General features: G+C 39.4%; 3 protein-coding genes across 4 annotated transcripts; 2 read left to right on the top strand and 1 right to left on the bottom strand.

The window, feature by feature from the left end:
* Positions 1-12,489: 12,489 nt before the first annotated feature.
* Positions 12,490-21,250, top strand: nr2e1 (nuclear receptor subfamily 2, group E, member 1). The gene is made up of 9 exons (XM_014993911.2): positions 12,490-13,371; positions 15,672-15,817; positions 16,492-16,579; positions 17,533-17,768; positions 18,215-18,361; positions 19,413-19,509; positions 19,616-19,765; positions 19,921-20,026; positions 21,088-21,250. The coding sequence occupies exons 1-9, from the start codon at positions 13,311-13,313 to the stop codon at positions 21,248-21,250; spliced, it is 1,194 nt and encodes a 397-aa protein (XP_014849397.1). The 5' UTR covers positions 12,490-13,310.
* Positions 21,251-23,355: 2,105 nt separating this feature from the next.
* On the bottom strand, positions 23,356-36,338 carry snx3 (sorting nexin 3). Its single transcript, XM_014993912.2, has 4 exons — positions 36,138-36,338; positions 27,345-27,440; positions 26,469-26,593; positions 23,356-24,154 (listed from the first exon to the last, which is right to left on the bottom strand). The coding sequence occupies exons 1-4, from the start codon at positions 36,297-36,299 to the stop codon at positions 24,049-24,051; spliced, it is 489 nt and encodes a 162-aa protein (XP_014849398.1). The 5' UTR covers positions 36,300-36,338; the 3' UTR covers positions 23,356-24,048.
* A 287-nt stretch (positions 36,339-36,625) lies between these two features.
* On the top strand, positions 36,626-68,157 carry afg1lb (AFG1 like ATPase b). Of its 2 annotated transcripts, XM_014993910.2 has the most exons (14): positions 36,626-36,853; positions 37,602-37,736; positions 37,845-38,140; positions 43,137-43,194; positions 43,340-43,441; positions 43,680-43,807; positions 48,737-48,836; positions 53,897-53,955; positions 61,664-61,746; positions 62,475-62,545; positions 64,079-64,179; positions 64,945-65,085; positions 66,725-66,832; positions 67,010-68,157. In XM_014993910.2, the coding sequence occupies exons 2-14, from the start codon at positions 37,622-37,624 to the stop codon at positions 67,154-67,156; spliced, it is 1,509 nt and encodes a 502-aa protein (XP_014849396.2). In that variant the 5' UTR covers positions 36,626-36,853; positions 37,602-37,621; the 3' UTR covers positions 67,157-68,157. The 2 variants fall into 2 exon arrangements, with proteins under 2 accessions (XP_014849396.2, XP_087858074.1); XM_088001948.1 differs by lacking the exon at positions 36,626-36,853 and having other exon boundaries at positions 37,389-37,736.
* The last annotated feature ends 3,482 nt before the right edge of the window (positions 68,158-71,639 follow it).

Genomic DNA, 71,639 nt, shown 5'->3' with positions numbered 1-71,639 from the left:
TTCTCTTAGTGAATCTTTCTAATTTTCATTATTAAAGAACAATCCTTTCACCTTCCGTCTCTGCACTTGGGTCCAATGTGAAACCAAAATATGGCAGTTGCTTTTGTTTCTGAATTTCTTTGTCACTTTTTAGTTTGATTCTTGATTAATAAAGTCACACCCTGCTTCTGGTTTGTACTAGTTTCTTGTTTCTGTGTCTTTGCTTCTCCTGGTTCCCTCTGGACTGGACCAGACTGGACTGGACAGTAATCACACTCCCAAGTATCTAAGTCTCTCAGTTTGTTTGGTTTCCTCGTGTGCTGTAAGCCTTTCCATCTTTTCCCTCATATCAAACCTCCATTCAGCCAGGACAACCTTAGTCTTGTTATCATTTTGGTCCTCAACAAACAGGACAGATAAACATGGAGTCTGCTACTCTACTGGGAGTTTAACTGGAATGATGTGTTTTCACCAGATGAGACTAAGACTGGGAAGAAAAACAAAAAACATCTAGACTGGATGACTGTTCATGAAAGCACCTCCTCCTCTCTAGTAAGTAAGGAGGATGATCTGTGATGCTGTGGGCTTGCTTCTCCTCCAAGCCCACAGCATCCCAGACCCTGAGAGAATTACTGTTTAATCAGCTATTAAATTTGTGTAAGCCCAGATCTGGCTCTGAATCTTAAAAAAAAAAGCTTCAAAATAATTCACTTAAACCATTCTTAACTTTTTCTAATTCTTTAAGTTGTGTTGTGGGGCTGTAGTAAAAGCTTTCCAGGTGTCACTATAAAAAGACTTCAGCTCTATTTATGAAATATATTTTCTGCTGCTTTTTTTTTTATCAGTCATTCATTATTGAGACTCTGTAAGAAATTAATCTTTGTTGAGGGTGAGTTGTGCACATGCGAGCCAGTTGGGTTAGGATATCTTGTGGAAAAGTCCAGTCTGTGCTCACATAGAGGGATGTGGGGGCGGGGGGGTGTAATTACCAAACACGAACCCGACAGCAGCGACACAAAAGCCGCATTGACTTCCTCACTGCTGGTCGTCTCCAGGGGATGGTCCCGCTCCCTGCTTACCCTGCTCACCCCGCTCGCCCAGACCGTCACTCCTGAGAGGCAGGACGACTTGTTCCATAACAAGACGCGAAACTGACTTCTTTCAGCTCCAGTGAACTGGACATAAACCCCGACTGACAACCTCCAGTGCCCAAACAGAACAGGGAGGACGGGTGGGCCGGGACGCAGGGTAAGAGAGGTGGGGGCAGCACATGGCTCCCTAGATAAAGTTGTTTTGCATGTTTAATCTCAAAGAAAAAAAAAAAGTTTATTTTTAACTGCTATCAGAAATCATCGTGTAGCTCCTCTGAATCTCTCTAGCATATGTTTACTAGTCATTTTTCTCAAATTTCATAAATTGTGATTTCTCTCCACAGCCCCCTCCGTGCCCCCTCCACCTCTCTCAGACCTCAGTGTGTTACAGCAATGAAAGCGCGACGTGCTGTAAATGTAATGGGCCGGGGGTGATTGTTTCTGACAAGCAACAAAACACATCGTCCCTCCCCTCAAATTAGTCCCTCAGGAGGGGGTGGGGTAAGGGGTTCACGTCCCAGGAGACACATGAACACGACAGCATGCCAGCATATCGCATGAGCACCCCATTCAATTTCAACGTTAACTGAGAATAGAAACGAGCAATAAATAAGCAATGCAAACTAAAAAAAAAAAATATCTTTTTAAAACTTTGTGTAAGGTGTAATCTTTAAAAAGCACATTTTTGGTGAGGAAAAACTTAGAGGACACCCTCTAATTTAATCCCACGTAAAATGGTTAAACTCACACAGACAGGTCATAAGTGCACATGGAGGTTTGCCCAGTTTAACCTCAGACATTTAGTTTAAAAATAAATAAATAAGTGAGCTTGAGAGTTAACACTGTCAATACAAAAGAGAAACAAAAAGAGGCGACACAAGTTTAACTTAAATGAAAGGTAAACAAGGAGAAAATCCTTCGATTTCCAGAAAAAATGTAGACAAAGACTTGAAGGCTCCTGAATGTGTGATTGAATCGGAATGACTTTTTTGTTAACAATTCACAATGATTGTTGTGAATTATCAACAATACAACTGAACTGAATTGGACTAGTGTTATTTGGACTGACAATACATTCCCAGAAAAATAAAGAGCCTCAAACCAGTGGTGTGGCACGGACATGGAAGTGTCATGATTTGGAGAAGCTTCGCTGAAGCAGGACATGTCCAGCTCACTACTGTAGAAATCCCAATGAGTTCTGACATGTATAGAAGGGATAGACGGAGGCTGGGGAAAATATAATATATATAATTTTCATGCAGAAAAAGTAGCTAAACAAAATTCTGACTAAGTTAAATCCAAATCACGTCGATCCACATAAAGAGATTGAGTTGACCAACTGGTAAAACAGAAAAAAAAAATACATCACCATAGGTAATATTTTGATACTGAAATTAAATTGTGTCCAAATTTCACACATCAAGGGAAAAAAAATAATTGTTAAAAGTGGGAATTTAGTTACTAGAAAACACATGCTGAAAATATATTTTTCCTTGGAATGCTCTCAAGCCACAATTTGTATTTTTTATTCCTGTTTTTTGCATATTCATATGTTTCATTGCAGACTTTGTGTTGAAGTAGGATGACGCTGCCGCCGCTATGTTTCACATTGGTATCATTCATTCAGTAAAGTTTAGCATTTTTTAATGCAATAAACAATATATAGTGATTGTGAAGCTGTCAGTCAGACATCTCCCAATATTTTCAACATTTAAATGTTCAAAATGTTACATCCCATATTAAGCTATGTTATATAGATAGAGATGTATACATGTCTTTGTGTAGCTTTTTTTCTATTTGGATCAAAATGCACATTAAACAAAATAAAAAAATTAAAATAATTTAAAAAATCAGATTTTGAAGGTGCTAATTTCTAACTGCAGACGTTCCCTTTTGGATATTTTTATTCACAGAAAGCTGGGATTGAATAGGCAGTTAGCTCGTCAGTTTAGCTTTAAAGTAAGCCCTGATTTGTGAACAGGGGGAGAATTTGGAGGAGATGTGGAGGGCTCGATGTGCAGGGAAGCCTCTCCTGGGCCAAAAGAAAAGGATTTGGCCCAGATGCAGGCAGCGATGTTAACTTTGAGTGGCCCCTGTGGCTCAAGCTTGGCACCCCCCCTTTCTTACTTCCCAAGCCCCCAGGTTGCCTTTGCATGACATCATCCCCAAACTATGCCCCCCATACCCATGTGAATCTGAGCTGTCACAATCGGCAGCCACCCCCCCACCTCCCCCCATTAAACTGTACTGCTCTGCAAACCCATACGTTTCTTGTTCTCCCCACTTTTCCTCCTCTTCTACCACCAATCTCCTCCCTTCTTCTTCTTTCTTAACCCCCAGAAAGGCATTGTTTGAGTCAAGGCTTGATCAAAAAACTGTTGCCCGCCAACCACAGGGCTTTCTGTAAATTCAATAAGGCCACCTTAAAGATTTTCCTAATTAATGGATGACATCTTTGGCTGGAGGAGAGGCGAGGCATTCTGCTCCGGCTCGCTCTTTGTTCGCCTCCTAATTAACTTTCCTAGGTCACTCAGGTCCCCGCAACCTGAGAGTGAAGAGCCCCCATTGAGGAGGGAGTTGTAAACTTACTTTTTTTGCCTCGGCACTTAAAAGGGGAAAGCAACTATAGGGAACAGAAAATATCCTATTTAAGTCCTTTGTGAGTGAACTGCTTGCACATGTTTCAATAAAGGAAGTCTTCTAAATAAGCTGCCGTGTTGCTCTCCACTCCCCCTCTCTCTCCCTTATCCAACCTCTTTCAATCCCAGCTCCACAGAAAGGTTATGAATGATATCTCTGGGTTGAGGGAGGGGGCGAAGGGCCAAAGGACAGCATCTGGGTATTGTGAAATGGCGAGCATATGAAACTTTGAGGGAATCTGAGGATGGGAAAGCATCGAGGTTCTGATGGTGATTGGGAAAATGTGAATATGAGGGAGAAAAATGCATGGATTTTGCATGTTCTCCCTGTGGGTGCGTAGGTTCTCTCTGTGTACTCCAGCATTCTCTCGCAGTCTGGAAACATTACTGTTAGGTTTGTGGTTGTTTGTCCTGTGTGTCTTTGTGCTGACCTGTGATGAACTGGTGACCTGTCTACGATGTACCCTCTTCTCGGTCAGTGACAGGTGTAGGTGGGCACCAGTTCCTACGGATGTACTGATCTTCCCATGGTCATGCAGATAAAATCAAAATAGTTGTGGTATCCATAATGATGTGATACGTAACACTAGAAATAATTGAAACAGTTCAATTCAATCTGTTTTGCTTCTCAGAGAAATATTGCATGTTGTTCTTCCCAACAGTTGCTAGACTCTAAGGCCATAACCATCAACTATATAACATCAACTGCTATTCTTTCCACAGATCATCATATTATTGTAAATAATCTGTTTTTGCATAAATGTACGAGGCACGCGTTGCACAGTTTATCTTATTAGACTTCTACTTGTAAAGGTTTTGTAGAAGTGAACCTGCTTCTAGTTAAAATATGCATTTGATCTCGGCTTTTCTGATTTATTTTTAGTACTACTAGCTTTACTTATTTAAAAATTTCAGTCGTAAGCCTTCTGCTTTCACAAAACATTGCCATAGTAATTTTTTGAAATCTGGAAAGCTCGTTGTACAAGCACAGACATTGTGACAAATTTGCGTCATGATTTGGATTTTGCTGTCAGAATTAACAAAAAAGTTCTTTGAACATACATTCAACAAAAAAAGTTTACATTTCTGCCAAATTTTGCAAATTTTTTCATGCAACAGCATGCATGGCCATTACCTCAACATGTAGCACACATTCATCAACAAAAAATGGTTTTCCAAAATATAAAAACCACCATGAATTTAAGCCTTGATTCCATCGGTGAGTCTCCGGTTCTCATCCTGTCCGAATGTCTGTTTATGTATCAGGAGCTTTGAGGTGAACGGCGAGGCGCCTGTTGACAGGTCATGTTCTGCGGGGTTAATGACGAGAGGAAGCAGTGACCTCAGATCACGACCGCTGAACCTGACCTGTGGAGTCAGCGGGGAAACAGCAGGAGAAACAGGGCAGAGGAAAGACTGACGGCTGAGCAGAGCTGGACGAACAGCGGAGTGACCGCCAGAGTGACTCCAGGTGAACAGCTGCAGAAGATGAACAAGTTCAGGTTAATCTGTGTTAAACACTGACTTAGTGTCCACACGGTGTGCAAAATGTGTGTGTGTTTGAAATCCATTAAAACACAGTGCAGAATTTCTTTGTTTGTTGCAGGCATAACCATTTTGAATGTTTCTCATATTTTTATGAACGTCCATTACTGTGACCATCACTTTGCAGCTAGGTCCATTTGAAATGAACTTGCAGTGAAAGAGATGTTTCCCAGTGTAAGACTTGTTTGCTTTTTGTTTATTTCTTTTCCTTTTACTCAAGTATTTGCTTTACAACATTCAGACTTCGCCGGAGGGGAAAAGAAGTTGATCTCAACAGCTTTAAATGCTTCTAATCTTTTTATTTTTATTTTTTGCATTGCTAATATGAATCATATATTCTTCTTAATCGAGTTCAGTTCAGAGTCAACAAAAACATTTTTCTGCGACTTGGTATCAGGTGGCCCAAAATTCCACAGAAAATATATAAAAAAGTTAATGCAATCTGCTTTTAACCCTTAACTCCCATGAGGACACCTGTGTCCCCAGGGACCAATAAGAAATTAAAAATCAAACATTTGAAAGGTAATATAAAAAAAAAGGTTTTGTCTAAAAAGAAACTTAAAATTGTCGACATAACATTAGCATATTTTGGTAAGGTGGCTTCAGCTCATGCAAAATTCTTCTTTAAAGACAGATATTGCCTTGCTAAGAGAGCTGAAGTTCAAAATCTTAAAAAAAAAAAAAAAACTAAAAATACAAAACATTTTAATGAAATTTTATACGATATAAGATCACTATATTTTCCTCTCTTTGTTTGTCAGGAGGGAAGGCTTTGATATTTTTACAGACTCCAGTCACCTCTACATGACTGAAACTTTTCAGCTGTGGCAAATCCTAGCACTTTCACACACCACAGGCAGAATATTAAATGAACTGTAGATACACTGATCACACAGTGGACTCCTTGGCTCTCACGTGTTTGTCTTTACAGCCTAAGCCCCTCTACTCAGCTGTCATAATTTGTTAACGAGTCTTTTCAGGGAGAGGGAGAAGAAAGAGAGAAGACAGAAGCAAGAAAAGAAAGCTCTTCAGCAGGCGCTGAAAGCCATGGTCCATCCAGAGCGGGAACCCAGGGGCGACATCAGACCGATTTCAGACCAGCTCGTGATGGCATCTCTGTATATTTTAATATTAATGACTGCAGCCGTAAAGCCGCCCCTAAGCCTCCAACAGGTGCCCCCGGCCCCACTCGAGCCCGCATTCAACACATCCCGGCTATTCTCCGTCACCGCCACCTCTGGTCAGTGGACACAAACGGAGAGGATGAAGGCAGAGAGGAGAAGAAAGCCACATGAAAAGTGGAAGAGGAGTTAGAGAGTCAGCGGTCTCTCTCGCAAACAAGTTTTTTGAGTCACTTTCCCCTGCAGAAACACAGGTCGATATTCAGCACCCCCATGCTCTCCTCCGCTCCCCCCCTCCCTTGAGAAAGAGATTGACTTTTGTTTGGAGATGTGAGAAGTGGGAATCAGAAGCGGGACAATGGGACTCCCCACAGCGAGAGGCTGAGAGGAGCCATCTCAAATCAGTCAGCCAGGGGACTGACTAATCCGTCCATTGTCCCTCCCCAGCCACCGGCCGCACATCAACACATTCGCCCCCCATTGTCCCCCCCACCCTCATGCAGCGGGATTTGCTCTCCCGAACAGCCAGTTTTGTCCAAGGCAGTTCGAGCGGAAGTTTCTCACTGACAATTTGCCCCAAATAGACTTGTCAGAGCATCCAGCAGCAGCACCGCACCAACCTGTGGGCTTCTGGGTTTGGGTTCTGGGCCCGGGTTTGTTGGGGGTGAGTAATGCGCTGGTCAGTGTGAGTGCATGCACAGGCGGGACAAGACCTGTACAGCACTGCAGAGGATGACACATGATTTCCTGCTGTGGATTGACGATAATGAGGGAATGTGAGTTTAGATTTGAAATGTTGGCTGTTTCTGGCATCCTACATAACTCACACAACATAAACTGTGTCCTAAATATAAGGCATGCAGGGTGAGATGTTGTTCACTTCAAAGAACAAATATCAGCTCTGAAGGGTTTCTTGTTGAGCTTGGTTTTGATACAGATCAATCAACTGCAGAACAAATAGACTCAAAACAGTGTCTTTGTCTGGCCTATCAGGTTGTTAAGAACCTGCCTAATTCAGATTTTACTCTTTATTTGAAATGCACTAAACTGCTGGTTCTCTTTCCTACTTGTTATATAGTGAAAATAAAAGTTTTCTTATTCTCTGTAATAGTCGACCACTGCATAGACTTCTTAAAATTATTTCTGTAGTTCAAAATATGTCAGTGATGCCTAGAGAAGAGAAAATAACCAGCAAACAGGCTCCAAAACATCCACTTAAATGTCTAAGATCAATGTTAGAATTAATAATGTGCACACTGTATTTAGATTGCTTGATAGTGTGTTTATGTGGCTATAAATGGACTCATTAAGCGCACAAAAGGTTGAAACTACATACCAATGTGTGTGGATAAAAGACTAAGTAATTAGTTGCTGCTGTAGATTGGAAAAATGTAGTCTTTTGACTTCTCACACATAAAAACACACAACATATAAACTCCATTTGATTCGCTTTTGATCCAGCTGCAGATTGTATTTTTTTTATTATTATTATTATTATTAAATATTAACATTAAAAGATAAAGGCACTGACATGCAACTTATTAAACATGTATGTAATCTTTACAGCTGTGACTGAGCTGAAAATAAATATATTGTCTCTGATGACAAATATTAAGTTATAACAAACATTTGTTATATATATTGGATTTGCTTTCACCAAAACAAGGTAAAATATATACATAAACAAAAACGTAGTTAAACATTACTATATTACACTTAAAATATTAGCCAAAATGTATGTCAGATAATACAACAAAATATATTTGGTGTTAGTATTAAAAACAAAAATTGCTAATAATGAATAGCTAAAAATTGAGCAATTGTGGTTATGACATTTCACTTAAAGGATCTTTTCTAATTCCAAAAGAAAAAAACTTTAGGGTAATTTCAGCATAACTGTTCCATAATTTCCCCCAATTAGAGCAGAAAAGGGCTAATAAAAATTTTAAATGTGACCTAATATTTATTTTTATAAGACAGCAGTATGTTGTCATATCAGTTGCTCACCAGTTCCCATCATAGAAAAACTATTTTAATATTTGCATATAATTTTCAACACAGCTCAAACTTTAGGCCACTTTAAATGAGTTAGAAACAAATCCATATAACTAGAAGCAGGTAGTAAGAGCGTTTTGTAAATCACATACATTATTCATTATAGCTGGAAATATTAAATGAATTAAATGCCACAACTCAACTAGTGTATTGTTAGGTATTTTCTTTATTTTTGTTTGTTTTATTTTGCTTGTGCTGCCATTTTGATGTGAAGTCTAAGCCTGATGCTATTGCCTGTCATTAAATAAATCCATAAACATGTTAAATGCACAGTCACAATGAACTAAAATAACAGTCAAATCAACACGTTACTTTGTCTTTAAAATTACATTTTATCTCATTTGAACCCCCGTTTTACTTTTTGATGAACTTTGGAACTGCTTATAATTGAAGCCAAAACACAAATTGTGCTCTAAGAAACATATCATGTAGACAGTTATGGTATTTTTGGAGGCTTTGGCCTGATTAACACTCATTGTCACACAGATAGTTGGCTATTTCAGTAACAACAGGTAATCTGCATCTATTTAGTGACTCCTTTTTTGGCAGAACTGTCCATGGTGCTGAAATACGGCTGGATCATTTTTTTTCTCATTCAAAAAGGAAAACATGTATGAGACCATCTAATTTCAAAGAGGTCTTTCAATATAGTTTTAGTTACCATGTGTACAGATACATGCACAAAAACATCCTCTGTCTGTAATTCAGAACACCTAGACTTTCCAGAGTCTCCAAGATGAAATACTAAGATCTCTTTGGCCACTCTGAAAGGATGCAGGACTGCATAGGGCTTTAATTCTCCCTATTATTTGTCCTCTGGAGCTTAGTGACTTCTCCTTAAAGCCAATTGCTTCACGCCTGGTTGGTTAGGGGCCTGGCCAGTGATAGCAGTACCTAAAAGGCGGTTAAACTATAGTCCCTGGGTGGTGATTCCTATTGGCAGAAATGATCAAAAATGGTAAATAAAGTCTACTTAGATTTCACAGGTAAAAATGTGAAATAAACAAAAGGAATCAAAAGAAATAATAAACACGTCAAAGGTGGAGTAAAACAAAAATATTCATAATATAAAACAAATCATGAAATCAAGCTCTTATAATTTAAAGGCCTGTTGAAACAAACAAACAAAAAAAACTGTCTGTCACAGCTTCTTAAAAGCTACATAGAATCATAGCAAGACACCCCATAACCTGGAGGCCACAACTTTAAAAGATCTTTGTCCTCCACTCTTAAAACGTGTCTGTGGCGCTACAACCTCAGGCTTGGAGAGGAGGTGAAGCTCTAGCTAGTCACATAGATAAACAGGGGCAGAACCACATAGGCCTTTAGAATAGGCTTTTACAAGGACTTTGTACATTAATAGATGATTTCTTCAGAACCCTTAAAGCAGTGTTCTACACAGTCAGCCAAGCTTCTTGTTGGCTTATGAATTAAAAAAGTGTCTGAAAAGACACAAAGTCAAAACTACCAAGATTTCGAAGCCATGATCAAACAGCTGATCTCAATGCAGATTGTTGATATGTAATAGCAATAATAAGACTTTTCATTCTTGCCTGAATTCAACTCTACGTAGTTATTATATTGTTTTTGTTTCACTAGCGTTGATGTACAAACCTGATGTAGATTTCTGTTGACAAAATGCTTAAGTTAGCAGAAAGAGGAAGGAGAAATTGTGATGATAGAATGAGGAGAAGAGTCGGGGGAAAAAAATCAGTTCTATTTTTGGAGAAACTACACTAAAATTATTTTTTCTCCTAAATGCATTCAAAGAGATCAGTTGTCCCAATATAATATTGCAACAATTTTGTTGATTTTGAAGTATGCGCACTAAATAAGAGAAAACAAAAACTGATTTGTTATGTTTCATACTTTTCATCCATATTAAAAAGATGACTTTTATGTTTTTAAAGCTTTTTTTTCTTTCTTTTTTTTTTTTTTTTGTCTCACGGTTCAAACTCGTTCACCTAATGAGCACACACACGTGTGGTCTCTCTGCTTTGCTCCGCGCTGACTTCTGCTGGACTCTTACTCGTTGTTAAAGTCCATCCTATAGTATGTCAAGTATCTACCCGCATACTGATGCAGAGCTCCAGAGAGAAAACAGATACACAATCCAGTCGGGCCTTTTGTTCGTGCCGTTTTCATTGACTGCTTGAGGAGAAGGGAGTCACTAATACAAGGCGAGTGAAAGAGGGAAGCCCCGGCAACCATGATGTTGGTTATATTTGTGTAAAGGCTATCAGTGAATGACGAGGATTAGGACGAGTTAAGGAGATTATGTCACACATTCAGCGTTCACACACCCCCGACAGCCACCCACCCACCCACACACACACACACACACACACACGCGCGCACGTACTCCCACCCAGATCTGATAGCCACACATTTAGAAATGCCTCTAAAACCTGATTATTAAAAAATAAGACGCTTGTTTCATATATAATTCTATGATCAATTAAATAGATTCCACTTATAATACTTTTGATTTATTTTCTACTTTTGTATAAAAAAAATGTAATGTGTGGCTTTTAAATGTCGCGTTTCAGACGTAAGGCTCTCCATGAGTCCCTTCAGGCGAATCAAAGGAATATCAGGGTGATTCCATGTCGGCCTTGTTAGGCTCCAGCACTACAGCCGTTCAGCTGAAAGGCAGGTTGCAGGACGCAACAATGGCTAATTGCAATTAACTACGCTTCTCCGCCTCACCCCTGTCCGCTTAAATCGACACTTTGTGCATCCATATGGCCCTTGGTGCACCGTGGGAATGGACACAATTAAAAAAAGGAATATGGATTTCCAGAGTTACCCGGCGAAAGCGCAGCAAGCTGTCAAGGTCGAGGCCCTCCGTGCAGGCCTGCAGGCTGACCCCCGAACTTTGTCCGGAAGGCCACGGGGCGCAGGCAGGATTTCAGGGGTCCGAATCGCATCAGGGGCCACAGGGCGGGTTCTGAGAGGGGAGGGCTGTAACACTAATCTAAAATTTGCGCATAACTATAGGAATGTAAGTCTATCTGGAAGCAAAAAAGGCATTAAAGACTATTTATAATAGCCCACATTTCAAAAGTAATCCAAGTATTACTGCTGAAACGATGGATGTGGTCACACCTATGCATTTTCTTCAGCCTACAAAAAAGTGCCAAATTGAGAGTAAAAGCTTCAATGATGTCCCGTTTTGAGAAATTTCTGTTGCTCATAATGTTATTCATAATAATACCAATAATTAATTACATGGAAGTATTTCTGCAAAGCATAAGAAAAATGTATGTTCATCTTAATAACTGATTTCATATTGTTTTAAATAACCTGAATAAACAGGATTCCAATTTGACAAAACACCCCTTTCTCTTTAATTCTATTTTTAACAAGTTGACGTATGACGGGATTATATTTTGAACTGTCGGCCTTTTGAGTTTTAACTTCAGACTAAATCATTTTAAATAAGTAAAGAAACAAAATAGTAAAATAAATAAATAAATAAAACAAACTCCCGCTTAAACACGTGCAACAGACTGAAAATCCCAGTAGGCAGTGAAGCTCACAATGGCTTTAAAACGAGCCATGAACGGGAGGAAAGCGGCGCATAAATGGACACCCGCCCTCTCTGAGGAATACCCCTCAGAGAGAGAGAGAGACAGAGAGAGACAGAGAGAGAGGGGGGGGTTAAAAAAAGAGGTGTGGATGTATTTTTTTATTTTTTGATTCGATCATTTATTAAGCATTAAGCTACTTTTTTGTTGTTTCCGTGGCTGAGCTCTTTTCTAAACGGTTATATGCTATTATCCGTCAACTGAGGTCACGCTGCGAATTTCTGAACTTCACCAACTATAACGCACATAAAGCTGTTTATTCAGAAGCATCTCAGCATGAGCTATGGAAAGTACTCGGAAGTGAAGCTCCAACTAATGTCTCTGCACACTTGCAGACGCACTTTGACTCCTACTGCCTATTTTTACCCCAAATGAATAAAAAAATAAAATTATATATATATATATATATATATATATATATATATATATATATATATATATATATATATATATATATATATATATACTCTTGTTATTTCGAAAAGTGTAATTTTTGTATTAATTTAGAACTTCTACAGGAAAAATACTAACATGTCTCATAAAAGTATTTGAAAAAAAAAAAACTTATGCGGCGTCTTTTCAGCCATGGAACTTTGCATCCCTATCCTTTCCACACACACGCATGCAAACAAACACACACACACAAACACCCTCACACTCCCGGTGACGTCAGGTTGGAGTTTAGCGTAGAAAGCCAAGTGGATGGAGGAAGTGGAGCTCTCCACCCTCCAGCCTCCCCCTGGCACTTCTCATAAATATTACCGACGCTTATTCGAGGGGAACTCGCAGCACAAAGTCACCTCGCGTCCCGGTGTGTTTAACACATTTTCACCCCTGATTTTAGCCCAAAATTTGCCCTTTTTTTTTTTTTTTTTTAATCCGTTTCTCTAGCGGCTTCAGCGCCCCGTCGGATCCTCCGCAGGCGGTGGTTTCTTTCCTTCGCACACATTCAACTTTACGCGCCGGGTTGGTGCGCACCGACCTGCCGGAGCAGCGCTGCTGCCTGTCACCGATACCCGGTTGCGTCTCTCCTGCATGCCGGAGCTCCAGTCCGGCTGTAATGAAGGCAAAGGGTGCCGAGATAAAGCTCGGGCGCTGAGTTTTCATTTGGAGCTCTGAAACGAAGCCTGCGACTCAGACAAGTTGGTAACTGGACTTTTTATCCGCTGAAGAGCAAAACACACCGCTTCTACTTCAACAGTTTTCTTGTTGTACTCCTAAAGTAAAATATTTATTTAAAAAAAAGGGGGAACATTTTCCTTGAGAGTCTGTAGAAAGACCTGAACATACATGATGAGCAAACCCGCCGGTTCAACAAGTGGCTGTTTGGATATTCTGAACGTCAAATCAAGTAAGTTTCTCTCATCCATTTCTCGATGTTCCTCAAATATATTCAGCCGTCTAAGCAAGGCCTTTCTCGGACTTGATTGAAAAAAATAAAATAAAATAAGCAATAAACTTTTTGCGCGTATAATTTACAGCTTTTAAGCAATCATTTTGTCTTTTTCAGATAGTTATGTGTGATCTATTTTATTTAGATGTGTTGTTTGTCACACGCAAGGTGTCTTCTTGTGTTTCGTAAAGAAATAGACCAAGATAGAAATAATTCAAAGGAGGATTATGCACCACACTCGATGACACTTGTTGCCTGTGTCATGTAAGTTCTTCCGACGTAAAAAATTAAATTAAATTAAATTAAAATAAAAACGCAACAAACTAAGGCAACTTTATTTTTGCTACGTATTTAATTTTGATCAAAAATCCTCCGACTTAACTTTGCTTTAACTAATTTCTTATATTCTCTAATTTATACATTTAAAATGTCCTAAAACGACTTTAATATTTTGCAGTTACTTAACCTTAAATATTGTGATTGTATTAGAGCGGTATATTTACGGTTCTTTGTCTCTTTTTTTTTTTTTTTTTTTGCGCTTCGGAACTTTTCTAAACATCTCTGCACAAGGCCCCAAAAAGTGCAAATATTAAACGTCTGATCTTTAGAAACACCAAATGAAATATATTTCCTCAACAAATTTTAACAACTTTCTGTCAAATTCACATGTAATGGTATTTATTTTTATTTAGTTGTTTGTGGCTTCATCACATCAAAATCTGTGACGCTAAGTTGTTGCTTCGGTGTTTCCCTTTTCCCTAAATGTTGTGATTGTATTAGAAACTTAACTTTCTGCAGCTACTCAACATGTTTTTAAATTAGTGTTTAAATGTAATTTGGAATCGCTTCCTCCTCACTATGCCAAATGTCATATTGTCTAGAAATACGGTCTCCTTTTTATTAGCAGCTCTCGGTCATGATGGTGATTACGTTAATAAAATATGCCATATATTTTCAGGCAATTAATGCGCACAATGGACCCGCACTGGACCCCCACGGTGGGAAACTAAACCTTCTTTCCACAACAAAAATTCGTCACCGATTCGTTTAAATCGACAATCAAATTCCGCTGTTTATTATTTGTCGTCGATTTTTAACGCTTTTTCTAAAGTAGTTTTTAAAAAAGTGAATTTAATTAAATTCAAACATTTAGTCAATTTTCCCTCCAATGCATGCAAAGAGAAACAATAATATTTTCATTCACATTTTTTCCTCTTACACATTTTAAGAACCATTTGATAAGTAAGAACCAGATGCTAATTTGCTTCTCTATTTTTACATATATATATATAAATTTTTTTTAAAGAATCCTTTTCATGTAACATTTAAAATCACATTCCTATATGCTGTAAGGTAAGTTGGTTGTGCCCCATAGACCAATATTCCCCACGGCCTTCTGATTCTGAATAAACAGCCAATTGAAGTCGTATAACTCTCCCCTGAAGTCATTGTCTTTGCTGCCGAGTAGTTATTCCCATGCTACCCTTTTTGACGGGTCACTGGTGAATCAATGAGCAGGTGGCAAAACGTCAGTGTAATTACATAGTCGGCTTTTCCCTCCAGAGCGAGAGGGGGTGGGGGGAAGCTCCCTCATATGCATACAAATATAGTTCTTTTTCAACAGATTTGAATACAAAATCTTCACCAAAAAAAAAAATCACATTTTTTTTTATCTACACTGGGCTCGATTTACATACACTTCATTTGAGTTGGTGAAACGAGTTGGTGCGCATTATTCTCGCAGCGCAGTGTCACTCCCTAATCCTGGGGCCTATAGACCTGCGGGATAAAGCAGCTGTCGAGTCCCATTATGAAGTGGAGTTGGCAGCTTGTCGAGATCCAGGCAGTCAGACGAGGTTCAATGGGGGAAAATCATTAAGTTAACACTTTCCCCTAATGTCTCCATTGTGCGCCCTCGAGCTATTGTCTTAGGGAGCTCAGATATGACGCTTCCCACCGGACTTTATTCCCGAAATATGCTCCAGTGAATTCCCATGGTCATGGTTGGGTGAAGAAAGGGCCGTGCGTCCATGTTTGCCCGAAAAATAAATCTTTCGCTCGACAATTTATCTGTTGCTCCAGAGTCATTTACAAAGTTAATGTCACCGCAGATCGTGCAAGTTTGAATCATATTACTGTACAAACTCAAAAGCGTGGATAAACCACCACGATTTGCCACCATATTTCATTCATTTACTTCGGTCTTGACTGAATCTCGATTTTGAATGCTGTCCAACTGACATTCTGGCATCTCCAAGGTCGGATTCTGGACATCCCATGCAAAGTGTGCGGCGATCGCAGCTCAGGAAAACACTACGGTGTTTACGCATGCGACGGCTGTTCGGGATTCTTCAAGAGGAGCATCCGGAGGAACCGAACCTATGTGTGCAAGTCGGGCTCACAGGTGAGTAGGGCAGGTGAGGGGAAGTTCTCAGAATAGCTTGAGTTGCTAATTTCAAACAGTGTGTGCTATTCAAACTATTTGAATAGTTGATTGGATTTTTTTTTTCCATGCAAGAAAGAAAAATACGGACTCGCGGCAGCGGTTGTACATATTTTTTCTATTGCAATAAATTGTTATGCAACTTTTTCTCCAAACATGAATACTGATATACATGAATACTGGTTCCTTTTAGGAAAAAAAACGCACTGAATGCTCATATTACGTACGGAGCTTTCTGTGTCTCACTCCCTTTTTTTTTTTTTTTTTTTGGTCGCTGTGTTAAATCTTCCTTGATGAGCCTAATTGTGTCATGCCTGCACCATTAAGTACTGGCCTAAACACAGCGCAGCTCTAATATATCAGGTGTAATCCAATCTAATGTGATGATTCCCAGTCGAGGATTTAAGGCGGCAGAGGGCGGGATCGAGTACTTATCCATGTGGGATGAGGCCGCACTAGAGCCGCAGGGGAGCGGGGTCCATAACTGCAAGATAATAGCGCGATCTTTTACCTGGAGATTTGCCTCCCAGGAGGATAATAGCAGGAGGATTTCGTTTTAACCCTCTTTTTTTCTTGTTTTCTTCTTCCCTCCCGCGCCCCCTTCCGCCCCTCTTTTCCTTGTTGTCTCTGTGCAGGGTGGCTGTCCCGTTGACAAAACTCACAGGAACCAATGCCGAGCGTGTCGTTTGAAAAAGTGTCTGGAAGTGAACATGAATAAAGACGGTAAATGGGCTTGATTTAATTATGGCTCTGACTATAGACACGCCATGCTGTGGCGTTTGGTTCCGAGGTGGAAAAGTTTATTAAGGCTGTTAATGAAAGCTGCAAAGAAGCTGATAATTACCTGCTATTTGCTTGTTTTGAAGGGAACGTTGGTTGCAGCGTGGTGCAGCTTTCAATATAAGTTAATTGCTTGGACTTGTTTGTTTCACTGGCGCCTCCGATGGGGGATGAAGGGAGGCTGTGCCCCTCCCTGCACATTTGTATTTGACAGTCTTGCGAATGTTCTTTATTAATACAAATATAAGACTTTATTTATGCACTTATGTGCAAAGTTTGTTTCCTCTCTAACTTTGCTAACTTTGAAGTCTTTTTTAGAACAGCTTTTTTTTTTTTTAGATTTTAATATTTCAAATGGCATAAAATAAAATAAAATCTAATTTTTAAAGTTTGGTAAATGTACTGGTGTCAAATGAGCATGGACAATTTCAATAGTTACATCTCTGTTAACATTTTTAGCGACCGTTTAATCTTTTCTGCTGCTTGTGCCTGAGCTGGCGTACCGCTTCTATGCACACTGCAACTGTTTGCAAATAAAACTAAAAAAATTATTGCACACTTTCCATATAAACCTTGAGCTGTCTTTCTAAATCCACCAAATGTGCATTGAAACTCTGATGATGGGCTCTGTTGGGTAATGGGCATTAACAGGAAGTGGCACCCCACATAAAATTCTGCTTAAAGCCACATGCAGCCCTGGACCATGCACTGACTCCCAAGTGGAACTTGATTATTTGTTTTGTTTTAGTTTTTAACTTTACACCTATGTAAAAAAAAGAGCCACATTTTTACAGGCACTCTCAATGAATGCAGATTAGATTTTCTTAAAAGAAGGCAGTTCGCTCTTTCAGAAACCATTCCTTGAACTCCGTGTGTCCGCTGTCCCACTTTTGCAGCCGTCCAGCATGAAAGGGGGCCCCGGACGTCCACCATCCGCAAACAAGTCGCCCTTTATTTCCGGGGCCACAAAGAGGTGAACGGCTCCTCGACCCACTTCCCGGGATCTTCGCTGCCCGGGCCTCCCTTCTTCACCACGGTCACGCAGCTGGAGCCACACAACCTGGAGATGAGCTCAGTAGCAACCACGCCAGAAAGACAGGCGATCGTGGGTTTAGCACAACCCACCCCCAAGGTACGATGTTCTGAAATGTACTCTAGAATATTATTATTTATTTTATTATTATTATTTACTAAAACTTTAATGTTTCTTTATCAAAGAAATGAGCTGAAATAATATTAAGAGATTTAAAAAGCCTAGAAAACCCCTTGAAAAGAACACACACTCAGGTTTGATGATGCTGTTTTAGTTGCTCCAAATAAGATTTTTATTTTTTTCTACAGAGGTTAGAAGCTGAAATTCTTGTCCCGATTTAGCATCCTGTAAGAAGCACAAATCCGCCAATTAGATTTTTCTCTCCCAGTCCAGCACAAGAAACACTAATGATTATAAAATCACGTGCCGGTGCTTGGAATTTGATCTTTGCAGCTCGCTGTTCTCTAAACTGTGATTCACTAAGACTTTTGACACGTGTTGGTTTGTTTTTTTGTTTGTTTGTTTTTATGTCTCGCGTCCTGCAGTATCCCCATGAAGTCAGTGGCACCCCCATGTATTTATACGAGGTGGCCACGGAGTCCGTGTGCGAGTCCGCAGCGCGCCTCCTCTTCATGAGCATCAAGTGGGCCAAAAGCGTCCCCGCATTCTCCACCCTGCCTCTGTCTGATCAGGTAAACTTTAAATTCGTGACCTGCATCGAATTTTGTCTCTATAAACCCAAAATCTAAGTAAGAACACGTGAAAAGATTAAGCATTTAACGTTTATAGGGGTGTAATTTGAATGTTATACATCTATTTGGCTATATAATTCAACACCTCACAATGTACGCCTTTAGAATCTATCGTTTCTTTTTCGCAATATTACCAAAACAATAAATAATGGAAGAACTAAGTTAGTAAGGCAGCAACTAAAGGCTGCAAGAATCACAGGTTGTCTTATGAAGTTGGAGAAAGCAACCAAAGAGCAAACACTGGAACAGAGAGGAACAAATAGCAGAAAGTCACATGTATATACTAGAGGCAGAAGCAAAAATACTAAATTATTAAGCAAGACTTTTATTATTATTATTATTATTAATCAACTACAGTTCTCTTGCTCCAAAAAAAGTTAAACATCAAATGTGAATGTTTAAGAAATCAAAAGTAAGGTTTTAGCATTCTTAGTAGAATATCTATATGAGGCCAGTTATTGGACAAATAATACTAATAATGTTCTTTAAAAAAAAAAAGCTAAAAGATAATTGTCACCATTTGATGTGCTGTACCAGATAATGTCAAAAAAGGATAATATGGTCCAAATACTCAAATTGACTAAATTTCACAGTGCTGTGTGTGTGTATTAAGGCTGTGTAAAGTAGCTGATGGATGCTGTTGAGCCCTCAGTGGTGTGGTGTGGTGAAGCTCCTGCAGTTAATCTCTTCAGTGTCTGTGGGCTGACATTATGCTCTGTCAATTCACACATCATTTGTTCTCATTTATTTATTTATTTACTTCGATTATATCACAGTTCCTCAGCTACATGAGTAAGCTCAGAAAGTGTTTTGAAGCCATAATGATGTCACAAAAATGTAACTGAATGTATCCGGTGAGTTAGAGAAACACCAACAGTCAAAAGCTTTTTTTTTTTTTTTTTAGGTAAAAAAAATAGAAGCACAATCTAATAAAAAATGTCATAAATGGACAAATATTCATTCTGGCCTAAACAAACCAATCATTTTCCAGCTGATCCTGTTGGAGGACGCCTGGAGGGAGCTGTTTGTTCTGGGCATCGCTCAGTGGGCAATTCCTGTGGACTCCACGACTCTCCTTGCTGTCTCTGGTACGTAAAATCCTAAAATCCTTCTATGAGCAGACAGTGTGCGACTGCTTGGTGCTGCATTCTTTTCCCACATGGCGACACACTTGTCTCTCATTTCCATCAACAGGGATGAACACAGAAAACACAGAATCTCAGCGGATGAACAAGATCATGTCTGAGATCCAGGCACTTCAGGAGGTGGTGACCAGATTCCGACAGATGCGGCTGGACGCCACGGAGTTCGCGTGTTTAAAATGCATCGTGACGTTCAAAGCAGGTGTGTAGTTGTCAGCTTCCTAAAAAAAATAAAAAAAATAAAAAAATACTACAAGTTGCTACCTGAAACTATCAGACAAAATCAAAGGGGTTGGCTCAATCTTGAGCGACCTCAGCTTAATCCGTTCCATGAACCTAAACAGACTATGTTTACAGTTCCTACCCAAGGCAGCACTGAATTAAGGAGTTTCCGCAATGCCAGCGCCATCGCTGCACTACAAGATGAAGCACAGCTCACACTCAACAGCTACATCCACACCAGGTATGTGAAAAAGAGACAGACATTACATTGCAAAAATATTTCCTTCTGATGGATGGTGATATTTGTGGAAAAAAACTAATGACAAGAAAAATAGACCTAAAAATTATTACTTTTAGTACTTTTAGTGTCGTTCTATTTTGTTAACCCAATGCAATTATTTTAAAACAAAACTGTAAAACTGCTTAAAAATTCATTTGCGATCATATCTATTTTTAAAAACCTTAGTCTGCTCTCCGTCATTTTTAGCATAGGTTGCTGAGAGCCGTTGCAGAGCATCCAATGAGTCAGTTGTGGCTCTGATGCTGCAGGTCACAGACCCCTGAAACAGAAACTCAACCTCAGTTCATTTGGATGGAGAACCTCCAAAAAATAAAACTAAATAAAATACAGTATCTCTTCATATTTTGATTCATTATTCTAAAACATGAATACATGCTGACCTCAACAATTCCCTTGAAGCTTTGGCTGTCTGCTTAGGATCGCTGTCTTGATGGGAAGTGAACTCTGACCTCAGTGTGAAGTCAGAGCAGCCTCAACCTGTTTTATTTAATGTGGATCGCTGTGTATTTAGATCCATCCAGCTTCCCTGCTTTTTTCTGAAGGATTCCTCAGTATGATGCTGCCACCACCAAATTTCAGTGTGGTTTATGTGTTCAGAATAATTTGCAGTCCTATTTTTCCCACCACAAAAGCATTTGATATGTTGACCTAAATGGTTTAATTTGATCACGCCTTTGTCCACGTACGCCTTTCTCCCCTTGTTATCTTGTAGCAAACTGCAGGTGAGATTTTCATAGCCAGACTGTCTGGTCACCCATTTGTAGAGTGCAATAATATTACTTCTTCTTGTTCTACATTTCCACAAGCTATAAATACAGCTGTTCTGCCTTCACAGATCACCACAGGTTAGAATCTAATCCATCCAAACCTGTCTGTCATTACTTGTATTATGCAGAATTAACTTCAACCTGATGCATCTTGGTCTTAACTGGTTGTTCTTAGTGTTATACTAAACAGAACATGTATAAAAGGTGGTTTTAGAACCCTTTTCTCCGTTTCAGGTACCCAACTCAGCCCTGCCGCTTCGGGAAGCTGCTGCTGCTCCTCCCGGCACTCCGCTCCGTCAGCCCGTCCACCATAGAGGAAGTGTTCTTCAAAAAGACCATCGGGAACGTTCCCATCACAAGGCTTCTGTCCGACATGTACAAATCAAGTGATATATGAACTATCCGACTGTCGAGAGGCATGAAAAAGGACTGAGACATCCACCCAGGTCTGGACAGAAGGTCAACTCAACGTAGGTGCAGCAGACGTGGGTTGAAGTTTTCACGGAGCACAAAGTCTTTTTAGGCCTGTAGGCTCCACACTGAAGTAAAGACTCCCAACACAGTCGGATCGCCTATTAACAGTTGCACTAGTTAAGGATTAGGCTCAGAAAATTGCAGTTTACAGTATTTAAATGTCGCCTTAAGACTCTAAAAGAGCGCCTGCCAAGTCCATTTTTAAACAGAAATGCTGTACATTACGATGTCTTTCGAGTGTCTTTGAGACCAATGAGCTTGATGACCAATTTAATCTTGTAATTGCTGTGTTCAGTCCCAGTGGAGGAAACCAAAAAGATGCCCCAACAGTGAGAGGGCCCCGGGTCGCTGTTCCACAATCCAGTGCTGAAACCAAATGCACAAAAAGGGGGCAACGACGAAGAAAATAGACTTTGACATGAAAACTGTTGCTGTAAAATTATTCGAGGAAGTCATTTCAGAGGCTGCTGTCCCATCCGTCGGTGTGTCCTGCTTTCAGACGCAGCAGCATTTCAAAAATGTCTTTAGGTTGATTTTGTGACGACAGACACTAACATTGGATAAAATAATATTCAGCACTTGGAAATGTTCTTTTGTGGCCTGTGTTCTTTTGAGTTTGCTGTAAATATCCTGAGTTATAACTATTTAGAGTTGTAACAAAGAGAATAAAAGAGGTGAAGACTGAACTCAGCTGGTTTCATACGTCAGATACCAGGAAACAGCAGCAGTTGAAGCTTTTTCATCTTGTTGCTCCTCCTACACTCGATTATTTTGACCCTTGAAACGTCCAAGATACAAAACATACAACTAACAATGCATGACATATCCATTTAATGACATGTCACAATTCAGTATCCTATTACACTGCTCGACACACCAACAGATCAATGCATTTCATCAACTTTCAAGATCTGTCCTGAATATTTATGCAAACAAAAAAAAATCTTCTGGAGTCAATAAGAGCTGATAAATTTGAATTGAATGCAAAATGTTTCTAATGCAAGAGTAAAACAGGCCCAAATGTGTGTAAGCAGCCTCACTAAAGGCGTAGGCAAAATTTGTAGCTACTCAAAGGGAAAGCCAAAGGTTTTCTGGTGAAATGAGACAAAACCAGTGTTTGGTGAAGAAATGGTGAGGCTTTCAAGCCAAGTAACACTGTGGAAACTTTCAGGCATGGCTATGGTGGTATCATGCTGAGGAATTGCTTCATTAGTACTGGTATATTTCACTGGGAGAAATAACAAACAGAGAACAAATGGTCATAATTCTTCAACCTTAAAACTTGGGTTTAGCAAACGTGCCAAAAGTTTTTCTTTTTTAATAGAGAAAAGACTCAACATTAAGTTTCTGGAAAGTCTGAGATCTAAACCTTATTGATATTTTAAACACTAGGAAACAAACTCTGCTACTTAAGAGAAATATGAAGCCAGAATTATTTCAGAGTTATTGATGGCTGATCAAATCCTTTAGTTTTCCTGGAACTTTGCCATAAGAGAATTGCACAACTATTTTTAGAGGTGCATGTTTATTTTTGAGCCTGAGGGGGGAAAAAAAATGGTGAGCCATAATGAAGCCCTACAATATGCACATAAGTGATATTTTAGAAGTTACTGGAATTGCGTGTTTAAAGTTCCTTAAAGTCTAAACTTAGTCAAAATGGTTCATAAGAATCAATAAAAGTGTAAAACGATGTTCATGGTGAGGATAAGTGCTCCGTTATTGAGACTTGAATCCAGCCAAATTGGTAGAATTTATGAATTACATTATAAACATGTATTGATTTAACAGCACTAAAATCATTTGACAATAAAAAGCCTTGCAACAGCTGTGCATCATTTGAGCAGACAATTCAAACACTTCACACAAAATGTACCTCTCCTACTCTAATAAAAACCCTTTGAACAGCCACCACTTCTTAACAAAATTGCATCAAGATTAATTTATTAAACGCTAAATACAATTTGACGGTTGGTGCGACTGCATGCAAGCACGATGTGGCTCGGACGACAAAATGCACTTTGGCGCGGAGACATTTCACCTGTTTTATTGGAAAATTTTTCAAAATAAACAAAAATGGCACAGCAGTATACAAATCTCAAAATGCATATTGCCAGTAGAAATACTGCAGTTCTCCCTCTGTGTAAACTGCATGCTAGAAAAAACATGGTGATCATCGGGTTGGTGCTGGTGGACACGATGCGCACAGACACACACATGCATCCTTTTTAAGACAACAACTAAGTGTGGCTTGAAAGTCGAGGTCCGTCGAATATGTGCGAGCGTGTGTGTGTGTGTGTGTGTGTGTGTGCTGGTTATGGAGAGCAATGAGCCAGTCGTTGATGGAGGATGGCGTGGGACATTACACGAGTGTTGCATACAAAGAAGTTTCATTCAACAGTAACATATGAAGGAATATATTCAGGACAAGGCTAAATGATAAATATATAATATATTTTTGTTAGTGGCATCTTTAGACATGAAGAAAAAATATCCGTGAATCACTTTAGACCACAGCTGTGTATAGAACATTCTTGACTTCATTTGGAAGGTCAAAACAGACATTAATCAGTGATTAGCAATTAAACTTACAAGAAATAATATCTTAGACAATGTAGGAAAGAAGAAAGCGTCGCCAAAAAGTTTATTGAGAGACATTTGGAGCAGTGAAGAGAAGCTTTTGGTTGTAGGGCCAAGCAGAGCCATGATTTATTTAATTTTTTCTCAGGCTTGTCTGATTTTGGATGGGGTGTAGTTCTTGTCCACAAACTCGTCCTGTAGAAACATGTGTAGGCAGCGTTCGTTCTGAGCTAGAGGGTGTCCGGCCACTCTGAAAAGAATCGCAAGAGAGATCGTTTTACTCCCATTGAGAGAAGGGCACAGTTATAGGAAACTGAACTGGTCGAGAATGAAAATAATTAGGAATCATTTGAATGGCACTGATAAAAAGCTTGTTGTTTGTGCATCGTTTGCAAAAAGAAAAAAAAATAGTCAGGAAAATCTATTTAAGGTGAAATAATGAATTTGGTAGGGTCAAGGCCATGTAATTCACTGGAACTCGATGGTCAGATACACTTTATGATTTATGTAGCCGATGCAAAATTTCAGCAAGAAAAGAAAAAAGATGCATACGCTGGGTGACACCATTTATATATATATTTTTTTTTACAATGAACAGTATTTTACAAGCCAAACAGTTTTCTAGATACCTCTCATTAAATTGGTCAACGTAATTTCCACTTCAACACGGGTAACAAAATAAAGGTGCATCACAAATTAGAATATCATTGAAAAGGTAAAATAAAAGTAACTAATTCCATTTTAAAAAGTAATTAAAAAGTCGAGTCAAGTGTTTATTTTCTTATTTTGACAGTGGCTTATCGCAAATGTAATGCAAGTGATACATGTTTCAGAAAATGTGATTTTCATTGTATTGCGACATCCGAAGCTTCCAACCTCAGCTAAGGAGAAAGAGAACTTGACTGGAAGAAATTAAAATTTAACGCAACTCCTTTACCCGTTTCACAACATTTCACTCTAGACAGAATCATGCAAGTGCCAATGTAAAGAAATTACATTTCTAAAAATAAAAAAATTAAAAAAGGAATAATCTCCAAGATCTCCATTAAGAATTTAGTTCACTGCAAATTTTCACCCAAATAAATGTCATTTATTTGTCTGCTCAAATTACAAACAAAACTGTTTGTTTGTATCTGAAAGACAATCAAAAGCAGAGAATTCAAATCAAAGTCAGCAATTATTACAGCCGGTTTGCTATAAATTCTTGTTTTTAATGCCAATTCCTTCTTAAGAGCCAATCTGACATCGGGTTTCCTTGAAGGCCCGCTGAGATGACGCACAGCAGCATAACGAGAACGGACCAGTGCACCTGAGACCCTTAAACATGACATTCTTTAAAATGCTAAATCACTCGGAGCAGATCAACACGATAACATTGCACACATGGACACATCTTAACCCCTGATGGGGAAACATTTGCAGAGAGATGAAACGGCGCAGAACGATTTTCAGGTCAAGTACCAGAGAAATGACTGGGAAGGAATAAAAAAAAAAAAAAAAAAAAAAAGAAAAAGAAAAAAAAAAGTAAAAAACCGATCTTGCCTGAACGGATTCTGCTTAGTGAATATGGAAACATTGGCCCAGAGGACAAGAGCCACGAGGATGTTAAACGTAAAAGCCTTTTCAAAGGGGAGATTCGAGCTCTTCTCTCTTACCTGAAGTATAAATTATGTTTAACTGGCGTAATCAAAAAGTGATCGTTCTCCTCTCTCCTCCCTCTTACTTGTTCCACGGCAACAATCATCTTTAGCATTTCAAAAGAATTACTCTTCACAATGCTCTCAATCACAGACTGAACAATGTTGGCCAGTAATGCATCTGAACAATAATATGATCAACAGCAGTGCTTCATTTACAGGAAGCAAAGACGGGGGGATGGAGGGGTATAAATCCTAATTACCAAATCATCTTCCTCTACTTTAACATATTTGTGGTTTCTAATTTTCTCAACTGTCTTTACGCGCTTAATATTCCGACAGGAAACACTGGTGCATTTGCACATGAAACAAAGATAATGGCCAAGTCTGCTATCACGGCAAATGATTACAATCACACTGTAACTTTTATTGTTCGGCGTCTGAAAACGAGGACATGCTGGATCAAAAATAAGCAGAGGTGTACACACCATCCCGGGGAACCACGCGCTGTAATTTGAGCTGCAATTAACATAAATTACACATCAACAACAAAACAAATGTGGGAAAAAAAAAAAAAAAGATGTTGTGGGGGTGCACACGCAAGTCCTCTTTTGGTTTTCTTGTCCTTCGCAAGATAATTATAAGAGAATTAAGAAGGATAGCGGGAAAAAGGCCAACCTGTCTCCAAGGGTTCAGTTTGTTAACAATATGAAGAGAAGTGAAAAAGTTGCATGTAGTTATCACACAAAATGTTTCATTGTTCTGCAAAGTTCAAGTACCACCTCAGCTCAGGAAGGAGCTGCAAATAACTGCAGCTGCACAGAACAACTTGTGAAGACTAAATCATTTTAACTTCAAAGCAAGATTAAGAAAAAAAAAAAAAAAAAAAAGGAAAGATGAAGACTTCAGAGATGTGGACAGACTTACTTGTTGAGAAACTGCTCCAGACCCTGCCTCCGCTCCTCGATGAAAGAGTCATCAAATATGCCATCGTCTCCTCTGAATGGAAGCTGCCTGAAAAGAGCTTTTCCAGGGAGAGGTGGTACGACCACCTTAAAAAAAATTTAAAAAAAAAACAGCCAGAGTTAAAACAGTTACACAAGGCTCCATCAGTTCAATGCTTTAAATTAATGAGTCCAAGAAAGCATGATCCGATTCAATATGGTTATAAGAACTTTTCAGAGTCCTCAATCTAAAGCTAAGTTCACAAAGTAGCTGATTGTGACCCAGACTGGTTTTATTTTATTTTTTCACACAGTCTACAAGGCCAAATTCTGACTTTTCACTCCCCGAAAAAAAAAATCATATTTGTGCCACTTTCCAAGGTGAAACCAAATCTGATACGTGTCCAATTTTTTTTTCAAAGCATCTGCAGTTTGAACGGTCATGTTGCACTGACATGAGAGGTTGAATACGAAGCCAGAGGCTTAAATTCAGATATTAACAATGGTCAAAATTCACATTCATGAAATTGTGAAAGACGTTTGAGTCATTGTAGCGGATCAAGTCACAATCCCATCACTGCAATATGTGACGTCAACATTCTTCTTCCACACGTGCGGGTCGCTTTGAGGTGGTGGTGTTTAATTAATTGGGTTTTTTTTTAAAACTCTAATTGCAGCACAAAATTGAAATTTAGCATCAAGACCTAGTGTGTGAACCTAGCCTAAAACTTTTAATATCAAACCCACTCAAGGGTTCAAAACCTCATTTTCTTTCTCATTCTCCTCCATGGTAGGTATGATCAACATTACAGTCTGTTGGCTCTACAGCCGTAATGATGAACTTATATGGAAAGCTTACCTTGCTTTCTCTCTCCAGCTCCGCTCTGAGCCACTCAAAGTCGCTGTATCGTCTCCGCACACAAGACTCCTTTAGCTTGAAGATGGGAAGGTTGGTCTGAGGACAAACACAAACAGAACGGTCACATTTTAAAACACTTATTCCGATACCCGTTTCCTTAGAATAGTTCTGAATGTTAGTGGAAGGTTTCCTGATGTAGGAATTCAACTTTAAAAGTGGGACGCTTTTTGCCAACTTAACCTCAAAATCCAATATGGCTACCCTAAGACTACACATATAGAAGGCTGCAATAGTAACATTTGTTTGGATCCTCATTAAATGAGCAGTTGATGTGTTGCTACATTATACGTAATTCCTTAGTGGCTTGTTTAGCTAAGTGCAAAGATCAAGGTCATTTAGCGCAACTTCTTACTTTCCATTTTGCAAGTGGAATATCTTTAATTTGTAATCATTCACAGATTCAAATTTTAAAATAGGGAAAGGTAAATGGGATGCAGCTTAGTCCGTAGTTATGAACATCTAGTGACGGCAAGACAGCCCTTATTGATTAAACTATAATTAGCCTAAATTAATTTAGGGTAAAAGCCACTAGCAAGGTAGGCCTGGGTAGAGAACACTAGACGAGACAAAAAGACAACAAAAATGTTGGGTTGAACTTTGGGGGGCAATGGCATGATTGGGAGAAAAACATGGCTGGGTAAGGACAAAAAGAAGTAGGAAAAAAAAAGAATGAATTCAACTAAATTTAAACTGGACTCAAGGGAACAGAAAACAAAAGTTCAACTTACATTTCCAACAATCTTTTGCTCACCAAGGTCTTTTTTCCACTCAGAAAGCATACCGGGTTTGTGTGTATTCATGTATGTGAATCCACACGTGTGCGCGTAATTCAAAGTTGCTGTTGACAAGCACTTGAGAGTGAATTTCGAATTAAAAGAGGGAGATGTTTCGACATTGACAGGAGCAGTGAAGCAAACAGCAAATTACAGCACAATGCCAAAGCTCTTCACTAGTCCTGGAGGTACATGGCCATCCTGTGACAATGTACAAACAAGAAGGGAGTGAATGAGCATTTCATGGGCAGGCCACATTTACAGAAGGTCAGAATTCAGGGGAAAGGGGAGAATCACAAAAGCGAAGCAACTGAGCAAGTAGGTGCAGAATGAATGCAGCGCGAGCAGCAGCCTGATCGATGGGCAGGCAACTGTGACTGTGTGCAGCAAGCGAGATGGAGAGTTAACGGTTGAACAAAAGGGAATAGAGGGTACATGTGGTCATAAAGGAAGAGCAAGGGAGCTGGAGAGGCTGGGAGCTGCATCTGCTCAGTGCAAGACTAATTGAGGAGGAGGCAGAGCAGAAGTGGCCTTTTCGCACTCATGGTTTCTCCTTTTAGCACTTTAGCTCCTTATTTCTCTCGATCTGCAAAATAAGTCATCCTTGCGTCACGTAAAACTCCTCTTGTGGAGTTTTAATAAAGAAAATTAAACCTAATTGAATGGCACATTAATGGTAAATCTTGTCGGACATTTTGTGAAATTTTTAATCTTTAATCCAGACTTGGAGTGGTAAAAAGCAGCCCCTCGTTCTATGCTTTGCACAGTTGGTCAGGAGTGAGGACCCTTGGTTCTCATTTCCTGAAGGCAAGAACTCTGTTGAAGTTCAAATTTAATCGCTCACATTTGGCCATGACGCACATCGTGCACCAGATTGATCCTGCGAAGAGAAGTGCCGTTCATGTCGATTCAATATTTGGAAGCATGACCAACAAATGGCTTCATTCCCTGCCATTGCTCAACCACAGTCATTGCAGACTACAATTCTAAAGCAGCGCTGAAAATTGGCATCCTTGTTCACAACTCCTCCTGTTTGCTGATTGGCCCAGTTGAATTTCAACCAGAGAAAATAAGTTCAAAGAAAGTTTTAATTGGTAACAAATAAGTTTCTTTTTTTTTTATTTCTCATTTATGCCTCATTTCTTGTTGGTGTATAACAAAAAAAAAAAAAAAAAACTGTATGCTTACAGTATGGTATAATGTGAAAACGTTCCATGGCTATAATCACTTTTGCAATCCACTATATGTTCATCAGTACTATGTCTGAGTTTCAGGACAGTTCTTATTTATTTACACACACAAAACAACTTCACTTTAAGGTAATGCATGCCAGCCATATTTGATACTTTCTTTGGATTACTCATTTAAAAAAAAAATCAAGTTCTTGAGTTTCAACTGTAAATGACCTAGAATCCTCAGTGTCTCCAGAGGGTTTCCAAGAGTACAGTAAAGCAAAAAGGTTAAAGTGACAGTCGCATAAAGCAGACCATTTCTACATGCTGATTAAAAGCTCTGCCACTCCCACTTTCCCACAGAGTTTTTCTAAAACTCCCCACGTCTCAAAAAGCCTTGCCCCTTACTTCAAGTTCTCTCCAGGTAAAGCCATCAATGAGGGCCTCGCTCCTCCTCCTCCTCCTCCTCCTTCTCAGGTCACAGGAGAAGTGGATTATCATAGCTTTATCGCCCCAGTGCTCTAGCATTAACTCTGCACTGCTCTCACCGTGGTCCGTCCCCGCTGCGTCGTGTTACTTCACAGCGTGGAGTGCCACGAAGTTAATCCCCTCCACAACAGATCACAGTTACAGGTAATCTGCCACCGCCGTGACTCTAATCCCATCATGTGCACACAGGAAAACACTTGACCAAACACAAGCGCACACTGACATTTGTAAAGTATGCATGGGATGATGTGCATGATTTGACCAGTGGCTTTGTCGACAATGTAAATGCAAAGGTTTGCAGCCTATTTGTGAGGAAGCTGAAACCAAGCCATGCCAAGACAATGGTGGCAGCTGTGAAAGTGGAAGTTATGGAAGTCACCTGGACTTTCGGTTCCCTCAACCCCTCAAACCCAGTGATTAAGAGATTGGCCTTTCGGGACAAGGGGAGGGATGAAAACGACAGAGCTGAAATCTGAGAGGTCTCACTCTCTTTTTCTCTTGCTTGCACAAAACGCTCAGAAAGAGGCGGTGCGTGAGAGTGCCGAGAGTCAAAGATCAGGTTTCCCTGGCCTCTGTTCTCTTCACGGCTGGTTAGAGGTTAGAGCGCGGCTGTCTCAACTTACTGGCCTCCGTACCGATCGGAACACGGAACCAGCCCACCGCCGTTCAGGTTTTAGCATTTCAGTGACCGTGTAAAACATCACACTCGGCCTCTTCGAGTTGCAAGGGAAAGAGGGAAAAAAAAGGAAAGGAAACTACGAAAACCAGCCGTTTCCAAAGAGAGAAACACGAGAGGTCATATTTAAAAGCAAAATATATAAGAGGAGCGTGTTCTAAAAAAAGAAGCAGAAAGCTAGCTGTATCTCTGTCAAAGTAGATCTCCTAGCTTCACTTTCAATTATGGGCGTACAAGGTGCAATCTGTGCTCCATAGGAAGAGCATGTGAATCATAATGTGTGGGACACAATGCCTTGGGCTCATTGAAACTGGCCTGAAAAGAGGCAGAACCCTTAAAAAACAGCGCGGCGCTGAAAGAAAGGGGGAGAGTGGACAAAGATCACTCATCTCCAGAGAGAACAGTTCAAGGCCACCATGCATTAGCTTTTAGCAGGATGGATTAAGTCAAGTTTGAAAGTGCGCATCCTAAACCTTCCCCGTGCGCCCCCCTCTTCTCCCCTCCCATATAGTCCCCCTTTCAGAATAATGGCATTAAAAATGGCAACATAATACCATCTCATTGCATCATATTCCAAAATGGGAAAAAAAAAAAAAAAGGCTGTGAACAAAAGCGTTGGGGCAACGGGTCTTTTGCTCTCGTCGCTACGTGTACTCTCTCACTCGCTCCCTCGCTTGCCGGCCCCTGTGGCCTGACAGCCTACCCTCTCTCCGACTCGCCTATCTGGCAAAAAGCTGCTTTGTTGCCATAGTATCAACTCCCACTTTTGATACTGTCATTTCAAGTAGGATATGGTAGCCTTGATACAATATGTTCCCTATTTCCATTAAAATAGTTGTCGAAGAGGATGCTGTAGACTTTGGATTACACTTGACTGTGCCTGACAAGCCCCCCCTCACCCCTCCACCTCCTCCGCACACACACACTCCCTGTCTCTCCCCATTTTATTAATGACCAAAGGCCCCCACCCCAGAACTCAAATGAAAAAGAGGGGGGGGAAGGAGAGAGGAGAAGCTATGGGAGAAGAGGAGGGGTAGAAGACCGAGTGAGAGACAGAGCTATAAGAGCCCTTTTATGTACTCTTATCCATAAACAAAGTGAGATCCCAAAGTCCGCTTCCCTGAATGGATGAGATGGGAACCAACTAAAAAAAAAAAAAAAAAAAGAAATTTTGGTAATACCCATCACCCCTTCCTCCGCTTCGTACACCCACATCCCAGCTCCAACCTGCGGTTTGCTGTGGGTCCAAACAAAAATACACTCTGTTGCTTGGGAAGCTCCTCCAGAGAGCCAGCAACCAAAAGACACCATTAACACTGAAGAACATGGCAGAATTCATAGAATTCAGCGGAGTAACTCTTTCCATTACAGGCATCAAGAATTGGGGGCAAAAATACAGATATTATTGCTCATGAACCGTTATGAAAAGTTCACTTAAAATTATGAGATGTAAAAGTGGATGAAATTGGAGTAGTAGTTTAAGTTCACTGCTATGCCGTGACAAGAAGACAAAATAAATATTTAATAAATAATAATAATTAATAAATGTCAATTTAACATTTGAAACATTTTTTAAAAAATCCAGGTGTACTCGTACCATTTTTTTATTTTTTACTGCTCTCAATTTTTTATGAGACTGAAAATGTATGGTTTAAAAAGTTTAGAAAAGTTCAGGAAAACAGGTAATTTTCTAGAAGTAACTTTGCTTTCCTATCTGGAAAAAATAAAAAAAATAAGATCTGGTTTGTTGATTTAAATCACCAGTTTGAAATCAGTAAACAAGTGGCTGAACAACATTCCTCAATGTTACTGCAAATATGCATCTAATCACATGATAACCCAAGCCAAACACAAACACCGAGATATAAGCCAAAAGGACAAACTGACAATATTTTACATAGATGCAAAACAAACCTGACAGCTTAATGATAGTTATTGTCAGACATGGGTCAGTTACCACTATCAAAGTTTTAAAATGCTTCAAAACCAATAAAATGTTGACTATGATTGTTTCCACAGTTTAAATGGAGGAAAAAAAAAAAAGATGCCAGAGAAAGTACCAGGCTGAGTTTTCTCAAGCTGCCCCTTCTTAACACGTTGCTGAGAACTGCGAGTCAGCTTGCTGAAACAGGACCACTACAAGTTTTCTCCTCTTGCAAAGAAATTAATCTGTTTGGAAATATTTCTAGTAACAAAAAAACACAGTCATGAGGTGTGTGTTTTTCTGTGGCAGCGCCATTGTCCAAGTAAAGCTGTTAAGCTACAAGCAGCTGTTTGCTAAGCAGCCCACTGAAGGCTAGCTACCTGAGAAAATATGAGCTAATTTAAGCTTATTATACTTGTGTTATGCTATAAAGAGCACAACAGGTTGTCTATTCTATGTAATAACCAGAAGGAAACTAATGTTTATTTTTTGCTAAAACGTTTGTTTATACTACATCCTTTACCGAGTAGTTCCTACAACACTACAGTCCTTCTATTCGACTGCATCACACCGTGAGAAAGTCGTACATGCCTGATTATTTTTGATGTTTACATTATTACTCCAAACAACAGTAACCATGCAATTAAATAGGCAAATGACTGCACACAGCTGGGAGAGGAACGGGATAGGAGCGGATGAGATGAAGGCTGCTGGAGAGGGGTGGCTTTCTGCCCTCCCATGGGTAGGGGGTGAGGATGGGGAGTAAATGCTCCAGCTCCCCCACATCCCCAGACCATGGCCCGTTTCATTCTTCTCTTTTCTCAATGAGGGGATTAAGCAAGACTCTCTCAGTGCGGCCACAAGGACTCTCTCAATTTCGGGGTGACTATCAGGACAGTGGTGAGAACAGGAAAAACAGTTAATAGAAGAAACTGTATATCCTAGCAGAGGATGCTGCTGCTGTGGTAGTCTAAAAGAAATCAGACGAAAAATGGAAGAAAGTAAAGAAGCAAGAAAGTACAAAAGAAATACTATGCATTCCTGGCTAGGGCATTGTGGCTAACGCTCTTAAAATGCTGGAGATGGAGTGAAAGTGTCTCCAAAGAAAGCTAAAGAAAGGAGAAGGAGAGAAGCAAAGCTAAGTTGACACCACGTTTATTGAAAAGTGAGAGATGCGCCGCTTCTTCTGTGGTTTTATGCAAAGGAGGGTCACACAGGGCTATGAGGTGCACAATAATGCTGATTACACGCATATGCTAATTATAACACGCTAATCAAGTACAGTAGCCTTATATTGGAGGCTAATGCCTGCAGACAGCTTCCATCCCCTTAAATTCATTTCTTTAAGAAACAGTGGAAGCTATAAAACAGTTGAAGGCTGGTAGCCAATCTAAATGCTTCAGGTCACTAACTACAGGGGTGTCAGTCAACTGAAATGACAAGTTAGAGATAAAAGATGAGGCAATCAGATGAGTCTTGTGACTGCCAAAGAGTTTTACACTAGCAGTAAAAAAAAAAAAAAAAAAATGAAATGTGAAACCGTCAAGATTAAACGCAAATGAGCAACAAGAAATGTCTTTCATTTGCAGAAAATGGTTTAATAGCTGAAACAGTCGTATTTTGTCTCTCAGACATAAATATTTGTCTTAGTAAAGTTTAACGAGGCCTGTAGCCTACATTAAATTAAAACAGGCTATTTAATTTTAAAATTTGGATAAGCAGTTGAGAAAAAAAAAAAAAGAAGCTTTTTTCAGAGTCGTTTCTGCTGAAGATTTTAACAAAAGCACAATGTCTGTCATTTTTGACACCACTTAGACCAGGGCTAGAACTTTTAGGATATGCTGTTGCCATCGCAATGTAGGTTGCTGCCCTCATTTTCCTCATTGCTCATTTCTGTTAATCATCAAACCATTAAAGTAGATGGTGATGGATGTGGGCAGGTAAGATCTCCTGTAGCAGTCTGTATTACTGCTACAGTAATAGCAGAGGCTTTGGAGAAGCCTCAGAGTGTCTGACAAAAAACACACTGCTGTAGTCAGACAGTCCCATGAAGAAGATGGTCAGGGTTGGCCATAATTGTCTTGATTTTATGTAAAATCCACCATCATCGCCATAGGTCAAAAGCCAACCGACTCCAACTAGTGTGGATTGCTTTGGTCTGGGTCACCAGGGGGTCACCACATTTGCAGTCAAAGTTTCGCAGGAAAATTTTTTAAAAGATGAATTTCCCTTAGAACTGCCTTAGCCATTTCTAGCATAGTTTCAAAAATGTGTCAGAAACATTGTTGAGAGAATTAGGTCCATTTGACATAATAGCGATAGGACCAATTTTCAGTTTTAGCCTATTTTCCACTTCATAGCAGATAGATGAGGCAACGAATGCTTTATTTCCTCCTGTGGCCCAACTTCTTCACAGTTCGACATGTGCATTTGAACATGGTATGCTGCTTTTGCTTTGACGTCATCTCAAACCAATTAGTCCACGCCTTTGAATTGTATGTTTTCTGTGATCAACGTCCTAACTTCACCATGTAGTATTTCCCTTAGCGCAAAGGGCTACCATAAAATTTCTGAATATCGCATTTGTAAAACAAATGAAGACAAATGGAAGGACAGAACTTCTCCGCAAGTTTGACAACGGAGTTGCAGGAAGGAAATGCGTCGTAGGAGGTATGGAAAAAAGTGGAGAATCTGTCAGCAAGCTGCATCCTGTTTGTAAGCGCAAGAGGAACTGACTTCACCAATCAAAGCCACCAAATTCAATAGTGATTAGCACTGTAAAGTGCTAATCACTTGGACGAATGTGTTTGTTACCTAATCTGTCCAAGACTTTGTGTAATACTTAATTAGTTAGACCTAGGCAGAGAAATGATGTGCCGAGTCTTTTTCATGAAATACTTTTAAGGGTATTCAAACTGAACATCAGTCACGTAGACCACTTAGTGCGACTATAATTGTTATCTATTTATTGCAGTCATCATGGGGTGTGCCTTGAGTTCCACTCAAGCACGAGTCAAGTTTATGATGAGATTTTGTGGCGGTGTTTTTTTTATTTCAAAACATTATTGTACTGCTACTAATTACAGATATAAACCTTGTGTTAAGAATAACAGCGCTGAACTCTAGAGAAATTGAACAAAAGCAAACATTTCACTTCACTATCCGAGTAGGTAGAATGTTTCTATAAATGAAACTGAAATATTAACTTAAATATTAACTGTTTTAATGAAGAGAACGTGTAAAATCAGTTTCTAGAAGCTCCAGATCTAAGATTCTGTGTTTTTCTTTGACTAGTTTTATTTTTAGATCGGTGCTTTGAGCTTCCCTCTGCAGACGAGCGAATTCAGGTTTCATTTCAGTTTTCATATTGTCCAATCTTGCTTATATTTTAAAATATTTTTTAAAACTTCGGATGTACGCTAACCCTAGCTAACAGTGCCTAGCATTGCGTAATTAAGGTAATATCTGATAAACCCAGAAGCCACACAAATATTGCTAACAACCAAACACTTTTTATTCAAAAATAATACCCAAGTATGCAATTACTTTTGAACTAAGTGTAAACATTCACGATTTTTCCTCGATGACAACACTGATGTCAATTATTTATAACTTTGACTAAAAGGAAAAGCCAGGTCAGCTAGCTTGTGCAGCTAGCTAACAAGCTAACGTCACTAGCACTTGTTAATGCAGCCTCACCTTCAGCCTGACTTCGTACGTCGTATATCTGCCTCTCCCAACCCCGACAGTCTCAGGATTGCTCACATCAATCTCTAGAAAATTACTCGGGGGTCCATACGCGTCATTTAGGTTTTGGGGCTTAGTGTACAGCCTTCTCGTATCAGCTATAGCATCAGCCATTTCTCCCTGTCCTCCCAATCAGCTAGGGATACTGTCAAGGCAGCCGCAACACGGATATGTACTTAATGTTTCGGTTCTTCAAAATAAAATACCCGGAACATAGTACTTCCTTCTACTTAAACAATTTATTGGGAAAAAACTTGGAAAAGTTTTATTATATATATAATATCACTAAATGTTTAGGTTTCTGACATTATTTATGTTCAATTACTATTTTAGTATATTAAATATCTGCTATGTGCTTTTATGTTGAATGTGCGTTATGTAAATTCTGCTACACTCTAACAGATTGTACTTCCGATCAGCTGAGGTTCAGCTGACGAAGCTCAACCACTTGTTTGAAGCTCTGCTTGTTTAAGACTCGCCAGCGGGATTGTTGGTTTAATTAATCGTCGTCATCATTAGTAGACAGAAGACAAAAATGTCCAGTTTGATTATTTTATAACTAACTGGAATATTAAACTTTGTGTTTAAATATTTATGCCAAAGCATTGACTGTAGTCAATGTTTTGGTTCTACTCACTTCAACGATAGACCGATGCATTAGTCACTCAGTAAGTAGTTTTATTATGAAATACTTTTTTTTTACTCTTCCTTGAATAATTTCTTGGATGGCAACTTTTCACTTGAGTTAAAATTATTCAAGTGAATTTTAAGTAATTTTAATAGTTGTGTATGCAGTTGTATGCAACTTGCATACAACTGTATGCAAGCTGTGCAAAAACTTGCATACAGTTTTTGCACAACAGTATGCAAAAACCTGCGTACAGTTTATGAACATGTATTGAAATTAAAATTGAATTAAACAACTTCAAGATGAAAACATTCATCTTTCCTGGAAATATTACTAAAACTCAAACTTCATAATTTTCATAAGGAACAATGATAGCATTTTTTTTTCACTTGGGCTTTCTGAAATCCTGAAATGCTACTGAAATTTACAATTTAATACAGGAACTTGAACTTGCTGGAAAAACAATAAGGCTCTAGTATATCTTTTTATCTTCTTCTTTTAGGACCACCTAAAATAACAACAGGTTCCTCTTACAATAGTTGTAAAACGAACCTTTTAAAGTCATAAACATAAAATTATTTATTAGGTGGACAATATAAATGAAATAAATTATTTTTATATTTTTCATACATAATATGAATCTGATAATAATAGTAATTTACTCAATAGTAATTTGCTAAATTTATTTTTATAATATAGTTATCTTTTGATTTTTTTTTAACCCGTTGTATTTATTAATTTATTTTTTGACAATGTTACAAGATACAGTGTTATGTGTCTCAATAAAGTTGCAGCGCTTTGAAGCATCATGGCGTCCTACATGGTTCCAGCCGTCGCTAAGTCCTCTGCAGTGTTTTTGTTGACAAAACGAGCTCAATCTGTAAATAAAATCTGCCGTCTTCCACGGAGTGTCACCGCAGAAGGTAAGAGTTCAGTTGGTAATTTCTAAAATGTTTAATGGGCTTGTTTTTGATGTCTGTACAAACTTATAAACATTGTAAAGTTATTAATGCAGTCACTGTACTTTGAAGGTCCCAGGTGTTGGGGGTTTTTCTGTCTCTCCGTGTCATCCCGCTTCTCCTCCTCGGACACTTCAGCTACAGATCTTCTTTGTTCCGGTGACATTGTGGATCACTTTGAGCGGCTTGTGCAAAGTGGCTCCCTAAAGAAGGACGCTCAGCAGAAATATGTTCTCCAGCGGCTGGCTCTACTGCAGCAAACCTTAAAGACTTACACTAACAGGATGTACCTGAACCCTCTATCAACACAACACTACAAAGATCACAGCAGGCAACCTCAAAATGATGATGCCACAACAACCAAAACGGTAATTTAACTGTATTGCTGTTATGTGTGTCAGATTTACAGCTGAGCATAACAATTTCATAATATGAGTTAAATTATTTACTGCATTAACACAGTACATATAGGGACAATAATTATTGTCTGTGCATAATAGTATTTATTGCAGAATCATGGTGCTGCTCCTTTTAATTTAGTAAGATGCTTCTTATAAAATCACATTTGAATAGTATTTCATTCAGTGAGACAAGTAACAAGCAGTTTGTTGGGTTATATCAACAATCATCAAATTAAATAAATTTCACATATTCCTCTTCTCTACAACTTCTCTCCTCATCCAGATACTATCAATGAAATTGTATAACAGCAATATGCCTAAAAGGTCAATGTAACTATATAGAAGCAGCATGCTTACTCACCAGTCTCCATTCAGTTTCCATGGTAACCAAATGTTATACTGGCTGATTGGTGGAGGTAGTCCATAGTACTATTACAGGACATCTTGAAGCAGATGCACTGCGTCTCTGTTTGGATAGAAGAGCAGATGTGTTGCTTTTGAGATGGTCATGAGCAAAAACACTGCAGATGTACACACTGGGTCTTTGAATACTTTTTAATCAATGCTATTGTCCAGGAGACAAACATGGCAAGTCTTAAATTTTGGTAGACCCTGAACAGGCCCTGCCTGTCACAGGACGGGCAAATGAACCTAAGATGCACATCCTCCCATAGTTCAATGCTATTTGGAATGCCAGTCGCCTTTTTAATGTGGTTTAATGGAGATTTAGAAACTGGGTGTCCTCAAATAAATTATGCACATATAAAAGATTAGCACTTCCAAGGAACAGAATACAAACATGTATCTCTATTTCATTTTTGTTAAGATTATTTGAAGTTTATCCATTATTTGATACAAAATTTCAAAAATACAGCGTTAATATACTGCTCTAGAACGTGTACATCATGTTAAAGTCAGCATCCCACATCTTGATTTGACAGCCTTTCCTCTACCTTGTGTGGTTTTGTCTTATCCACAGCCCTCTTCAAGTGACGCCTCCAGTTTAACTGTGGATGTTCTGGATGTTTGCTTAAAGTCAGTGTGACAAATAAAATATCCATCTTGAGCATTCTAAGCAAAAACATTAAGGTTTGGGTCAGAGTTGACAAGTATTTGTAACTCTAAAGTTACCCTAGATCTTGAAGTTGCTACTACATTGGCTCTCTGCCACAATTCTGAGCTTTGTTGAATTTAGCATAGGCCAGGTAAACTACTAAATGCAAAGGAAAACCTGTTCTAACCTGTTCTTCTTTTAGAAATTCTTTGGAGCAATAAGATATGAAAAGGTATAATGTCTGTGCTCTGTAGGAAATGACACTAAAGCCAAATGCTTTTAAAGAAAATCAGAGAGTGAGTCTGTATGTCGAGGGTTTTAAAAGCGGGACAGATTTCCTTTGAGAACTTCAGTTTAGACAACTGATGTTTTAAAAGTTGGGAGAACTACAGTTGACTGCACTGTATTCCAGTGATGGCCATGGGGTTCAGGTCAAAGGAAGGGTAGGGGTCTGGGAAGTTTATTGTGCGTGTGAGTTATGAGCGGCATAATGCAGGGGGTTGTTGTTGTTTTTAGGTCAGAGGAGCTGACTGTCTCCTATTTGGTGCTGGGAGTCTCCTTTTTTTTTTTGCATGTTTTTGTTGGTGGGCTGGCACAGACACACAGGGTTAGGCAGAGATTTTGGAAGGCAGCAGGGCAGGCCTCCTGCTGGGCCTGTCCCGGCACCCCTCTCGCTCTCTCACCGTCCCCATGCAGTAATGAGGGGATCCCTATTGTTTGGGCCATTCTTGTCTTTTTTGCTTTTGATTTGAGCTTCTGACAAATGCTTTGGTGTTAGGCTATCAACACCAGTGCAGACTGCCCCACCCGTCACCCCTCTCCTTTTGCACCTTATTTCTTGCTCTGTCTGTCACACACACACATTCTCACTGACTGCGTACTTACGCAATTATTCCAGTTTAAATCAGGTCATACCACAGTCCTTCGGTGTCCGTTCCCTGTGAGAGTGCCGCCATTGTCCCCACTAACTGACCGAGTCTGTGAGGAGAGTACACTTGACTTAATATTGACCCAATGTGGCGTGGTTTTGCGGATGGTTGACTGACAATGGACTATTGTTTAGTCCGAGCCGTCCTCTTTAAGTCGAACGTACAGTGTAGAGTCTCCTGCATTAAAGTTAAGCCTAACTTGGACTCCTACAACCTCCTCTCTGATGACTCTGGTGTGAAATGCAGCATCTTTGGCTTAAAAAAAATAGAGTAATTTAAAAGACAAGAAGGTCCATGTCCTGCATGTGAACTTTTCACTCATGTGCCAGTCTGTATCGTCCACCAGGAGGCTAGACTGGCCCGTGGAGCTTAGCTAGACAAAGTCGCTGAGGGAGAGCCTTGTCCTTCTCCACTCTGCCGTGGCAGAATGGCTACCAGCCACCACTGACAATTACCCCGCCATGCCGGAGGGCAGTTTGGGAAGTCAAGGAGAAGTCGCACGCTGTTACGCCATAGCAGAAGGGAAAGCCTTTTGGTCTTTCAGTTTTTCGTGACGAGTTTAGGAGAAGCTTTTTTTTTGGAGGTGGGGGGTGGCAATCAAAAGAGGAGGGAAGAAGCAACAAGTTTAGGCTATTAATTTAGGTTTCCATCTGCCGTTGCTGCCATTTATCAGAGTCAAGTGCTCCTTGTGCTGTGGGGACCAAGTGCATCTGGACTCCAAGTACCATCTTCATGAAATGGTTTCTAAATTAAACATTAAGAGGACAGTTCTTTCCATTTAGAAAGAGGCATTTAATCCCAAAGCAGTTCGTTATTGTCCGGTCACAAAGATGGAGATAGCCCAACGGCAGCATTCCTAAAGCTTATAATTTAGCCACCCACAGACTTATATGAGCTATAAGTAAATTTTGTTTATGAACAAACTGATGGCAGATACATTTACACGCTTCGTTCTCCTTTGTGATAGTTGGCTTTCTCTTGTACTCTCAGTTCGGTCACACAGAAGATGGGTTTTTTTGAAGCAAAGACCTTTTTGATAATAAGAGGCAGGCAGCACAATGACTTCCAGCAGCACCTCAATGCTACAGTACCGTATCACAATTAGCAGCGCTAAACGGGCCGTGCACACAAGTCCACTCCATCTCATACGGAGCCTCATCCAGACCTCTCCGTTTTGTCTGACAAATCCCCCCATTGTTCCTCTGATGATGCTTTTCTTTCGTGGGAACCCTGGCTTGTCTTGTTGATTAGATCCCCTTTGTCTTCGTCTCCTGCAGCGGGCCAGTCTGGATCATATGAAACCTCACACTGTAGTGCTGGCTTTATGCCTTGGCGTACCTTGTTTATTAAATGATGCTTTAGTTATATTCTGAAATAGGGAGTTTGTTACTGTTTTGCGACGTATGAGACGGTATGTTAGGCAAAAATCAAAACATCTCAGTACTTTTAGTCACAAGAGAAAAATGTAGCTGCTTCCAATTGGTAGAACAAATGAATTATTATAGATATTCTAATGCTATCTTTTAAATGTATTTTAATTATGTAAATACTTTGTCCATAAACTTAAGTAGAAATGTAGAAAAATATATCAAAATTTAATAGGGATTTTCAAGTTCCTGCAGAAAATATTTTGCATAAGTAAGGAAAAGGTTAAGTTGCTTTCTTGTCAGCCAGCTGACCGGTAGTGTGCAGTAACAGGTGGGGAAGCGGGAGAACAGAACTAATCACTCTGGCGTTTGCTCTGGCATCTTGCTAGGACTGTATTCCATAAAATGCAAAGTTTTCAAGGTGGGGTATATTTAATCTCAAAACATGGGTTTCATACATATCAGAACTTTTGGGGGATTTTGAGTTACCACAAAATATTGAAGCACTTGAAATTCAAAAAAGGGTCCATTTACAGCATGTCTGGCCCTTCTGTATCAGAATTTTAAACTTAACTTGGAAATGATGTAAATTCCAAATGTATTTATTATTCAGTTTACTTTTTGTAAGTTAAGAATTTTAATAACCTGATTTTATTGGTCCTCTCTTAATCTGTGAGCTGCTCTAGATCTTGAAATACAGTCAGTCTTACTCAGTCTAGATGCCGAAATACATTCCACACTTCTGAATTAGAAACCTACTTCGTCATTGGGTTTGTTGCAGGATGGGTAGGTCATGTGGATGATAAAAACAAAATTAAGTTCAATGTTTGGCACTCGGATGATGAGAAAGTTGTAGAAAACTGTAAAAAGAAAAGTAAAAAGTAAAAAAGAAAAAATTTGATAAGATTATTATTCCAATTTATACATACAAATAAGCTTCCAAAATCTTTATCTGCTTTTTTATTTAACTCAAGAACTGCATCAAAGTACAAGTTGTTGTTATTTACAGAGCGAATAAAACCTTGGAGCTTTTAATTTAGATGCATCTAATAACCGGAGAAAGAAATCTGACTATTCAGTTCCACCAATCCAAATTAAGGGGAAAAAAATTGACCTATTGACCAGTGCATCTGAAATTAAATTTGATAAGATTATTATTCCAATTTATACATACAAATAAGCTTCCAAAATCTTTATCTGCTTTTTTATTTAACTCAAGAACTGCATCAAAGTACACGTTGTTGTTATTTACAGAGTGAATAAAACCTTGGAGCTTTTAATTTAGATGCATCCAATAACCGGAGAAAGAAATCTGACTATTCAGTTCCACCAATCCAAATTAAGGGGAAAAAAATTGACCTATTGACCAGTGCATCTGAAATTAAATTTGATAAGTAGTTAATACTTAATTCAAACAGGATATTATTAGGGTGATAGCTGAATGTTTTGAAAACTATCAGAGACTAAAAACTTAGAATAAGTGCATCTCATTGTAAATGCTTTTAAAACTGTCTGTAGTGCTGTGATGGCCAGGACCTTCTTATGAAGGAGTGTTCACTGGTTACAAATTATTGTAAAAGCTGATAATTAATTTTTTTACCCCCCACAAATAGGAACCTCCTCCACAACAACCACCACCACCTAAGGGTCTCTATATATACGGAAATGTTGGTAAGAATCTGCATCAGTGTTATGGCTTAATCAATAAAACAAACCATCTTTGTTGTTTTTTTTTTTCTTTTTACAACTGACAGGTTTGTTGTTATTACCAAGTCATTATAATCTCCTACTTTCTCCAATTTTGTGAACCCTTCAGGCTCAGGGAAGACCATGCTCATGGATTTGTTTTACTCCCATGTGGAAAACAGTTGCAAAAAGAGAGTCCACTTCAACAGCTTCATGTTGGATATCCATAAGAGTAAGCAGCGACTTCCCTTTCCTCATTACATTTTGACTTTCTGATTTAATTTTTTCTTTCTTCTTAAGCTCATAGTGCATTGGCGAGCCTATATTTATCCATCTGTTTGTCCCCGTGCTAATTGTCTGCCATTATCCATCCAGGTGAAATTACAGCTTTATTCAGCGCCGTCAGTAGTTTCGGCTGTCGACGCAGGTGCGCTTTTAAGATTTTCCTGACATTTGTCTTCTGCTTAAAGGGATCCACCGCAGGAAACAAAGCCTGCCGAAGCGAAGGCTAGGGGAAATGTTCAACTATGACCCCATATCCCCGGTTGCCATGGAGATCAGCAGTGAGATCTGCCTGTTGTGTTTTGATGAGTTTCAGGTGAGCAAGTGCATTACAGACATTGTTTTAATGTGTGTGCTGAGAGATAATGTGTTTGTTCTAAAAGGCTTCTTAAGAAGTTTACCAGACAATAACAACTATAAATATTAATCTTTTACATCAAGTCATTATTAAGATAAAAATAAAAAGCTATCATACAAATGAATGTACTGCATGAGAATTATTATATACGCCGGAGGGATAAATATGTATTTCTGGACTTTTGTAACATAATAGCCACAAACTTAAATACGTTTTGTTGTGATTTCATCTTCTAGACTAACACAAAGTAGAATTTTTAAAGTGGAAGGACAAGATCAGCGAACAAACAGAATCATGAAAATCAATGAACACAGCATGAATATAAAGTTCATAAAGCAAGCTTTGAGAATCTCTGAGAATTATGTTCAATTCATTATTAAAAATGTAAAAAGTATAGCACAATTACCATCCTACTTAATTTGACAGTTTGAGCAAAGGAAACATTAATCAGAGCAGCAGCCAGGAGGCCCATGGTAACACTTCAGTAGATCTACAGTCATGCCTATTACAAGACAACTATTATCAGTGCCTTCCACAAATCTGGCAGTCATAGAAAAGTCTTATTTTCAGTTTGAAAGCAGTCTACACAGAAACCTGTGGAAGAAGGTGTTTTGGTCAAATGAGACTAAAAAGTAAACTTTTTGGCTTACTTGTGGCAGAAAACTAGCAGTTCAGTATGAACTGCTAGACTAATTGCCATACTGAACACGCCATCCATAGTGGCGTTTTAGTGGCGGTGTGGGGAAAACGTCTCCGAAGTGATTGGGTAATAGATGGAGCCAAATTTGGAAAGTGACTTGAGAATGAGCCAGAGGTTCACCGTCCAGCAGGTCAACAACTTTAAACATGCAGCCAGAGCTACAATGGAAATTTTTGGATCAAAGCATTTTGTTAGAAAGTCTAGACATAGAACCAGCTAAATACAAAAGCATTCCATGCTATTAAGATTATTTTTGTTAAAAAATACAAAAGAGAAACTATGCATCCTTTGTCTTTCTTTTTACAGTTATTGTTACTTTACAATGAAATGATTGTACAGTAAGAAATGAAAGAATGAGTATTTGTATCAGAAATGACACTTTTTACCAACTACAACCAAGTAAATACAGGGTTTTGAATTGTTTTAACCATGTCTTTAATTCAGAGGGAAGAGTGATCCCTATTTTCATGTTGATTCTTTTTGTTTAACTATCTTTTCAACTTTGCGATATTGGACTTAACAAAAAAGGCAGAACTGGGGACACCTAGTGGTTACCCATGAACATAGCAGAAATTTCACAAGGCACAGATGAAAGTTCTTAACAGTACATCCACCACGCTTGAGTATTTTCACTTGTGTCTTTATATAGCCTTTATGTATATGTCTTTGTGTACTTCAGTGTTGGCTTGCATAACTTCTAAGTTTTTCCTGTGGGTGTAAAGAGCACCTTCATTCATTAGTGATGCAGAAATTCTCATTATTCTATCCTTTGGTGTCAGACGAGCCAGTCTCGACTGAAGCTCTCCCTATTCTCTGTGAGGTTGGTTAGTCATCCTGCTGCAGCAAATAAGAGTGCACATTTCTGTTTTTCCATCAGCCGAGCCAAAAACACATCCTGCTCCTCTCAGTGATATCATTACAGTTAATATGGGGGTAGGTCAGAGGTCATCCAAGGTGGAGTTGCTCCCTCAAATAACACCATGTGTCTGCGAGGATCAAGAGCGGCTCCTTTTCATGCACTTTTTTGAGCCACGGCGCTGTTTGCATGCTCTCATTGATTTGTTTTGTTCGCCTTCGCCTGGCTTCGCAGTTTCCAGTTCGTCAACTGTTGCTACCAGTGAATGGAGGGGAAACAAGCAGACATGCGTTGTTTGGGATGCATAAACAAGAGGTTGAGGAAGTGTGTGTGTGTGTATGCATGTGTGTGGGTTCAGGGCCCGTACCAATCAGCATCCTCCTCCACTCAGCCATGCAAATGAGGCTCCGGGTATCAGTCGCGCTCTCCTACTTCCTTAAGTGAGTGGAGCTAGAAAGCGACTGGCGGTGGCGGGTCAGATGGATCTTATCCTCTTAAATGCTAATGACATTTCTCCATTCTCTTCATTAGCTCTGTGCCATTATCAGTAATTTGTAGCCCCCCCTCCCTCCTTTCTCTCGGTTTCTCCTAATGAATACTCGCCCGTCGAGAGGTCCGAGATGGAAAGACGGGAAGACGGCGAGAGAGAGGAAGAGGAAGACGATGCTTGAGCAGCATTGTCTTATGGTCTCTGTCACAGTGCAGCCTCCGTTGGTGAAATTACTCATAGGTTGTGTACATAAAGAGGTGTAACATCAAAAGAGGCTTCATTTGGCACCCGTGTGCCTCGCTACAAACTGACACACTTGAGTAATTGGCTGCTCATTTAAATTTTGCCAACGACTAACAGAGATTGCACCATTATTTTTGTGCTCCACAAGTGCCACATCGTTCCCCCTCCACCCTTCTCATTCTGTGGGGATCCATTCTTTCTCCCCCTTTCTCTCTCTACTCACCCAGCAATCAATATTGCCCCTCATACCGTGACCATGTTGAGGGCACATGAATAAACAAATCCATGCAGTATAAAAGGTCATTTTTAAATGATTCTTTTGAAATGAAAATAAAATCCTGCGGTCGCAGCAAACACGGGGGCCCCTTCAGAGAGACACAGAGCCTTGGCTTTCTGTTGATTCTCATTACGCTCACTCACAATCACTGGCTCGCGTGTGCACGCTCTAATTTGATGCCCTTAGCCACCTCTTCTCAGCAAAATCAAGGCTTTAACACAAATGTTAATCAAGTATTGGCAAGGGCAGTGGAGCTAATATGCAAAAGCAGAAGACTCTTCAGAGTATGAAAGGAGGCATATGCTGTGGGTATGGCAATCAGAAGTGCCTGTTATTTACAGGAAAAATAGGTAAGGGGAGAGGGCGGTGCAACGGACACCTGCTTGCTCATGTTGCAGGCCAGCGTCTGGATTCAGCGACTTGACTAGCAGGAGTCTTCACAGAGTTACAACATCCGTTCTTTGAGACCAGGAGTGTCCCAAAGCCCCAAAGGGCACAGCAAACACGTCCAGGTCTGTCTGGCTGCACAGACCCAGTCCAAATTGAAGGGCTTCATGCAAAATGCTATGTGTTACAGAAAACTAACACTGTGCATCACCCTGATCATATATAGTGGCTTCACCATAATATGGAGATGCTTTTAGAGAAGCTGGTTAGACTTTATAGGAAGATGGATTGAGCTAAACAGGGCAAGCCGACTGCCAGGAAGTCTGTTGGAGATCATGGTATAGGTTCAACCACTCTGAACCTACTGCCAGAGCTTCAGTGAAATAAATAATTTGTATCAAATTCTATTCATGTGATAAAGTGAACCCGTCAAAATTTTAAAAAGACTTGGTAAGACATGGAGAGTTGCTGATGAATTCTTATTTATAAAGACAAACAGGCAAACACTTCTCCGGACATTGACATGTGTTAGTCTCATATGAATTCCAAGAGATTTACTTTGAGGTTTGCAGTTGTAACAACATGTGAAAAAGCTCAAGAAGTAAGAAAACTTTTCATAATTTAGTGTAAAGATTGAAGATTGTAAAACCAACTTCAGACAGCTTAGTCACTTTTGGAGAACAATTATAAAATCTGACCTTTCTTCAGTTGGTTTTGCATAACTTCTTGTTCGGAAGCAGCAGCAGACTTTCTAAATCCTTTTTTGAGATTTGTTTTCTTTAATTTTAAAAATATCATATATGATGAGCCTCAAATATTTGTCATTTCAGAGTATTAAACCTACTTCTCTCTCGCTTTTGAGTTTCTGACAAATCAAAGCCCTTACTCAACTTTTTTTATATATATCATATTCCTGAGATTAGAAAAATACCATTTAGTGAAATACCATATTAAGACAATCACTTATTGTCTAAAGATTGCTTTCATGTTTTTATAAGTGTAAATGCAGCATTTCAATTGATTTTAATCACAATTGGCAAAAGACAGATCTGACTTAATTAATTTTAGTCCATTCTGAACTCTCCTCAGTCAGTCATCATGTTTAATCAAATGAGTTTAATACATGCTGCTTTGACTACTGGCCATCACACAGTACCATGATTTCTCCCTTTATGGATGTTCAAAAGAGTAACATAGGTGGAAAAGGGAGAGATGAGAGAATAAGAACAAAAGTGAGAGCACTGGATTACTAATAGAAAGGTCAGAGCTCTTCATTTAACAGCCAGCGACTCATAAATGTCCTTGCGTCAGTGTTTTTCATCGACCTTTGTTCATTGAGGATTCATGGAAATGATGTAGATGAAAAAGGCAGCAGACAGTTGAATTGGGTTTATGTATTGTAACTTTGTGTGACCTTGTGTGTGTAGCTCACCCAGCACACAGAGGCACACATGTTTCATATTCTTTTATAAGACCCCCTCTTTGATAGAGGCTTTGTTTGCAATCATGACCCCTGCTCTGACTAATATTGCTCTGTTTTCATGCTTCTTTTCTTCTCCTGTTTTCGCTCTTGCATCCTGTCGCTCCCCTGTCTGCTCACTTGATCAGCTCAGATCTGCTGCTTTTCCTCTGCAGAAAACCGCTCTGTGACCATTTTGCAGTCAGTTCAAGTGGGTTAGGGATGTGTGTGCGCGCGAAAGTCTAAGCGGCCTTGATCGGATAAAAAGGACTGAATGAGAGCACCTGAGAGAGACTAATAAACATGAAGTGTTGACGGCTTGATTTGACATCAGACACACGCAAACACAAACATATACACATGCGTGTGCGTGTGTGCGTGTGTGTGTGTGTGTGTGTGTGTGTGTGTGGCATGAAAAGGCAGACTGCACTGAACCTGAACACTGCTCTCCTCCTCTCTGCTTCTCTTCTCTCAGGTGACTGATGTTGCTGATGCCATGATCCTGAAGCAGCTGTTTGAGGCACTGTTCAAAACCGGAGTGGTGGTGGTGGCCACCTCTAACAGACCCCCAGACGGTATGATAAAGTACATTTAACATGAGCTTATAGATGTTTATTATCTATGTGTTTGGTGTTATTTGTTAATAAGTGGTCATGGTATGAATTCACATGTTTTTTTGTTTTTTTTTATAAAATCTTCAATCCTAATCACACGTTTTTCATGCTTCTACTTAATTTATTTTTATACTATGCAAATGTTGCTGCTGTATTCCTAAAAGAGCAGTATTTAGTGTCATAAATACAAATGCTCTGTCGTACTGAATGACAGTGGCTTCAGCAACATTTATAGATTCATCATATTATATCTTTATTTATCTGATCTGTTATTAACACCTTCCTCAAGGAGGGAGTCAGTTTGGAGAAACTGCATGATGCAGTCTACACCTGTCTTTCTTCTTTTTGACACCTGGAAAGTAGCCAATACAGCATTCTAGCCTAAAAACAAGATCCTTGTTTGTTTTTCTTTACAGTTTTGACTTTGAAGCTATTTTAACATGAGGAAAAATCTCATTTGAAATTGGCCTTTCTCTAGCAATTGGCTCAGTTAAGTGAGGGAATAAGTCTGTCTTTTTTTTTTAAGCTACAGTTAACGTTTTTCTACTACAGGTAATTACTGTTGGTAACAACGCCATAGCCTAGTTCAAACAACCACCATATAGTGTAAATATGCACATTGCAAAGATTTTTACAGTTTTACTTACAAAGTAGGTTTGTATGTAAGCTACAAAAATAAAAAATTGCTTCAAATATGTTCCATACTTTTTGGCTGAACATTATAATACATGATAGTGAGGGTCCAAGCTCGGATCCATGATGATTTTTTTAAATCATTCTATTGTCTTAGAGGTGAATTTATGAACATTTAGAATAATGTGCTGGTTTTCTGTGATCCATGACCCCCTAGTATGACAACTAAATCTATGCCAGCAAATTTCACTCCATAATTTTACAGAAGTGCTGAATACCCTTAATGCATTCAAGCCTGAACATTTCTCTATTTGAACGTTGTTCCACCTGCAGCCTCCTGGCACAAGGGAATCTGGCGAACAATGATTTATTTCATCATATATTCTTTTTTCCAACAATTTTTAACAGTGGTAATTATGCATTCCTATGTCTAGAATGTAAAATTTGCATTTTCAACAAAGTTTATTCACTGACTGACTTTTCATATCGAGAGAATGATTGTATTGTGATTTTCTTCGTCACCTCTCATAGATCCTAATGCAGATGTCCCTTTTTAGTCACCGTTTCTATTGAAACACCAGCCATCCGAGCAGTGACTGAGTCTGTGCCATCTGGGCCCATAAACACAAAAGGCACTCAGATCTTTTCTCCCTACCATTTTAAAACAAAACCAGCATCAGCTGGCCATGTTTAGTATTTTTTTAGACGTGTCACAGAGCGTGATTGGAAGTTAATTGCTGAATTATGCCATGCTTTGCACCTGTGTCGATGCATTGTGTTTGTCCACTAATTTATTCAGGTCATATATTTAATTTGTCACCTCCCCTTATGATCCATGATTTGAATTTATATTATAGCAGTTCAAATAATGTCCAACAAGAGATGTTTGTGCTTGTACTGAAGCACTCCTAAGTCTGCACTTTTCTCAGATAGTATCTTTAAAATTAGCATGCACTACATAGGTTCTGTCATCCAGTCATGTGTCCAAAGCATCTTTTTGGACGTAGGAAAAAAACCCACAAAGGCATTAAGACTATAGAAATATTGCAATGACTATATCAGTTGCAATATGTTCCTATTTTTTTTGTTATTCTTTCCTCTCTTTCTCACCTGTGCTTCCATCACTTGGTGACCTTTGGCCTTTTGTGCATTGTCATCTGTGTATCATCTGCTGTCATGGGACTCTGTCCAGCTGGCTAAAAAAGTCACGATAGCATGTAAAATTAACAGTTGGGATACATTAGCCAACAAATGTCCTTTGTGATGTCCTTTGTGATGCGAGTATTGCACACACTGATCTTGGTCTGATATATTCATAAAGTGCATCCCTACTTTTATCCACAATTCAGCCCAACTTCTGTTGAAATCATTCATTACCAAAAAAAAAAAAAAAATGCAGTCAAATTTAATTGAAATTATAAAACACAATTATATTTAGTTGAGCAATTAGTTTCACTGAGTTAATGACCTTGCAGGAGTCAATCATTCTTAGTAAGCATCAAAGAGGAACCATTTATTTTTAATAGAAATAAACTTTCAGCAGACCTAACTGGCTAGAAGCTGAGAAGACAGGGGAGTTAGGAGTACTTTCCAAAGGGAAAAAAAACAAAAAAACTAGAAGTAGTTTTTGACAACTCCAAAGAACAAACCGTTTGCAAAGTTAATGCTAGCAAAGACAGTGTCCGTAACTTTGTCCAGCAAATGGAATACAGATTTGCTGACATAGAAGAATTGACTTAAGGGTACTTTATACGTGAAGGAAGAACAAGAAGAACATGCCTCTAATGGAAGCCACAGCTTCATTACTGGTTGAAACAAAAACATGTCTTGTGAAACAGAATCCCTCCTGACCAGTGTTGCTGTTGGAGTTGCATAAATTGCATAAGCAATGAGTCAAAGAAGTTTCGTACTCGATGTTATTAGGGCACTCGTTGATCGTTCCAGTTCAAGTTTCCATCAGAAAGGTCCACTGGACATCTTGAACCATGCTTATTATTTACATCTGGAATATTCCCACAAGACCTTTGTCTTCTTTCCTCCAACAGCATCAATAATGAATCCATCAATTAATGTTTTTACTTGCATTTAAAAGCATTAGTTATGTAATCTCTCCTAATATGCATTGCTTCAACAAGAATCGATTACTGTTACATGGCCACACCAACTGCTTCCTTCTTTACAGCAATTCATCACAAATTTAGGGGAGGGACAGCTGATGCATCTGGAAAGCTTGCTGTTTCTTAAAAGCCTTTGAAGTTGCATTTACAGCCAGTTCCAGGAAGAATTAGCAAGACGGTGATCAAGGTGGAGATAAATGCATGATGTGCTGTCTGACGCCTCTCTTTCTTTGGGAAGATGTTGATGTCTCAGAGCCCCTAAGTGAAGTGGGTGGCAGCAAGATGGCTCTCCTATACAAAGGCGCACATCTCTGATATTTCCCAGCTATTAAGAACAAAGCGCCAAAGCAGGGAAACTTGAGAGAGAGCCTATTTGGTATTAATTACAAGGTTAATGGAGCACTAAAAGCCGAGAGAAACAACTGGGCTTGAAAGGCATACATTTTCTGTCTTTATTGATGTGGAGATTCAGGCATCAAAAAGCCCCTGAATGAGTTCAGGAGGGGAATTTAGTGAGTTTCTTTCTTTTTGTTTTTGATTTGAAGAAGTTCAGTGGGATACAAGAGTTGGATGTATAAATTAAATATTCATTTGCAATCATCATCATTGCCAATGAAAACACTTTGATCAAAATATCGTTTGCACATGTAGATTAAAACATTGCACCTATTAAAAGGCAACTTAAACAAATAAGCAAACTTATTTGTTTAAGTTTTAAACAAATAAAAAATTATTTAGGAATATGCCAAACTGATATGAGGTTGCTTGTTAGTGGCACAGAAAGATAATCTATGCAGCAAATCTAGGCAGTCTGTAAGGAAAGGCCAAATTTATATTATCTCAACAAAAAAAGCTCTTTGTTGGAAACACTTTTTGATCCATTTAAGTTGTGCAATCTAGGATTTAAAATAAGGAACAATCAATACGTCAAGAAACAGCCAAACCATAAATGTGACCTGAGATGGTGTTTGTGAGCATAAAGTTTCAGTCAAGCAAATCTTTCTTTTTTCTGTGTTTTTTTTTTTATTTTTGTGCCCTTTGTCAGTACAAAATAACTAATGGTGTCTGCAGATCACATTAAATCAAAAACTGCTTTCCTCCTGCTTGTGTATCCCCAGTTAGCAGTAGCACCACTTCTTCTTTTCTGTGTGTCTGAGCTAAATGAACGAGCAGGCATTTGTCAGCTGCTGTCATCTGACTTCCTGTATGTGTAGCATTAGTTTAAAGTGATGTTTAGGTGGAGAACTTCCTGCATATGCACAGCCAGAGTTTGAGTAGTGTAACATTTTATTCTCGATGCCTTTTATAATTTTGGAAATGAAAATGTGCTTATCATGAGCTAGAATCCTGAACATGATGAAATGCTATATATGCCCTTTTATTAGAATGTGTTTTATATTAGATTACAGATCATGCTAAAACCTTATGACTCCTTGCATGCTTCTGCTTGCTTTCTAAGTCTTACATGTTGAATGGCTTAATGCTTTTTTTTTTTTTTTTTTTTAAGAGGACATTAGCTTTCTTGCTGATGGGCATCGGAAAATCAATGCCAGCAACAAACCTCTTAAAATCTCACTAATTAACACATCACGCATTCTCTAATTAATCAATACGGCAGAAGTCATATTTACTGCACAGACAGCAGAGCTGTATTGATCTTTGATATATATTTTTCTTCAATTAACTTTGTCAACAAAGCAAATTAATTGAGGCCCAAAATATTGATTTCTATTCTTTTAACCTTAATAGTCGTGTGTCATTCACAGCATCGATTCGTCAGTGCAGGAGTTATAAAGTGAGGTTTATTTATTACGTGATGTCAGACTGCAGCCCAACATCGGCGTTTGTTTGCATTTGTTAAGCCTCACTGTGTGCGCCTCACTCTGTGTCTTTGTGCCTGTTTGTTGTGTGCATCCCTATCTGTTTTATCTGTCTATCCAGGATGCTACTTCAGATCTAATTTGTTCCATCCGAGCTAATTGAAACCTCTATTCAGCCGGCCGCTGTGGACATTGTCCGCGCTGAAAAGGCGACGGTCCTTTCTCTCGCCACCATTGTTTGGGAATGTAATGAATTTTATGTTGCTACCGCTGCCGGTGCAGAAATCCATTTTTCTCCCCCTCCCCGGTCCCGCCGTCCCTTTTGTCACGCCTTCCCCACCCATCCTTCAGTTCATCAATAGCCAATTTATCTGCCAATCTGTATTGAGGGAATGACATTATTAGGAGGCTAAACAGCAGCTCTCATGCAAGCCCTTCCCTCCTCTTTCAGATCTGTACAAAAACGGACTTCAGAGGGACACCTTCCTACCTTTCATCGACATGCTAAAGGTAGAGACAAAGTCACCTCTGTCTCGCTCTTGTCTTTTTAATTTATTCATTTGTTTATCACACACACCTACACTGCACACCTTACACGTGTGTCTCTGTTCCCGCTGTGAATGTCCTGATGCGAGTTGTGGTTTGATGTTCTCTGCTTCCTGGATGCCTCGCACGGCGTCACAAAGCTGTCTTTGATCATGCCAGGGCACACTGAAACACTCACAGAGGAGGAGGAAAGAGGGAGAGGGATGGGACAGGTAATGTGAATGGGTGAACGAGCTGAGTGACTGACTCACACACTCCTTGCATTTCAAAAGTAGGGGATAAGAGAGAGGACAAAAAAAAGGAGAGAGTGAGGCGACAGCTAGCCGTTTTCTATTAAAACAAATCTGCTTTGCAATTTAAGCAGGTCGCATCATTATCCTGCCTGCATATGAAATGATCATTGATGTGTTTGGAGTGATCATGATCATAAATAATTGCATAATAATTTGTTGTCATGCATTTTGCAACAGAGGAGGGTAACATTCTTACACTTTTTATTGGTATTTAGCCTACGGTGTTATTGCCGGCAAAGGGATGGCTTTAAAATCTTCTCTCTTCAGAGTGGAGATGCAGCAGTCAGAGCTTTGGGGCCAATATCCAAACTCAGCTTTTTTTTCCTCTTTCTTTTTCTTTCTTTCTTTCTTTCTTTTATTTCTCTTTCTTCCTTTCTTTCTTTCTTTTTTTTGTAAAATACTTAAATCAATTTTTAGCTAATTCTAATTTCCTTTTCAGAAATGTGACATTTTTATTGCAGCCTTCCTGTCGTGAGCCGTGATTCCTTTATTTTAGGAATAAAGCTGATGTCATACTTTACTGTAATCTGTTCAGCCTCACGGTTATCTGCTGAAAGTCTCTCCGTCTCTCATATCCTTATTGAACTACAGACACAGTTTCCTTTTGAGGATCTTCCTACATTCACTGATTGTGTTTTGAACACCTCAGTGATGTTGATCATAACAGAGCTTGAGTCTTCCTGACTCCACGATAGACGTGTTAGGCATAATGCATCAATTACATAAAATGCACCAGGACAGCTCAAACTGAAAATCCGACAATTTCTGTCAGTACCTGATTTTATCTGATTTCTCATTTAGGAATCGGTTGTATTTGTGCAATATTTTTGAATAACGGTGTCTTGCAAAATATCTAATCCCTTCTCTCTTGTCACAATACAACAACCAGTGCTGATGTAATTTGTTGGGATTTCATGATTGAACGACACTAAGTATAGCATAAACTTGAAATGGAGGGGAAAAAAACGAGCCAGTGTCTCAGAATATTAGAATATCACATGAGACCAATCATTAAAAAAATATCATCAAACCAACTTTTGGTACACCAAGGCACACCATATGTTTAAATATTGTTGAACTAGTGTACTGAGGTCTAGTTAGATAAACTTAGCTTAGTAAATTCAGCAGGATTAATATCTTCCAACATGTAAAGGTACAGAACTGCAACGTAAGCACCTAAACCACAGATCTTTTATGTATCAGCATCAGTAGGGTTAATCAGCCGCTTCACACAAACGTTTATTCAATACAATAAAAAAAAAAAACCTTTAGCTTAAAACACACAAACGTAATCACTCAACATGGGAAGTCTCCGAGTTACCCTGCTCCCCACCCAGCAGCACCCTTGCCCTCTCTAATCCACCCTCATCAAGGTCCTGAATGCCTGTTGTCCCTCCCTGCCCCAGAATACCTCCTTTCTTTCTGGGTACCATGTTCCCCCCTTTTGTCAAACCATCTGGTTTTTTGGGGTCGTGTTTTTTTTTTCTTTTCGTTCTCTGGCGGCCTGCCCTGCAATGTTAAAGCGTGCTTTTGCAAGGTGACGCAGGCTAACTAGCTGACCCTTAATAGATTGAATTAATGCTTGCAGGGAGCAGAAGTCTGCAGATCACGGCTGGAGCTGTGGGCTGCAGCATCATTTCTATAACGAGTGGAAAAGAGAATGAGGGCGTTAAGTTGTGAAAAATAGCCCTCTGACCTCTGATCCTGATCACCTGAGCCCCGGTGGTAAAGGTTAATCCAGCACCTCCTTCCGCCTGAGTCGATGTCTTTATTTAGCCATTGACTTCTGATTAGTTGGGACCCCTTCGCTTTTCTCCACAAACATCCAGTTGCCTCATCTGATGGTGACAAAAACATCAGATCAAGCGTAGTTGGGGCAGTTTTACCTGTCACACGTGGAAAGGATAAAGTTTTCTTGGTTTGAAACGTCCTTAGCTGGTTTTTGCAGATGTACGTTAACAGTTTCAGGACCATTAGAGAATCTATTCAGGCGATCCTTTTTCTATGTAGCCATGGCAAAGCCCAGGTTTATGTAAAATACAGGGTTTGGGGGCTCTTCTTTAATGGACACAGGCAGTATTGTAACTAAGACACTTTTTTTTCTCTCTCTCTCTCTCTGTCTCATGAGCCGTCCTCCCTCTCCACTTCACTTTTCATCGCCCATCCAGTCTACACCCTCCTATCCTCTCTCTTTATTCCATTACCATCCCGTTCCGCTCGCAGGCTTTACTTACCCAAGGTCAGGTCTCTGCATTTTGGTAGCAGAATAGTGACTTTATTCTCCCCTCCGCTTGTTCGATTACAGCCGCACACAAAGCTGCCGGAGGGAGAGGGAAAAACATGACGACAACCCTGAGCCAACTTGGAGTATCTGTAGGTTTCCTGCTCTCGTTAACCCTTCTTTTGATCTGCTCTCCTTCCCCGTTATTTGTGCGTGGCATTGTTAATAATTGCAATGTGCTGAGCAGTTACTGATGATTGGAAAAAAAATATAAATATATATATATATATAAACAAACAAAACAGAATGACAGAGACTAATTGAAGAATGGGAGCGATGTGGTTCTCCCACAAAGACCTTGGTGAGAAAGAGCAGGAAGGCCTACAAGTTCAAATGAAACCAAGTTCGATATTTGATGGCAGCCATTTAATTCTGCTTTAATTCTGATCTTTTAAGGTCAGAATTAGAGCGGCCCTCGGGGTCGATTTGAAATCTGATTAATCAATAAGAAACCTATTGATTTTTTTCCTCCTTTTAAACTTGTGAGAAAAGAAATCTGGGTCTTAAATTGGAGTAACTGTTCAATTGATCAAGTTATGACAATTTGATTTTGTCCTTTTTGTTTTTCTCTGTCAGATGTGATCAGTCACACAATCTCTTTGATTATTAAAGCCTTGTGCTTTAATAATACGGTGGATCGTTATAGCTCAAGGCAGCTCCCCTGTGAGAAACAAACATTTTTCAAAATCTGCCAAATTGTGCGTGTTGGGTTTCTTCACACTTTTGATTTGATCTGGAAATGTATGAAAGAAGCTTTATCAGATTCAACTCTGTACTTTTGCTGAAATCGTTCGTATTACTTCCAGTCAGACAAAACTTTGAAGTGAAATCTAAACATTTCTTCAAATCTCGGAAAACATCTGAGGTTAAACCTTCAAAACGGAAAATGAAAAATGCCATTGAAGATTAAAATCATATATTATAATGATATAAGATAGACTTATTGCATGTTGTAATATACAATAAATCAAAAAATAACATTATTGTCATTAATAAGGGAAATAAAGTGACATACATAAACATAAAGCCCATTTGTTTAGTCCTTGTTGGCTGGTGTTAAACATTTCCAGACTCTGTTGGCCAGGTGCAAGAACCACACCCCATTCTGGCTTTTTGGGCTGCTTCGGTTTTGGGCCAGCAGAACTCAAGAGAAGCTGAGGGCTGTGGAGTCCGGTGGGGTCCCGGATCACAAAACACGAGGCCTGAAACTCAAAGGATGTTTCCCCAAGAGGAGCAACCGAGGCAAGGGGAGGTTGTGAGAACGGCCCGGCTGAACAATCCGTGGCCAGCCGAAGGCAGTCACACTTTAAGGGAACAGATCATTAGGTGTAATTAGGGTGTTCACATTGTCACGTACCCCCTCCCAGACTGCTGAGGAATGAATAAAATCACCAGCTACACCCCCAGCTTGCCCACTCACACACACACACACACACACACACACACACACACACACACACACACACACACACACACACACACACACACACACACACACACACAGCAGCTCCCCAGTTAGTGAAAGCACTTTGATGTCAGAAGAGTCGTACAGAACTTGCCAGCATAAAGGCAGTGTTTTAAGCTTTCTCTCTTTTCTCCCCCGTCTCTCTGTCTCTCGACCCCTCTGTCCCTGCCCCCTCCCACTTTCCTTCTGTCCCCCTCCACAGAAGGCTGTAAGACACACAGGGCTGAATGGACTACAACCTTTTCCCCTCATCTCTCTCGCCACCCCAAGCTCCCCCCCACTCCCCCCTTCATCTCTTTTTCAGCCTTCCCACCCTGCATTTCTTTGAGGCTTGGTCAATTCTCCAGGCCAAACAAAAAAAAAAAAAAAGAAAAAGCATCAAATGTTTTCTGCTGCCGGGTAATGAGGGAGTGGACCTCATCAGGGCCCAATAGTCAGCTATCCTTGGCTTTTGTTGCGGCTCAATGGCACCGCGTTCTTTGAAAAACTCAAAAGCAACTTTTTGAGGAGTGAAGGATTGAGAGAGATATGTCGGACAGGGAAGGAGAGCCAATAAAAGAAAGGGAGAAGCCACTCTGTTTTTATGCTAAACGGCTGTCCTGTTAGAGCGGCGGACAGCTCTGACAATGACTTGATTGGAGCTACATGTGTTTGGATGACTTTCTTCTGAAGAGTCTGTTTCTCATGTCTGGTGTCTGAGTGGGGAAACTTTTTTGCATTAGCTCCAACATTTTGGTAATCTCCGTCAGGCTAGTGGTCATTAGGTTATTTAAATCCAAACTTCCAAAAATAGATGTGTATCATACTGACTTTGCAAACACGCATGTGGATGTCTTCATATGTTGCTTTAATTCAATTTGGACCTCGGATCTGGGAATGTCATTACACTCTAAAGTCAGAAAGCAAGTATGGTTTCCTAAAGGTTGCTTTTTCTAAATGCTGTCACTGTCAAACAGACCATGTAGCTGTGTAGACGGTCTATCTCGGGAATCCCAGGTGGTTGCATAGAGATACTGACCTTTCAGAAATCTTATTTGAACATTTTTTTGACATGTTGTCCAAATAGTTAACAACTGATGTGTCTAAAAGGCTCAATTTTACTACTTTTAGTATCCACCTTGCCTTTCCCATAGCACAGACTTATGCTATGCTTTAACTGCACTCATATAAAATAAGGGAGCCAAGCAAAGACCTCCCTGAGACATACACGTCATGCATGCAAAATTTACACGTTTTGCTTCAGACTGATTTTAACTTTGCAGTTTTCGAAAGCTTGGCCAAAGTCAATTTAAGTTATAAAAATATTCATATCTTTGTGGCACCTCAGAGCTACGTGTCTAAGCTAACTACCATAAATATCAACATTGTAATGTTGTACCATTGTAATTGCATTTACTTTAACTAATTGTTCAATTACTAATTAGTGACAATGACTAGCAATTTAATGATTAGTCCCTTTTCTTAGTCATGAAATGTAAGTAGGTTTGGATGAAATGTCTTCAGACTAAGTGACATGAGACCACAAAGTGTTGCTATTGCATTTGTTGTCTGATCAGATTACTAGATTAGCATTAAAGTTACAATTTCCGTATGCTTATTGATGAGCCACTAATAGTTTTAAAAGTTTATAAACCTGTTGTGTCTGGTCTGTGTTTTCTCACAGAGCGGTTGGATTTAGGAAGCAAATAAACAGTTTAAGACGAGACGGTAAGATGCAAAGTAGACTCAAAGTGAAGTCTGACTGTCAGAGGAGTGTGATGAAAGGTGGTGGTGCGGGTGGTTTTCGGAGGGGGGGCGGAGGGGGAGGTGGTGAAAGACCACAATGTGTAGGCGGAGGAAATCTTGAAGGAGTGGGATCTTGACAATCCCCTTAAGATGGATAATCAAGTAATGACCCGCAAGGCTTCAGCCTCATCTGATTATAAATAACCAATGGAATCATCATCTCTGATTGTGTTTCCATTCCTCCTTCTTCTTTCCCCTTCTCTTATTTATACCTCCGTCAGCCGTCTTTACTGTAGGTAGACACGGTTCACAAAGAGAGAGGGGGGTGGGTTGGTGGAAAGATGGCAGGAGAAAAGCCGAACTGAGATTCTAATGATGTGGCGGCAATTGTGACAAGTTTCTTTTTTTTTTTTTTTTTTTTTTTTGCTTTTCGGAGCGACTATTTACCGGTTGGTGGGGTCACCGAAGGTTGATGAAATGACACCTCCCTTTTGTGCGCGAGGGAGGGCGAGTTTGTCAGGTTGTTATTAAGCCTGATTCAGCCAATTGGCTCAGAGTGGGAACCCCGTTTGTGTGAGCGGACACGGAGATAAAAAGTTGACAGCGGAGAAGAATAGAGTATTTCCGTCCCCATGCTTTGTGATGATTACTAATTATCCTGCAGCTTAAGGAGGCCAGTGGCAGAAATTCACTGATTTCATAATTTAATGGAGCTGTCGCAGGATACTCAGTCAGCCGTTGATGGCTTGCCTGGAATGATATGCAATTCCTCTCTTTTCTTTGATAGAATAGTGGCGATGATGATTATAGTTTGCGCTGCACTCCCTGACATGAATCCTGTTGACGTTTTACACCGTTTTAAAAAGTTTCACAGGTTCACCTCAGCTGGAGTGCTGCAGAACAATAGTTCGGCTCAAAAAACCATAAAGCAGTGACACAAAATAGGAGCGCTGTCAGTAGATGGGTTCATGTCACCCTGTCGCCTTCTATAGTCCTGTCATTTTTATTTGTTCAAACTATTTGCTCTTTATTCCCTAAGAAAGCACTGACTCAAATCTTAAGAGTATATATATTTACTACAAAAATTGTACAGCTGAACAATATTGTATAAATATATAATGAAAAGCTGAATCTATTAGTCCTCAATAACAACCTTTTGATTAAGTTAACTCACGTTTTCTTAATGAGAACATGAGAGTTGCATCGAACACAAAATCTGCATTTTCTGTATATTTGTGGTCAAAATATTTTTTAAGCTGAGTTTTGTGTTTTTTAAGGACGCGTCATAAAAATTCCAGAGAGTTAAGTATGATCCACAATTAACCTGAAAAACATCGATGATTCAGAGCAAATGATTGAGATTCATTTGCTCTGAATCACCATTTTCTTCTTCTTTAATTTTTTTTTTTTGCTATAATTTGGCAAAAGAATACATTTGTGATACATAATAAACATTTGAAGCTGAAAATAAGACTTTTTACAACAGAATCTGTCAGATATTTTTTTATTATTATTTCTGTTCACTTCTTGGTCATGCACACATTTATAAGCTCTTTTCCTCTTTTTAGAAGGTGTAATGAGGAAAATCTGGAAAACGAAATCTTATATAGCTATATATATATATTCTGTATCTTAATTTATATTTTTATTTATGTTTAAAATGTCTTCCTTTTGCTTCTTACACAATTCTTGGAGTCTTCTGATTAATGATATGGTCATAAATAATGCTAATTATTTACCCAGATTTATTTGTTTAATACTAGTGAGAGCCTCCCTTGTTTTTGTTCTTTTACTTTTAATGTGTACTCTAAAATCTTTGCATTTTTGTTTCTTTTTATGTTTTGTTTTTTTTTGCAAACTCCATTGATGAGTAAAATTAAGAGAATGTTTTCCTGTGTTTGTGCACAGAAATACTGCCACACTGTCTGTCTGGACTCTGGGATGGACTACAGGAGGCTGGACAGGCCTGCGGCTGGAAAACTTTACCACCTGTAAGACTCACGTGATGCATCGTGTTAATGTTAACAGTCCAGCTCAGTTCAGAGACGGTGTAGAAGTCTGATAGCGAGTCGACATTAACCTCCACACAAACATTCACGCACAGGAAATGTTTCTGCACATGATGTGGTTAGATTTTTTTCTTCTTTTTTTTAAATGATTGAAAGAGAAGGCAAACACATGTATAAATGGGCAGAAGCAGGCAGGGAGGTTTATAAAGACCTGCATTACCTTGAAAGAGCCATGAAAAGAATGAAAGGAATCAATAGAACATGAGAAAATGGCAGAGCTTTAAAAGCTACTTTTTTTATTTTCCTCATTACACATCCGCTGTTAGGACCGTGTATACACACACACACGCACACACACACACAGCCAAACAAGTTTGGGCCATTCAAGTCCATGTAAATAGAGAGCATCACACCCTTTTACCTGGAGTTAAAACACAAGCAAACAAACACACACGCATACACCCTCCACAGTTTCACTTTAACGTGCATTCAGGGGCTGACGCTCCTGTTTAGAGCCTAACATCCTCGTTTTTTTTCTGCTGATGGAGTGAAAAGCTAAGTACTCAACACCAATGCTCTGCTTGCTGCCAGCGTTTGATGTAGCCACTTCAGCGTTATTAATTTTATACCCAATTGTTTCCCCCGTGGTTTTGTTGTGTGTGTGTGTGTGTGTGTGCGTGGGTGTGTGTGTGTGTGTGTGATGTGTGCAGCACAGGAGAGGCCGGAGCAGAGGCTTACCTGGATGCACTTTTTGAGGAGCTGGCATTAAGACAGAAGAGTGGTAAGGAAGTTAAATTATCAAGTTTTAACTGGGTCTCATGCTAAAAAAAAAGATATTTCTTCTCCTGAAATTTTGGCGATTGTGAGTCAATTTAATGTGTTTAAGTTCATCCAGCTATTTTTTTTTCATCACAAAAGATATAAGAAAAATTTGAAAATAAACATCTAAAATTCTTATAAATTTGGACAAAGATAATCAATTTTATTTACACATTTTTCCAATTGCACTGTAAACCAAATAGCGTAAACGCTTCCTACTATGGATGGGAAATGATGTTGGGGAATGACAAATCTGGTTATTGATTACAGTCCACAAATTTATTTTTATTTTTTTTTAAGTTCTCTTGTTTTTGCTGACGATATTGTAAAATTTTGTGGGAACCTTCAACAATTAGCACTAATAAACACAAACTAATCAGTTTCACATCTCTTGATGCCAAGGCAACACCATTCCACTGACTGGATCAAGTCCAGTTTCAGCTCAAATTTGCCCCACAGATCCATGAAAAATATGTTATGAACCAACTACCAGGCCTAGTCCTTCATGTTACCCTTCGAAACGCTAAGCTCTAAATTTACTGACTAACTGCTTTGTTAAAAGGTTTAAAAGGTGTTTGCAATCTCTTTATCCAATCAAATTGAAGAAAGCAAACCACAACAATCATTCTCACTCCATACCTCTTTTTTAATCAAAAGAACAGAGTTGAGGAGCACAACGTGATGACTACAGCTGCTGTATGTGTACATTACCATTAAAGAAGGGATCAGTTTAAGTAATGATAAAACCTCTAAAGATGCCATAGAAAATTAGATTTTTTTCTGCTAAACACCTGCAAAGCTCTTTTTTTTTTCCTCACACAGTAACCTAATTTGTCTTGCTCTCTTTGGGCAACCTTAGATGAGTGTCCAGTTACTACTCTTTCTCTGTCATGTATTTGTTAATTTTGATTCAAAATCAGTGCAATAAAAATATAGCATCAAAATCTTATGCTTAGCTCAAACTACCAATAAAGTTTGTTTCTGTCTTTGTTTTTAAATACAGAAGTAGACTAAGTTTGACAAAAATTCATATTTGTGTATCATTTCAACAGTATCAATTTAACTATATTACTATTAATGATTTTCTATTTTATTTCTAATCTTGTTTTATTTAGTTCACTTTTATTTTCTTTATTTGTTCTCATTTTTCATTTTCTGCATTTATTCACTATTTTTTTTAATTTACAGACATTTTTATTATACTTTTTTTTTCTCGTCATATTTCCTCCTTGCATTTTTCCCCTTATTAATCCTGTTGAAAATTCTGAACAACTATTGATTTGAAGTTTCATGTGTAATGAAACAAGTTGGAAAATTCATGCCTTTTATATTTTAGAAGGCCTCCATAGATTTACACAATTAAAAAAATAATAGAACGAGAGCTGATGAAAAGTTTTTGTTATCCTTTTGTGTGGTACTTGAAGTTTAACTGTGTTGTTTTCGAAAACATTTTATTGTGTTGAGGTCAATTTTCACTGCGCTTTGGTTTCTCTAGTTACTCGTTCTCGTGTTCTCACCGTCCTGGGCAGAGAGGTGACTCTTCAGAAGACGTGTGGCTCCATCGCTGATTGTACTTTTGAAGAACTGTGTGGTAAAGTGAGTAGTGCCTGGCGATGCTGTGGGAGGATTAACATAAAATTGTTTTAAAATGCCTTTCCAATCCTTTATGAATCGACGATTTTCCTCCTTGCACTGCTGGAAGCAGTAAAAGTGAACATAGTTTCTGCATTGGAAAAAAAAAAAAGTTTAACCAGTTTTTCAGTTTTGAGCATATGGTCTCCACTAAAATGACATATTGATTATTAGCCATCATGTTGCATATTTCTCACTTGAGACTCCAAATGCAATCATGAATAATAAAAACTGCTGAGGTTGATGCTCTTCAGTCGAGTCATTATTACCTCTGGGTCTGGTTTCTTTTCCCCTGTGCACGCATATTGTCCAAACCTTTCTCTCTGTGTAGGTCCTATTGGTCCGCTCAATGTCAAAAAGCAAGTCTATTGATGAGTTTATTATTAGCTGGGTCTTTTATACCCTTTTTGCAGCAGTAATCTGCAGTGCACGTGTAAAGTCTCAACCCTAATGGGAGAGTGGGGAGTTTTCGAAGGCATCTGAGCTTCAAGGCTTCCTCTGACATTTGTTGCCATGCCATCATTAATTTTAAGAGCAATCAAATTGAATGGCGGGCTGCCCAAGGACGTTACGTCAGCAAGGATATTTTGCACAACATTCTTTTGTGGTAAACTTGGCTCTTTTTTTTTTTCTCCCTGCTCTCAGCCGGGATATACAGACCCAACAGCCTGTATAGATGTAAATACAGTATGAGTGGCCACTGCTTTCAGCTTGTCCCCTCTTCTCCAGCCAACGGGTGCCAGCGATTACCTGGAAATGGCGCGGATCTTTGACACCGTATTCATCCGCCATGTTCCCAAACTGACGCTGACTCTGAAGGACCAGGCCAGGCGCTTCACCACGCTCATAGACAATTTCTATGACCACAAGGTAAACAGTTTAGATGAAAGTGAGCGTAAGAGAATCAATGCTCCTCCTTTTGATGCTGAATCCTATGTTTCGAACATTGTGGTCCATGAAGGTTTTTTTTTTTTTTACATTTCTTAACCTGTGTGGAGAATGTTCTTTTTCTTTGAAGAGGTCAAGCTATTTCTCATTGATTTTCGAATAATGGGATTTGAGACGTAGCCTTGCATTTAGATTTGTTCCAAAGATCAGCTAGCATTGAGAAAAATAAAGACTTTTTATACTCAATAATAAGCATGTGGTAATAGGATAAGACCTTCGCTGTACTTTGAAAACAAAATCTATAATAAAAATGTTTTTTTGCTCCCTTTGTGTTCTCTGGTTGCACCTGAGATTTCTGCATCCTGCATTAGGGAACAGATTTAAGTGGATGAAAGACGGCAGTCCACCTTTTAATTCCTCCAACTAAGTTCAATTCACACAAGTTAAGCTAAATTAATTCACGTTCTTGTAAATCAGGTGGTCTCAATCAAGGGTTTTATATGTTGCATAAACTGAGCCTGAAATAAAACCCCTCAAATACGTGGACTGTTGACAGTAAGGATTCATTACATGTTAGAAATGTGGCTCATTGTCATTGTCCAAAAACCTCAAAATACAGGGACAAACAAGAAAAAAACATTTAAAAAGAGAAGAAAGGTCCTGAATGTGATTTTAGTTTCCAGAGTAAGGGCTTCAGGTCAGGGCATACACCACTACCAACCCAAAAACGGGAAGGTCTGCTTCAATATGCTTCCAGCTAAATCAAAACAAGGACATGTTCTGTGTTATTTGGATCATCCATATTATTGTAGAAGGACACTGAGAAAAGAGCATTGCGTCTAGCAATCAGGTCTGAGGAAATTCAAGAGGAAAATGTCAAACCGTCTTTGTTGAAGTTGAGGCCTGATCATTGCGAGAAATACTGGAAGATACAAGAGTGATCATCAGTCACCTGGGAATCTCTGGTGGGATTTGAAAAGGCAAGTTGCACCAAGATTATTAAACCAGAGATGTTTGCCCGCAGAGAGTTGGCCAACATTCCTCTAATGTCTGACCGTGCAGCACTTTTACCGAAGGTCCTAATAGCAAAATGCTCTAAAGAAATACTAAAATGTTTATCATGCAGTGAGGACAAAGTGAGAAATGACAGGATGCCGTCGGTTCATTCCTCTGCTCATCGCTTGTATATTTGCAAAACTCTCTCTGTGCAGTCGCAATTAAACAGAGGTCTGAAAGATGGTACAGACAAGAGCTTCAGGTTACATCTGTAAGACTAAAGTGAACAGGAATTTAAAGTAAGCCACAAAGAATATATTATTAACAGGCTGCCACAGAGGTGGATAGTTGGTTAAGCATTGCTGGAATTCAGCCTCTCCAAAAGGTTAACACTGCTCATGAACATTTAAGCACATTAACTTGCACGTCTTAAACAAATCAAGGCGAGTGATCTTTGGAAAGACATCCTGACGCTTCAGATGTTTTGCTGTCTCGTGTCCTTGATGTATTGTCACATAACTTTTTTTTCTAGTTCCAGAAAACATTCGTCAGGGACAAGAGAAGTCACATCTATTAAAAAGTCAGACACTCCCAGGTCTAATCCGTGTTTGCTTTTTTTCCCCAGGTGAGAGTGGTGCTTCTGGCAGCGGCTCCGTTAGAGCAGCTCTTCGTCCACACCGGAGGAGAAGATGAGAGAGATCGACAGCTGCTGGATGACCTGGGTCTCAGCGACGTAAGATCTCACCTGCAGCACAAACACGTGTTCATTTTTTCTGGACAGAGATTTTAATAGACGACCCGTAAATGTAAAAACTCACAGCTTTCATCCGATATTTGAATTTGACTGGATTCAAGAGCCTAGTCGAGCCAGCTCTGGTTTCTGCTAACTGCGGTGTTCCACCTTTTTTAGGAGGCAGCAGAGAGGCTCACTCTGTTCACAGCCGAGGAAGAGATCTTTGCTTTTCAAAGGACCGTCTCTCGGCTGAGGGAGATGCAAACTGAGCCTTACTGGACGGAGGGAGATCGCAGTTCCAGCAGCAGACACATGAGTAGCTAACATCTGCAGCCGAAAGCTTTGATAAGAAACTACCTCCCAACAGCATGATGCCTCACTAACCAGCTTCACTCCTTATGGAGTGAATCAACATGTCTTAGAACAGTGTTGTCCAAAGCCAGTCTTCAGAGGCCGGCGTCCTGCATGTTTCCCCGATTCAGCACACCTGAATAAAATGAAGGAGCTCTTAGCAGATCGTGCAGAACTGGATGTCGTGCTGAGGAGGCAATTCAGCAATTTAAATCAGCTGTGTGTGTAGTGACGCATCTAAAAACATCCTGGACACCGGTTCTGTTTGAGTAAGCAGCACTTTGCTCCAAACGGTAAAACAAAAACTGCGTTCCATGTCATCTCATGTCTCCTCATGTTTTATATGAGTTGAATACGTCCTGCAAGGACTGCTCTCTCCCCCTCGTGGACTGCTGGTTTAAAAGGTCGACAGCTTTCCAGGGATTTTACGGCACAGCAGGGAGAGGATCAAGCGTCCTTCCTTTGCGGGTGATTAGTGCCCTCTAGTGGAGGAAAGTTTATAAAAAAAAATTTAAACTTTTTTTTTTTTTCAAATCTGAATGTTGTTCAAACATGAGGAAATGCATAATTGTGAAGTGAAAAGAAATGATGCGTAGTTTTCAATATTTGTTTTCACAATCAGAAATCTGGAAAACGTTACAAATATTTGTGTTCTTTCTTGATGGCTGTGCAGAGAACAAGACCCACAGCAATGCTTATTCCAACTTCTAAGATCAGTTTGGATTTTTAGTAAACATAACATGCAGAAGAAAGCAATAGTACTGGGAGAAATCCCACAGGAGATAATTCCACAGAAAGTTCAAAATAACCTTTTTATTTGAGATAGTTATTAGTGATGCAAGAGCCAAATTGTATTTTACCTTCCTTTTAAACTGTTTGCCTATTTTCATATGATTAAATATCTTGGTTTTTCATGGCATAAATGCCCAGTGTTGGTGAATACATGAATAAATTAAAATAATTTTTTTTAAAAAGACGTATTCCCTGTGTTTTGTTTTGTTTTGAATGATTTGTGGCCATCTGGTACAGTAGTTGTTTTCAGTGTATCCCTTTTTTGCCTGTAGGTGGCAGCAGAGATCAAGAATTTCCTCAGGTGTTATTATTGTCCATCCAGAGATGAGGTCATCCTAGAGCAGCACTCCAGCCTGGCCCTGCGAGCTTTGATAGCATCTACTCGATCTAGACTAAGAGCCTTATGTAAGAACAGATCAAGCCGGCCAACCAGCCAGAGTCATGGAACAAACACCAACATACCAGACAGTATCTGTGATCTCACTAGATTTAAGCGACGATGCGGATGTGAAAAGATACAAGCCTCTTTAAAGGATACAAGCCTCTGCACCATACCTTTCAGTTAAAGGAAAATCCATTACGTCCTATATGCCAAGGACCCCTTTTATCCAATTGGTGCATTACGTTGGTCAGAGGGGAGATGGATGCCGTTCATCGTCATTGTCTTAAATGGATTATCCTCTCTGGTTTACAAGACTGTTCATAGTCTCAATCCACACATCTCAGCAGGAAAATACCACCTTGTCCTATTACCTAAACCACACACTATACTGATGTGAGTCATTGCCTTGACGGCTGTTCTGTCAGGTTTGTGTTGGATTGTCTCTTCTTTGAGTGTCTTTGGACTGGAAGAGGTTTTAATTTAATTTTCATTGGATTGTTTTGTTTTTTCATCCAATATAATCAGATTCCTTTGATTTATCTGGAGCTGCAGCACCTTGCTTCAGTATTCATGCATTAAGAATGCAAAGTAATATGTACTTTAAGTAAACATCTCGTGCATTTGTATTCAACCCCTTTTTTTACGCAGAAAGCCCTGATTAAAGTCAGTTGCAACAAATTGCCTTGAAAAGTTTAATCTCTATAAATCCAGCTGTTCTGTGGAAGATTATAAGAGAACATTAGTGAACAAATAGCATTCTGAAAAAACTCAAAGTTCAGTCCAGTACGTGAAAGTGGAAGCATAATCCATAAAGACACTTACTTACAGAGGCTCGTGGTACCCTGGAGGAGCTGCAGAGATTTACTGCTGCTCAGGTGGGCGAATTTAATAAGACAACTAGATGTGTTCTTCACAATCAAAGAAAGAAATAAAAATCTAGGGTTTCACCCTGAAAACATCATCTCCATGGTAAAACATGGAGATGGCAGCATCATGCTGTGGGGAAGCTTTTCTTCTGCAGGAAAAAATAAGTTGGATAGGGATAAAGAAAATAGACATTTACCGCACAGCTTTAGCTCACCTGAGAGTTTGTAAAAGTACACGTGGGAAACATTTGTCAGTGTTTAATTCCGTTCCTTCGCGCATGCAGACACAAACCAGCACTCAAACATTTTAACATATCAGTGCTCAGTTGCTCTGCAGAAGCCTGACACCCGTGTCAGCTTTCCTCCTTGATGTGAACAAGGACCGTCTCCCAACATCTCTGCATGGAGTAGTTCCTATACATTAAGAGTCATGACTCTTCACCAATGCACCAACATGTTGAGTGATAATGAAAAACAGTAGCGGTGTGAAACCATATTTTCAATGTTTTTCATTAAGCTATTTTTGAAATTGCTAATATACAGGCGACGATAATCTGAGAAAGGAAGAGAACTAATATAATGAATATTATGCAAGATTTGTCAGAATAATCGTGATCAGCAGCGCATTCCTGCACAAGAGCGGCGAGAACGCGCACCGTGCACAGCACTCAAGCAGGAGACAAAGAGGATGACGGAGGATGTTATGATTCAGTCAAGGTAGAGAAAAAGAGGTGGGGGGGGGGAAGGAGTCAGGAGAAGAATTGGCCATCAACTTACCCATCCTGATTTTTCCTCTTTATTTCGGGTTAATAACTGGGGTGACGTAATTATTTTTGGACTCCAGTAGGGGGCGTGGTCAGATCATCGTGACAGGCATGATTGACAGCGCGGATCTCTCATTAAAGGCAACATGCACGAAATCTTGAGCACATATAGTCTTGAATGTTTGTCCAGAGAATTTTTTTTATATTATTCTTTTTACAAATAAACTAAAAACCGTGGTGTGCATTTGCATTTAGTGCTCTCTACTTTGACAGCACTAAATATTAACCAGTCTAATCAACTAGCTTAAGATGTCGTCTATAAATAAAAGATTTGACACTACTTGCATGTAATTTTGTCTCAGATTGAACACAGCTAACATTTCAGAGGGTATTTTGGAGAACAATAGTGAACAACCAGCATCATGAAGGTCAAATAACATGGGAGATAAATCGGGGGGAGCTGTTGAAACATTTAGGTTATCAAACAGTATTCCAAGCTTTGAATATCTCACAAAGCACCATTTAGTACATCATCTGAGAATTGAATAAAGCCCAACCACAAATCTACAAAGTATAAATGGCAAGCTGGGCAGAGAGAGCAGCAATCTGTGGCTTATGCTTACTCTGGAGGAGCTGCAGTGATGGAACTTCTTCCGAAGACATCTATCATTCAAAGATCTGGCAAGAGGAGTGAGTGCCATTGTTAAAGGAAAGCCATAGGAAATCAATCCGAGCTGTGGGTAGGAGAACAAATTGAACTTTGTTGCCTACCTGCAAAACTCAAAGAGCTGCTGAAAATTAAGAGTGCTCAGTACAATCCTGCTTTTCTTCACTGACCACAGTGACCCAGTCAGAGTCAATGGAAAGAAATATGGAGCTAAATACAAATAAGCCCTAGAAGGAAAACCTGCTGGAGGCTGTAAAAAGTGTGAGACTAGGGCAGGGGTTGAACTTCCAACAGAACAATGAAAATAAACATCCAGTCAGAACTTTAATGAAAGGGTGTGGATCAAAATCTATGCATGACTTATGCCTCTATTGTCTTCTGCCAATTTTAAGGTTGTATTCAGCAGAGCGTTTCCACCACCAGTTGCTCTCTCGCTGCAGGCCGGGTAAAACCCAAACGCCTAAAGTGACGTCATGTGACGATGAACCTGATGCACTAGTATGTCTCATGTTTGCCGTAAGCAGTGACATTTTTCTGTCCTCCAGTCAGTGGACTGTGTTGTGTGACGCCAGTCCCTCCACCTTAACCATACCATTGACCTAAGGATCTACAACTGAAGGAGGTCCAGGTATAAGTTGGGTGTATGGACCACTTTCACAATGGAAACAGACAACGTAGTGTACCGAACCGCACCGACCCGTGCTCAGAGGAAATAAGGCTTTAGAGTTCCACAATCAAAGTGCAGATTTTAATTCGATTAAGGTTCTTTGGGAAAACTTCAAAAAATGTGTTCACTGAAGTTATCCATCCAATCTTACTAATAAAAAAAGTCTCCCTAATATCATAAGCAACCAGGTGTGCCAATTCTCCATTGTCTGCATGTGAATATGAGAAGCAAAAAACATGTTCAAGGGCTAATGGAAAAGTGAGTTATATATCTGTTCTCTGTGCACCCCTTTCTGATTTCTGATGTCACCCTGGGCAA

The sequence above is a fragment of the Poecilia mexicana genome, unplaced genomic scaffold, assembly GCF_051168715.1.
Source record: "Poecilia mexicana isolate PSO_F unplaced genomic scaffold, ASM5116871v1 scaffold_21, whole genome shotgun sequence".
Taxonomy (NCBI): domain Eukaryota; kingdom Metazoa; phylum Chordata; class Actinopteri; order Cyprinodontiformes; family Poeciliidae; genus Poecilia; species Poecilia mexicana.
The sequence above is the reverse complement of the archived record's forward strand: the minus strand, read 5'-3'. Positions and strand labels throughout refer to the sequence as shown.

Bases quoted from the DNA above. Each gene is read 5' to 3' on its own strand.
- nr2e1 (XM_014993911.2), top strand. From the start codon at position 13,311: ATGATGAGCAAACCCGCCGGTTCAACAAGTGGCTGTTTGGATATTCTG. The intron at 18,362-19,412 runs GTAAACTTTAAA...ATCATTTTCCAG, and splicing joins CCCTGCCTCTGTCTGATCAG to CTGATCCTGTTGGAGGACGC. The intron at 19,766-19,920 runs GTGTGTAGTTGT...CTATGTTTACAG, and splicing joins CATCGTGACGTTCAAAGCAG to TTCCTACCCAAGGCAGCACT.
- snx3 (XM_014993912.2), bottom strand. From the start codon at position 36,299: ATGGCTGATGCTATAGCTGATACGAGAAGGCTGTACACTAAGCCCCAA. The intron at 27,441-36,137 runs GTGAGGCTGCAT...GTTTGTCCTCAG, and splicing joins CGTACGAAGTCAGGCTGAAG to ACCAACCTTCCCATCTTCAA. The intron at 26,594-27,344 runs GTAAGCTTTCCA...ATTTTTTTTAAG, and splicing joins AGCTGGAGAGAGAAAGCAAG to GTGGTCGTACCACCTCTCCC.
- afg1lb (XM_014993910.2), top strand. From the start codon at position 37,622: ATGGCGTCCTACATGGTTCCAGCCGTCGCTAAGTCCTCTGCAGTGTTT. The intron at 37,737-37,844 runs GTAAGAGTTCAG...TGTACTTTGAAG, and splicing joins ACGGAGTGTCACCGCAGAAG to GTCCCAGGTGTTGGGGGTTT. The intron at 64,180-64,944 runs GTGAGTAGTGCC...CCTCTTCTCCAG, and splicing joins TTGAAGAACTGTGTGGTAAA to CCAACGGGTGCCAGCGATTA.